Source organism: Sander lucioperca, chromosome 23 (assembly GCF_008315115.2).
Source record: "Sander lucioperca isolate FBNREF2018 chromosome 23, SLUC_FBN_1.2, whole genome shotgun sequence".
NCBI lineage: Eukaryota > Metazoa > Chordata > Actinopteri > Perciformes > Percidae > Sander > Sander lucioperca.
The window spans coordinates 6722765-6794853 of record NC_050195.1 but is presented as its reverse complement, the minus strand read 5'-3'; the positions used below and the strand labels follow the sequence as shown (position 1 = coordinate 6794853).

General features: G+C 37.1%; 1 protein-coding gene across 4 annotated transcripts; it reads right to left on the bottom strand.

Moving 5' to 3' along the window:
• Positions 1-27890: 27890 nt before the first annotated feature.
• On the bottom strand, positions 27891-51802 carry cdh19 (cadherin 19, type 2). 4 transcript variants are annotated; one of them, XM_031316946.2, is made up of 13 exons: positions 51169-51799; positions 44957-45336; positions 44528-44822; positions 42696-42815; positions 40560-40727; positions 39270-39460; positions 37052-37305; positions 35473-35609; positions 34466-34587; positions 34044-34161; positions 32985-33236; positions 31454-31495; positions 30594-30830 (listed from the first exon to the last, which is right to left on the bottom strand). In XM_031316946.2, exons 2-12 carry the CDS (start codon positions 45200-45202, stop codon positions 31479-31481), a joined length of 1920 nt encoding a protein of 639 aa, XP_031172806.1. In that variant the 5' UTR covers positions 45203-45336; positions 51169-51799; the 3' UTR covers positions 30594-30830; positions 31454-31478. The 4 variants fall into 4 exon arrangements, with proteins under 4 accessions (XP_031172804.1, XP_031172805.1, XP_031172806.1 ...); XM_035998252.1 differs by having other exon boundaries at positions 30725-30830; positions 31440-31495; XM_031316944.2 differs by lacking the exon at positions 31454-31495 and having other exon boundaries at positions 27891-30830; positions 51169-51802.
• Positions 51803-72089: the final 20287 nt, after the last annotated feature.

The following is a 72089-nucleotide window of genomic DNA, read 5'->3' as shown; positions in this document are numbered from 1 at the left end:
AAAAAAAGTAATAGTATAGTATCTTGTAAAAAGTCAAAAAAAGCCATAGTATAGTATGTCGAAAAAAGTCATAGTATATTATGTCGGAAAAAGTCAGTATAGTATTTCGAAAAAGTCATAAAAAAGTCATAGTATAGTATGTCGAAAAAGTCATGAAAAAGTAATAGTATAGTATGTTGAAAAAAGTCGGAAGAACGTCATAGTATAGTATGTCGAAAGAAGTCATAAAAAAGTCATAGTATAGTATGCTGAAAAAAGTAATGGTATAGTATGTCGAAAAAAGGTCATAAAAAGTGATAATATATTATCCTGAAAAAAGTCATACTATAGTAGTTTGAAAAAAAATCCTAAAAACATCATAGCATAGTATGTAAAACTATGTCATAGTATGTCAAAAAAAGTCATGAAAATGTCATAGTATATTATGTCGAAGAATGGCATAAAAAAGTAATAGTATAGTATGTCGGGGAAAAAAAGTCATAAAAAGGGTCATAGTATAAAAAGTCAGTATAGTATGTCGAAAAAGTCATAAAAAAGTCTGTATAGTTTAAAAGTTATAAAAAGTCACAGTATAGTATGTCATAAAGAACATTACAGTAACTCCTTCTATTCCTAATTCCAGTATGTATCCACAATTCTTAACCATCTCTATTCTAATTGTTTGTACATAATTTGGTAGCAAGCCAGTTTTGACCTCACAACCAGCAGGGTTTACAAAACAGCATTCTATCACAGTGAGCTATCTGCTCTAATACACCTGGCCCTTGTTTCGATGTGTATTTGACTTCTTCAGACACAAAAAATGTCATATTATAGCATGTAAAAAAAAGTCATAGTATAGTGTGTAAAAAAAAAGCATAAAAACGTCATACTATAGTATGTTGAAAAATGTCAGAAAAAAGTCATTTATAGTATTTCTAAAAAAGTTTAAAAAAAAGTCATAGTATGTCGAAAAATGTCATAAAAAAGTCATAGTATAGTATGTCGAAAACATTTAATATTATAGTGTGTCGAAAAAAGTAAAAAAAAAAAAAGTCATGATAGTGTTTAGAAATAAAAAAGTCATGGTATAGTATGTCGAAAAAAAGTCATAATATAGTATGGCGAAAAAGTCATCAAAAAGTCATAGTATAGTATGTCGAAAAATGTCAAAAAAGTCATAGTGTAGTATGTCGAAAAAAGAAAAAAAAACGTCATAGTATAGTATGTCGAAAAAAGTCAGAAAAGTAACTGCATAGTATGTCGAAAAAAGTCATAAAAAGTCATAGTATAGTATGTCGATAAATGTAAAAAAAACGTCATAGTATAGTATGTCGAAAAATGTAAAAAAAAAGTCATAGTATAGTATGTCATAAAAAGCCATAAAAGTCACAGTATAGTATGCGGAAAAAAGTCATAAAAGTCATAGTATAGTATGCTGAAAAAAGTCATAAAAAGGGTCGTAGTATAAAAAGTCAGTATAGTATGTCGAAAAAGTCATAAAAAAGTCTGTATAGTTTAAAAGTTATAAAAAGTCACAGTATAGTATGTCATAAAGAAAGTTATAGTAATTCCTTTTATTCCTAATTCCAGTATGTATCTACAATTCTTAACCATTTTTATTCTAATTGTTTGTACATAACTTGGTAGCAAGCCAGTTTTGAACTCACAACCAGCAGGGTTTACAAAACAGCATTCTATCACAGTGAGCTATCTGCTCTAATAGAACTGGCACTTGTTTCGATGTGTATTTGACTTCTTCACTTTCAAAGTAAGACCTTAAAGTTCACTGCCCCTTTAAAAGAATTGAACCCTCAACCATAAATCTTCAGCACCTTATCTTGCTGAGCTTTTTGTGAAGTTGTATTTAGCGTTCACATTACTGAAGACAGAAAATGAAAAAATAAGACAGACAGAACTGGGGTTTGATGCTTCAAACCTCAGATGATGAGGTTTCAGCAGAGTCAGCACCCTACCTTGGTGAGCTATTCCTTTGGGTGTTGACTCACTTGTTATCTATTATTAGTTTTTCAAACAGAAAACCAGACACAGACACCCAGTCATATGTCAAAAAAAAGTCATAAAAACTCATAGTATAGTATGCTAAAAAAAAGTCATAGTATAGTATGTCAAAAAAAGTAAAAAATGTCATATTATAGCATGTAAAAAAAGGTCATAGAATAGTATGTCAAAAAAAGTCATGAAAACGTCATAGTATAGTATGTCGAAGAATGGCATAAAAAAGTAATAGTATAGTATGTCGGGGAAAAAAAAGTCATAGAATAGTATGTCGGAAAAAGTTAAAAAAGTTACAGTATAGTATGTCGAAAAAAGTTTAAAAAAAAAGTCATAGTATAGTATGTCCAAGAAAAGCATAAAAACGTCATAGAATAGTATATTGTAAAAAGTCAGAAAAAAGTAATGGTATAGTGTATCGAAAAAAAGTCATACAAAAACAGAATGTATAGTATGTCGAAAAGTTATTAAAAAAAAGTAATAGTATAGTATCTTGTAAAAAGTCAAAAAAAGCCATAGTATAGTATGTCGAAAAAAGTCATAGTATATTATGTCGGAAAAAGTCAGTATAGTATTTCGAAAAAGTCATAAAAAAGTCATAGTATAGTATGTCGAAAAAGTCATGAAAAAGTAATAGTATAGTATGTTGAAAAAAGTCGGAAGAACGTCATAGTATAGTATGTCGAAAGAAGTCATAAAAAAGTCATAGTATAGTATGCTGAAAAAAGTAATGGTATAGTATGTCGAAAAAAGGTCATAAAAAGTGATAATATATTATCCTGAAAAAAGTCATACTATAGTAGTTTGAAAAAAAATCCTAAAAACATCATAGCATAGTATGTAAAACTATGTCATAGTATGTCAAAAAAAGTCATGAAAATGTCATAGTATATTATGTCGAAGAATGGCATAAAAAAGTAATAGTATAGTATGTCGGGGAAAAAAAGTCATAAAAAGGGTCATAGTATAAAAAGTCAGTATAGTATGTCGAAAAAGTCATAAAAAAGTCTGTATAGTTTAAAAGTTATAAAAAGTCACAGTATAGTATGTCATAAAGAACATTACAGTAACTCCTTCTATTCCTAATTCCAGTATGTATCCACAATTCTTAACCATCTCTATTCTAATTGTTTGTACATAATTTGGTAGCAAGCCAGTTTTGACCTCACAACCAGCAGGGTTTACAAAACAGCATTCTATCACAGTGAGCTATCTGCTCTAATACACCTGGCCCTTGTTTCGATGTGTATTTGACTTCTTCAGACACAAAAAATGTCATATTATAGCATGTAAAAAAAAGTCATAGTATAGTGTGTAAAAAAAAAAGCATAAAAACGTCATACTATAGTATGTTGAAAAATGTCAGAAAAAAGTCATTTATAGTATTTCTAAAAAAGTTTAAAAAAAAGTCATAGTATGTTGAAAAATGTCATAAAAAAGTCATAGTATAGTATGTCGAAAACATTTAATATTATAGTGTGTCGAAAAAAGTAAAAAAAAAAAAAAAGTCATGATAGTGTTTAGAAATAAAAAAGTCATGGTATAGTATGTCGAAAAAAAGTCATAATATAGTATGGCGAAAAAGTCATCAAAAAGTCATAGTATAGTATGTCGAAAAATGTCAAAAAAAGTCATAGTGTAGTATGTCGAAAAAAGAAAAAAAAACGTCATAGTATAGTATGTCGAAAAAAGTCAGAAAAGTAACTGCATAGTATGTCGAAAAAAGTCATAAAAAGTCATAGTATAGTATGTCGATAAATGTAAAAAAAAACGTCATAGTATAGTATGTCGAAAAATGTAAAAAAAAAGTCATAGTATAGTATGTCATAAAAAGCCATAAAAGTCACAGTATAGTATGCGGAAAAAAGTCATAAAAGTCATAGTATAGTATGCTGAAAAAAGTCATAAAAAGGGTCGTAGTATAAAAAGTCAGTATAGTATGTCGAAAAAGTCATAAAAAAGTCTGTATAGTTTAAAAGTTATAAAAAGTCACAGTATAGTATGTCATAAAGAAAGTTATAGTAATTCCTTTTATTCCTAATTCCAGTATGTATCTACAATTCTTAACCATTTTTATTCTAATTGTTTGTACATAACTTGGTAGCAAGCCAGTTTTGAACTCACAACCAGCAGGGTTTACAAAACAGCATTCTATCACAGTGAGCTATCTGCTCTAATAGAACTGGCACTTGTTTCGATGTGTATTTGACTTCTTCACTTTCAAAGTAAGACCTTAAAGTTCACTGCCCCTTTAAAAGAATTGAACCCTCAACCATAAATCTTCAGCACCTTATCTTGCTGAGCTTTTTGTGAAGTTGTATTTAGCGTTCACATTACTGAAGACAGAAAATGAAAAAATAAGACAGACAGAACTGGGGTTTGATGCTTCAAACCTCAGATGATGAGGTTTCAGCAGAGTCAGCACCCTACCTTGGTGAGCTATTCCTTTGGGTGTTGACTCACTTGTTATCTATTATTAGTTTTTCAAACAGAAAACCAGACACAGACACCCAGTCATATGTCAAAAAAAAGTCATAAAAACTCATAGTATAGTATGCTAAAAAAAAGTCATAGTATAGTATGTCAAAAAAAGTAAAAAATGTCATATTATAGCATGTAAAAAAAGGTCATAGAATAGTATGTCAAAAAAAGTCATGAAAACGTCATAGTATAGTATGTCGAAGAATGGCATAAAAAAGTAATAGTATAGTATGTCGGGGAAAAAAAGTCATAGAATAGTATGTCGGAAAAAGTTAAAAAAGTTACAGTATAGTATGTCGAAAAAAGTTTAAAAAAAAAAAGTCATAGTATAGTATGTCCAAGAAAAGCATAAAAACGTCATAGAATAGTATATTGTAAAAAGTCAGAAAAAAGTAATGGTATAGTGTATCGAAAAAAAGTCATACAAAAACAGAATGTATAGTATGTCGAAAAGTTATTAAAAAAAAGTAATAGTATAGTATCTTGTAAAAAGTCAAAAAAAGCCATAGTATAGTATGTCGAAAAAAGTCATAGTATATTATGTCGGAAAAAGTCAGTATAGTATTTCGAAAAAGTCATAAAAAAGTCATAGTATAGTATGTCGAAAAAGTCATGAAAAAGTAATAGTATAGTATGTTGAAAAAAGTCGGAAGAACGTCATAGTATAGTATGTCGAAAGAAGTCATAAAAAAGTCATAGTATAGTATGCTGAAAAAAGTAATGGTATAGTATGTCGAAAAAAGGTCATAAAAAGTGATAATATATTATCCTGAAAAAAGTCATACTATAGTAGTTTGAAAAAAAATCCTAAAAACATCATAGCATAGTATGTAAAACTATGTCATAGTATGTCAAAAAAAGTCATGAAAATGTCATAGTATATTATGTCGAAGAATGGCATAAAAAAGTAATAGTATAGTATGTCGGGGAAAAAAAGTCATAAAAAGGGTCATAGTATAAAAAGTCAGTATAGTATGTCGAAAAAGTCATAAAAAAGTCTGTATAGTTTAAAAGTTATAAAAAGTCACAGTATAGTATGTCATAAAGAACATTACAGTAACTCCTTCTATTCCTAATTCCAGTATGTATCCACAATTCTTAACCATCTCTATTCTAATTGTTTGTACATAATTTGGTAGCAAGCCAGTTTTGACCTCACAACCAGCAGGGTTTACAAAACAGCATTCTATCACAGTGAGCTATCTGCTCTAATACACCTGGCCCTTGTTTCGATGTGTATTTGACTTCTTCAGACACAAAAAATGTCATATTATAGCATGTAAAAAAAAGTCATAGTATAGTGTGTAAAAAAAAAGCATAAAAACGTCATACTATAGTATGTTGAAAAATGTCAGAAAAAAGTCATTTATAGTATTTCTAAAAAAGTTTAAAAAAAAGTCATAGTATGTCGAAAAATGTCATAAAAAAGTCATAGTATAGTATGTCGAAAACATTTAATATTATAGTGTGTCGAAAAAAGTAAGTCATGATAGTGTTTAGAAATAAAAAAGTCATGGTATAGTATGTCGAAAAAAAGTCATAATATAGTATGGCGAAAAAGTCATCAAAAAGTCATAGTATAGTATGTCGAAAAATGTCAAAAAAAGTCATAGTGTAGTATGTCGAAAAAAGAAAAAAAAACGTCATAGTATAGTATGTCGAAAAAAGTCAGAAAAGTAACTGCATAGTATGTCGAAAAAAGTCATAAAAAGTCATAGTATAGTATGTCGATAAATGTAAAAAAAACGTCATAGTATAGTATGTCGAAAAATGTAAAAAAAAAAGTCATAGTATAGTATGTCATAAAAAGCCATAAAAGTCACAGTATAGTATGCGGAAAAAAGTCATAAAAGTCATAGTATAGTATGCTGAAAAAAGTCATAAAAAGGGTCGTAGTATAAAAAGTCAGTATAGTATGTCGAAAAAGTCATAAAAAAGTCTGTATAGTTTAAAAGTTATAAAAAGTCACAGTATAGTATGTCATAAAGAAAGTTATAGTAATTCCTTTTATTCCTAATTCCAGTATGTATCTACAATTCTTAACCATTTTTATTCTAATTGTTTGTACATAACTTGGTAATAAGCCAGTTTTGAACTCACAACCAGCAGGGTTTACAAAACAGCATTCTATCACAGTGAGCTATCTGCTCTAATAGAACTGGCACTTGTTTCGATGTGTATTTGACTTCTTCACTTTCAAAGTAAGACCTTAAAGTTCACTGCCCCTTTAAAAGAATTGAACCCTCAACCATAAATCTTCAGCACCTTATCTTGCTGAGCTTTTTGTGAAGTTGTATTTAGCGTTCACATTACTGAAGACAGAAAATGAAAAAATAAGACAGACAGAACTGGGGTTTGATGCTTCAAACCTCAGATGATGAGGTTTCAGCAGAGTCAGCACCCTACCTTGGTGAGCTATTCCTTTGGGTGCTGACTCACTTGTTATCTATTATTAGTTTTTCAAACAGAAAACCAGACACAGACACCCAGTCATATGTCAAAAAAAAAGTCATAAAAACTCATAGTATAGTATGCTAAAAAAAGTCATAGTATAGTATGTCAAAAAAAGTAAAAAATGTCATATTATAGCATGTAAAAAAAGGTCATAGAATAGTGTGTAAAAAAAAAAGCATAAAAACGTCATACTATAGTATGTTGAAAAATGTCAGAAAAAAGTCATTTATAGTATTTCTAAAAAAGTTTAAAAAAAGTCATAGTATGTCGAAAAATGTCATAAAAAAGTCATAGTATAGTATGTCGAAAACATTTCATATTATAGTGTGTCGAAAAAAGTAAAAAAAAAAAAATCATGATAGTGTTTAGAAATAAAGTCATGGTATAGTATGTCGAAAAAAAGTCATAATATAGTATGGCGAAAAAGTCATCAAAAAGTCATAGTATAGTATGTCGAAAAATGTCAAAAAAAGTCATAGTGTAGTATGTCGAAAAAAGAAAAAAAAACGTCATAGTATAGTATGTCGAAAAAAGTCAGAAAAGTAACTGCATAGTATGTCGAAAAAAGTCATAAAAAGTCGTAGTATAGTATGTCGATAAATGTAAAAAAAACATCATAGTATAGTATGTCGAAAAATGTAAAAAAAAAAGTCATAGTATAGTATGTCATAAAAAGCCATAAAAGTCACAGTATAGTATGCGGAAAAAAGTCATAAAAAGGGTCATATTATAAAAAGTCAGTATAGTATGTCGAAAAAGTCATAAAAAAGTCTGTATAGTTTAAAAGTCACAGTATAGTATGTCATAAAGAACATTACAGTAATTCATTTTATTCCTAATTCCAGTATGTATCTACAATTCTTTACCATTTTCATTCTGTTTGTACATAACTTGGTAGCAAGCCAGTATTGAACTCACAACCAGCAGGGTTTACAAAACATCATTCTATCACAGTGAGCTATCTGCTCTAATACACCTGGCACTTGTTTCGATGTGTATTTGACTTCTTCACTTTCAAAGTAAGACCTTAAAGTTCACTGCCCTTTTAAAAGAATTGAACCCTCAACCATAAATCTTCAGCACCTTATCTTGCTGAGCTTTTTGTGAAGTTGTATTTAGCGTTTACATTACTGAAGACAGAAAATGAAAAAATAAGACAGACAGAACTGGGGTTTGATCCTTCAAACCTCAGATGATGAGGTTTCAGCAGAGTCAGCACCTTATCTTGGTGAGCTATTCCTTTGGGTGTCAACTCACTTGTTATCTATCATTAGTTTTTCAAACAGAAAACCAGACACAGACACCCAGTCATATGTCAAAAAAAAGTCATAAAAACTCATAGTATAGTATGCTGAAAAAAGTCATAGTATAGTATGTCAAAAAAAGTCATATTATAATGTCGAAAAAAAGTCATATTATAATGTCGAAAAAAAGTCATAGTATATACAGTGTATACATAGTGTATATAGTATATAGTAGTATAGTATTTAGAAAAAAGTAAAAAAAAAAGCCATAGTATAGTATGTCGGAAAAAGTCATAGCATAGGAAGTTTGAAAAAAGTAAAAAAAAAAAAGTCTGGGTGTAGTATGTCGAAAAAAAGTACAAAAAAGTCATAGTACAGTATGTCAGAAAAAGCAAAAAAAAGTCATAGTATAGTATATCAAAAAAATTCATAGTATAGTATTTCGAAAAAAGTTAAAAAAAAAGTCATACTATAGTATGTCGGAAAAAGTCATAGCATAGTAAGTTTGAAAAAAGTAAAAAAAAAAAAAGTCAGTGTAGTATGTCGAAAAAAGTCACAAAAAAAGTCATAGTATAGCATGTTGAAAAAAGTCATAAAAACGTTATAGTATAGTATGTTGAAAAAAGTCATAGTATGTCAAAAAAGTCATAAAAAAGTCATAGTATAGTATGTCGAAAAATATTCATAGTATAGTATTTCGAAAAAAGTCATAAAAACGTTATAGTATAGTATGTCAAAAAAGTTATAAAAATGTCATAGTATAGTATGTCGAAAAAAAGTCATAGTATGTCAAAAAAGTCATAAAAAAGTCATAGTATAGTATGTCGAAAAAAAGTCAGAATAGAATGTCGGAAAAAGTAAACCAAAAGTCATAGTATAGTATTTCGAAAAAAGTAAAAAAAAAAAAAAAAAGCCATAGTATAGTATGTCGGAAAAAGTCATAGCATAGTAAGTTTGAAAAAAGTAAACAAAAAAATCATAGTGTAGTATGTTGAAAAAAAGTACAAAAAAGTCATAGTATAGTATGTCGAAAAAAGTAAAAAAAAAGTCACAGTATGTCAAAAAAGTCAAAAAAGTCATAGTGTAGTATGTCGAAAAAAGTCAATAAAGTCATATAATAGTATGTTGAATAACGTCATAGTATAGTATGTCGAAAAAAGTCAAAAAAGTCATAGCATAGTATGTCAAAAAGTCAAAAAAGTCATATAATAGTATGTTGAATAACGTCATAGTATAGTATGCCGAAAAAAAGCACAAAAAAGTCATAGTATAGTATGTCGAAAAAAGTCATAGTATGTCAAAAAGGTCATAAAATAGTATAGTATGTCAAAAAAAGTTGTAAAAAAAGTCATTGTATATTATGTTGTAAAAAGTTGAGAAAAAGTCATAGTATAGCATGTCGAAAGAAGTCAGTGTGTCTTCACTTTCAGTATTAGACCTTAAAGTTCACTTCTCTTTTTTTTTTAAGATTATTTTTGGGCATTTCCGCCTTTAATGGTAAGAAAGCAATGAAAGGGGGAAGACATGCAGGAAATCGTCCCAGGTCGGACTTGAACCCCAGACCTTCCGCATTGAGGCACAAACCTCCTGGCCACTGTTCAATTGTCTTTTAAAAGAAATGCACTGGTTAGAAGTTGTATTTAGCGTTCATATTACTGAAGACAGAAAGTAAAAAAAAATCTATAGGCAGAACTGGGGTTTGATCCTTCAACCTCAGATAATGAAGTAGAGTCAGCCAATTATCTTGGTGAGCTATTACTAAAGGTGTCTAGTTGTATTATTTATTATTTGTTGTTCACACGGGCAAATGGACACAGACACCCAGTCATAAAAAGTCATAGTATAGTATGTAAAAAAAAAGTCATTAAAAAATCATAGTATTTAGTATATTTGGTAAAGGTTCCTGTACTGTCACCATACTTGAGTAAATGTGCTTGGTTACATTCCACCACTGTTGACATGGTACCATCTTTGGGCTCAGACTGGGCCATGGCCTGCTTGTATTTTCATTATTCACCTATGAAGGTGGTAGTGAAGACATGACAGTTGTTCAGCAACTTTTACTTTATATCTGTAAACGTACTATTGAATATAATCTGCTGAAATTTTAGCCACAAGAGTACATATCAAAATTAGAATCAAATCGTGCTGGTTCTTCATTTTGTCATTTTTAAATATCAGCAATAACTTTTTACAAGCGTGCAAATAGAACTCAGCTGATGACCCACAACCATGTAGTTTTGGGTTCAATAGCTGTCGCTGTATCTCAGCACTCACGAGATTCATGAATACAACTGACAGTATAATTCACAGTGATGCAAGAGATTGCAATGAACTTGTTATGCATCTTTGGTTGGTAAATATACCGTCTTTTTACAGGTATTGACATAGTTTCCAAAGCTTTGAACCTAACAAAAACAAAAACATCTGAGATTTTTTAAGTGCGAGTCAGGAGTAACCAAGGTCACGGTGTGTGCTTATTATGATGCAGTTCACACAAAGCTACAGGAAGAGCTGTGTAGAGTGTTCTTTGTTACATATTCACAGGTTACCGTACATGATAGCCTCTTGCATCGCAAATTCAAAACCACACTTTTAAGTGTAGACAACGCAAATAGAAGAGTTCTTGGGGAAACGTTTGTAGTGGAAATAGACAACATTTGTAATCAGTTGAAGTTGCAATCTTAGCTTGTTAACACTTTCAAAAGGAGTCAAATGTACAAAAAACACCCGGAAACCTAAAAAAAAGAAAAATGCTCTTTTTTTAAAAATATTTTTACAATTTAATCCAAAATTACAAAATGATGTTACATGTGGGAGAATAAACAACACATTCTTCCTCTCACAGAAAAAGTTGAATTCATAAGCAATAACATGCACCGTTGCTCAGTTAAATACACTCCACCGCTTTTCTGCTATCCTTACTTTGTCTGGTATGAGTTGCTTATGGTGGCTAATGTTAGCTAATGTTTGCAAACTTAACTTTGAAAAAACAGAGATTTACAAAGTATAAAAGTAAAAGGGACGCTGATATGTGGTCACATAGTAAAATACATAAAATGGTAATGGCATTAAAAATAAGCACATTTAAAATGTTACAGTAGAGAAAAAGGTCTGAAAGACAATGATATACAGTATGTTAGATATAAAATAGGTGCAAGCTATACAAAGTAATCTTCAAATGAGATCTAAAAACATAGAATGTTTATACAAAGAAACAAATAGACAAGTAGACAAATAGAAAGGTTTATACATAATTCAAATAAAAAAATCAAAAAACGTCTAAAATGGGGGAAATGTGAGTGGAGCTTTGGACAAGTTGAGTAAATGAATCCCATAATTGTCACTTGCAGTTACGGTGGTTGTTCAGCAGCAGTTACATAGGCTCACTTTAAAACTTCTATACTGTACTTTACCATTAAAAATGTGATAAAACTCAAATACAACTCTTTTCTATTTCCTCATAAGCCATTTGTTTTCTTACTAATGGAAAAGGAAGACTAGTAATATACCAATACAGATGTCAGTGATATTATAGCAAGATACAACTGGTATATCACATATAGAGAGATGAGATTTCTTTTATTTAAGCAGATAGACTCAAACATAACATCTGATGTAAACTCAAGCACTGATAGCGGCTGCGACAAGATGTTGATTTTGATTGACCAGCTGTCAATCAAAATCAGCAAAACTTATTTTTAAAGGCCTGCTGCCTGGGGGTACTTATGAGCAATCAGGGACCCTCTGCTATCAGTGGCTCAATCTGAACCTCGGTTGATTACTCGTGTTGGCCCGGGCGCCTCGGCTCTGGAGGCCCTGGGCAGCGACAGACACTTCACTCAATTCTTATCATAACCATGCATCATCAACAAATTGCCCTGACAGAGAGGTGCCCAATTTCAGAGACTCTCTGCGAGATTAGGAACACGCTTTTCCTCAGATTGTCTGCTGGAACATCGCTAATGGAGTTTGACCTCTTGGCTGCCCGTTAAAGAAATCATTCTCTGCAGTAGCCTTTTGGCTCCACATGCAACAAAGGTGTGTGAGATAATTTGTCATGCAATTACTCTCTTGTAACAGCAATATTGCTACTTTCATGTTATTAACAGCATCATCTCTTTAATTATGTGTTTGTGTGAAACTTTAAAAAAAGATTAACATGGGGTGTGATGCTTGTTTGTAAGCCAGAATATAATGCATTAACTAAACAACCATGGACAGGAGCATTTTTATGCAGTTAGTCATGAGAGGAATTCGTTATAGATATTAAGGTGAAAAAACATGCTATATATACATACATATACCTTCAATATAAAATACCCTCCTCTCTTGCACAGAGGCTGAGGAATGAGCTGAAAATTGAGCTTAACTCTAAGCCAACTGGGGACTAAGTCCTTGCATGTTAATGCATGCGGGTGAATATTTATTTCTGCGATTACCCAGCATGAAACAAAACTCCAAAAAAAGTCTGCCTCCGTTTTCTTGCTCATACGCAGAGCAAAAATAAAAATAAGTAATGCGTTGGCTGTCCATCCCGTGGTGCCTGTTGGTGGCAGAGAAATGGGGCCCCTGCACCGCCATCAGCTGGACGACTCCACACTGGTCCTTTGAAAAAGAGAAAAGGGGGGAAAGGAAGATCAAAGGCTGTTGCAGCACCATGTTTTATTCTCTGTCTTTCTCAGCAGCGCTCACAGTTTGCCTGCCTTCAGCAAGAGAAATGTCAGACCTGAGGTTTGTGTACTCTACAGTTCCACACAAATTAGACTGGTCCCAGACCTGGGCAATATAAATAATTCTCTTGAGATGTATGTGTGTGAGTGAGTGGGAGTGCAACAGCTTGCTCCTGAGGCGCCTGGGGAATACAAGGAGTGGAAAAGTAGGTCAAAGTGGCAAGATTAGGGTAATAGGGTGTAAAAGAAGTGAAATTTAGGATAATAACTGGAAAATAACTCTAAATGGATCCATATATGATGTCCAAGGAAACTGGCCAGAATTATGAAGTGGAGCCAGTGGAGGAAAATTTGACTGGAGAAAATATAAAGATGTGATCACTTTCAAAAGCTGCCTTTTTTGTCTCAGAAACAACAAGAAAATTCTGAGAACTCTCATTCAAAATTCATCCATTAGAAGCGAGGTTTTACATCACTTCATACGCATTCATCTGCACATTTAATGGCAGGGTTGGTAGCTATTTCTAATATACACTTTTTTATATATATTTTATATATGTTTGAAATGGTCTTTACACCCTGCGATAAATAACTTATGGGCTCTAAAAAAGGAGCGGAAAAAAATGTCATCTTTAGCTGCTGTAATCCTGTAAAAATGCCCACCAATCACTGCCTCACGGTCCACTAGAAAGAACCAATAAAATCTTGCTAGTTTTTCAACATTACCAACCCTGCCTTTAATGGCTTGATATACCATAGACACACAGTTGTTTAAGTCATGCATATTATTTTCAGTCTGCTATTTCTTGGTCCAAGGACAATTATATATCAGATTGTTGTTTTTTTTTATCCTAGTTATACTTGTGAGTTTTTACATTTTGGGCTTTGAAATCTCACCCTGGAAGAAAACCTTATTACATTATCCAATTTCTTTGCCTTGGGTGGTTGAAAGAAAATCTTTTGGAGCAAGGTCTCATAGTAAATATAATAAGAGAACATGGACAGTCCAATCTCTGCAAAATGCAAGCCCAGTTTTTGTTCATTGTGGGTCATTTTCCCCCTGATTTTGATTCAAACATGACCGCAGATACAAACATGCTTAGAGAACCAGTACAACAAAAAATTAAAGTAATTAGAAAATGATGCACTGGAGCCCTCTCCATTTATGATTGGCAAAACATGTCAGGGCAACATCAGCATTAATGAGCCATAATCGACATAGGCCTAATTAGCAGCACTTTGTACTTTTACGTAGGTTTATCATCATTAGCCAAGCCTGGCTTGATATAGCACTGAATATGTGGGTGGCATTAGTGTTTGTTCATCATGTAGACATGGAAAATAGTTACATGCTACAATAGCCTTGGTGGAGGGGGGTGTTTCTGTAGGCCTACATCTGCCATTAGGAGGGGCTTCAGGGCTAATTAGATCTCAAAAGACTCTGGAAAGTGTGGAAGGAAACGCATATTTAACAATATAATGCATATTTTAACAAACAGCAGGATTTACTGTAGGTGTTTTGGGGGGGGGTAGTCCTCTTCAGCTGAATTATACATTTAAATCAGGGTGACTAATATATCATCTATCAATGGGACTATTACAACCCATCAACAAAGGTTTAACACCACGTCTGTGCATTTTAGTACCACCATTGTGTTTAAATCAGGCGGACGTCCTTGAGCTCCAAAAAAAAAAAAACGTTCACAAGTCCGAATCCACTGTGGGAGATTTCTCTCTCTGCTGATCTGACAGTGTTTGTCTGACATAATTAATGGAAATATTCATCGATCATGTCTTCTGCCATCCACTAATTTGCATATTTTTGCATGAAGCAACTAAGCACACAGTCGACACCCTGCTTAATAATTCATTGGATGTTTCCCCTTTCTATTGTCATTTCAAGGTGTGAGCATGCCGGGTTTATTTTTCTAATAAAACCAAATGGCACAATGAGAGGATGGAATTATCCCGGTTGTATTTAATTGAGTTTGACCAGGTCCCAGCTCAGTGTCGGTCTAATCTCCCCCGCAGCACTGTAGTCTCTCTCCCAGGGAGACAGGGGAGGCCGATAAACTTTGAAGCTTGCGCTGAGAACCTGCTCGCTGCACCCTCTGCATTATTCATGATGCAGGGACTAGAGCATCTTCAAATGGCCTGTCATTTCCTTTTACCCTCCATCACAATGGCCATATGCTGCACACACTAGAGGAGGAGATGGGGGAAAGCAATCTCCAGCTAAGCCTAGCCAAACAGGAACACATACATACTAAGAGATACATTCACAGGTAAACCCACACAAGGGGATATGTACAAGTGGGTGAGCTTGGGAATTCAAAAAAACCCGCTGTGGCATGTTTCAATCTTGTGCCATTCAAAACTAACCTCCTCCCACTGCTTCCACCCCACGCAGCTACTGCTGCTAAAGTAAACATGATGATATTGCCGTGTTCATGCCAAACCGGAGGGGAGGAAAAGTTACAAACAAAGGGGAACAATCAAAACTTTTCTGCAATATATATTTAAAGAAAGTTTTGTGACATCTTTGGGAAGGTAAGAAATGCACGGGCATAATTGTTCTCATAGGACACAAAAGATGTAAATCTCTCACAGTGAGATGCAGTTCATTGTTGTGTTTTGTTGTTGTTGTTGTTTTTTTCAGAGCTAAACAAAGTGTGGAGGCATAATCGTTGTATGAGCATAAGTCGCATGGTATCCAGTTCCTCAATTCTTTTCTCAGATCCATGACATTTTGTCAGCCACCCCGGAGTCCTTTCAGCCAATGTTCCGCACGTTATTTGTATTTACAGAGTTTGTTTGCGTGACAAAACCACACAAGGCACGTCCCTCAGAGGTAATTGGGATTGCCGTCATTTGGCCTCCCTAAAGTCTGCCATTCAGCATTAACATATCATTAGCTCTTTCTGGGACCGTTCACTCAGAAAATTAGAGGTCTCCGTAGACCTCCGGCTCCATCAATATGTGAAAACCAGTTGACACCTTCTCTTTGTCGTTCTCTGGAGAGAGAAGCAGAATGAAATGAGGCGTGGGAGTAAGAATGGTATTTCAGGCGATTATATTCATTTGTAAAACTTTCTATTTGTGGCTGCAGTTGATGGAATACATGTATAACAAACAAGATAATTGACACTCTTTTGCCTGACCTTCACCTTGAAGTAAAAAGACGCCTCAGACAGATTGCGGAACGTGATAAAATTGCATGTATGGTTCCCGAGGGCTGACATGGATTCTCCTGAAATAACATCAGCCTTAAAGTGATTCGCTTAAATGCTATTGTAAAAACCCTGTCCTTGTTGAATGGTGGAGATGAACTGCGCTGCCTTGATACCTAATGACAAAACATCTGGTAGATTGTTCCTACGCTGTGATGGAATTGCTGTAGCTCCAGCATTTAGTCTTCGTAAATACCTGGTTTTGACACCTATAATGGCGTGAACTCTAACTTGTTTTTGTTGTCGCCTCACACACTAAATGGGTAGCTGCTGTAAAGACTTTCTTCTTCAGGGTAATTAGAGGTTAAAATTGAAAAACAAATATGCAACGCCACAAATAATTCTAATAGGAGAACAGTGCCTTAGGATGTTACAGTAATGTGCCTGCAAGGTCAATAGGGTTTAGTTGATGTCTATTTTAAGTTTTTCTCTCATCTCTTCTGTAAATATTATTTTGAAGAGTGTTCAATGTAAAAGAAGTAGTCCTAGTAAAAGTGGTACTTATATCGCATAGGCTGGAATACGGGACATAAGGGACAAGAAGGGGCATCCTAATTATATGATGTATATCCTATTTAATTGATATATTATATATTTTCACACATATTGAGAAATATGAGTATGAGACCAATAACTCCTTGAATTTTTAAACTTATGAACACAAAATACCAACATACATGCCTCTAATTTAAATTTATGTCATTTAGGTTCCATTTACCAATTGGATGGGCCTATATATTGATTCAATATTGTGCTATGATACATTTTCTGGAAAATCGATTGAAAAAATGCTGTTTATAGATACATTTGACAGACAGGAATTTGGCTAATGCGGCAAATTAAACAACTGCAGTAAAACACAAATCAATACTTTTATTGCATTAATGCAAATGTCATGTAAAAATCCAATTTTTATAAATCCTTAAAGTGGATTGTAACATTGACCATAATAACATAATGCAAAAATAGTAGAAGGCTAGATAGCTTAGTGCAAACAATATGGCATTAGGACAATTTAAGGACATCTTCTCACAGTATGTGTCCTCATATCACCTGTAAAAAAAAAAAAAAAAATCATTGCCAGATTAAGTCCCAGTGGTATTGTTACAGTATTACCTTGTATTGCTATTATCATAAACCAGATACCAACCACAATCGGAGAGAAAAGTTTGAGCCGCTCAGGGCTTCTTGTATCAATCAAATACAGAAAATATCCTCAAGGTTGCGCCAAAGCTGGCAGCGAAATAAAGCTATCTGGCTAGGGGAGGAGTTTGGGCTCCTGATGGGCATATCAACACATGCGAGACAGTGAGTAAATATTTCCTGTGGACAGCCATTAGAAAGTCACTGTTTGGTGGTAAAGGCTGTCTAATCCCTGCTGGTATGTATTTCAAATTCAGCAGACAGAAGGAAGCTGATCCAATTCCCTGCATCCTGCAGGACACAGATCTGCATTTCCTCTGCACTTTGATGAAACAGCAGCCAAGCTGTCCGCCTCCATTAACAGCCCCTCTGATTTTACACTGTGCTTTGACAACTCTGTGTGTGTGTGTGTGTGTGTGTGTGTGTGTGTGTGTGTGTGTGTGTGTGTGTGTGTGTGTGTGTGTGTGTGTGTGTACATAATAAATATGTTTGAATGCCTGTGATGTATGTCTTGGGATGTGTATGTTTATATTGCTTTATAGCAGGGAGCTTGAGGTATCAAGACCGGGATATTCTGTATTTATTTTTAGATAAATCTGGACATCCTGAAAACTGTTAGGAGACACAGACTAACTAACTAACCTAGATTTACTTCTTATTAAAAAACGCACACTATTAATTGGGAAGAGTTATATTGTATTTTGCGTGCTGTAATCTAGTGCAACAGCACCTAACTAGAAGTGCAAAAAGCAGTAATGTGCATACGTAGAGTGGCAATATAAATAATACTAAATAAGTAGGCTAATAGCAATTTCTATAGACCACAATATATTGAGATAGGATAATAAAAAAAATGGTTTGACGTAATTTGCATTCACTTAAATCTCATTTATTACTCTGTTGTTATGTTATTTTTCCAACAATTTACTGTATTTCAGTTCAAATATATTACACTGTAATTAGCCTTCAGAGTCACAGTGAGACAGCAGCGTTTCAACCGCAGTTAAAAATTGAAGCTTAACCAGCAGCAGGAGGTGTATTAAAACACAACATGGCAGCATTTTATTGTCAGGTGCTGTCATCTTTTAATACAGGTGTTATAAGACAGAGACAAGGACAGTGTAGTGTAAACCAGCCAAAGTGCTTTTTTTCATGGTAGTATTTTCCAGGTCACATCCTTCTAACACCATCGGTACGAACATGGCTGGTGGCTCAAATTCTCAGACTTTAGGGTCTGCTAAATGCCACGCAGGCTTGTCACAGTTATGCAGAACAATGACCCACACAGCTTAAAGGGCACGACAAAAAAAAATTGCATATTTTTGTTCCACCTCCACGATGACGTGTATACACAGAATGGTTAACTACAATAAATTGGCCAGAAATTGGCCAATGAGTTCAGACGTGCTTGTAATGTGGCTTAAATTGCATGCCCTTTCAGGCGGGGGAACAAACCGACTCAATGTCAGCAGTCTCTCCCACATGTTGAGTGCTTAGTTTGCCATGCAGTACAAGATCTCCGGGCCTGTTTAGTATTCACCCACTTGAGTTTCCTAAAGGTTACCAAACCTAATTAGACATTTATGCAGGATCTTCAAAGGTCCCTCCGTTATTAATGATGTGCTACTTCTGAGGACTGCATCGATGGCTTTTTTTCTGACTCGAAGAGCACACTCCTCACAATATGCGCATACACAATAGAGACACGCAGACATCCACAATGCAAGAAGAGACTGGTGGCTGGCTTGGGTGTGATTACTAAAATTGCTTGCATAGAGTACTAAACTAAAGTGCACTCACACTATACACATGTATTTACCATATGGTTTAGTACAGGGTCAGATACACCAAAGAAAGGCATCCTACATTAGCCAACATAATGCAACAAAACTATTCCTGGTAAAGCCTTTAAAATAAAAGCACTGAGCCCCTGCATTAGTGGTATGTTTAGCTTTTTACACAGAAAAAGAAAAACAGCTAATAAACCAAAACAATGTAAAATGTAGTGCCACAACTACAACAATCTGCATATTATTTTCTCAATTAATTGATTAATCATTTAGTCCATAAAATATCAGAAAATAGAACAATTAAACATCATATTAAGACAACACGATGTTGTCAAGTTGCTGATTTTGTCCAAGCAACAGTCCAAAACCCAAAGGATATTCATTGTACTATCACCAGTGATTCAAGAAGTATTCAGATCCTGTACTTAGTAAAGGAGTAGGGCCTGCATTCATAATTCCACTTGAGTAAAAGTACTACCAGCAAATGGTATAAAAGTATCAAAAGTAGGCCTACTTGTTCGAATGCAGAATGACAGAAAACCATTTGTGTGCACTAGTTATTATCTCGTGCAACAAGATTAAAAAAAAAAAAAAAAAAAATACCCGGTATGTATACTTGCATGCACAACTCAAACCTAAATAGCCTAGCTCTAATGGTAGGTATTTAGGGCCTTTAATCTAGAATAATAATACTTTTTAAGTTGATCATATCTTTTGTATGTAAAATTGAAGTAACAAGCAACTACATTATAGCTGTAAAATAAATGTAATGAAGTAAAAAATTAATATTTCTAGTATGTATAAGTATAAAGTTGCATAACATGGACATATTCAAATACAGTGCAAGTAGGCCTACCCTAAAAATTGCGGTACAGTGCAGTAGGTCTACTTAAGTGTAGGCTACTAGCAAGGATGTAAATTAAACTAACTACAATATTATACACTCAAGTGAAATTACTGTTAATTTAAAGACATGTTTAAGTAAAAGTAAAAGAACTTCATCAGTGTAGCTTTACTAGAATTAACCAGAAAAGTGGAGAAAATTCAGACTATTAAATAAAAATGACGGACTTAATAAAAAGAGCTTTGGATACCATGTCAATATTAAGCCACATTTATAACCTGCCACTTTATATATATATATATATATATATATATATATATATATATATATATATATAAAATCAACAGCAAAACAAAACATAAGGAATGCAACAACACAGAACTGTGAGAGACTGCACAGTTTTACATAGCGCGCAGGCGGTAAAAGTGTGTGCTCAGCTCACCTGTCTGAACGTCATTAGCGAGTCTTGTTGCACCTTGAAGTACTTCACCATCTGCTTCAGGTTCAACTTCTCTGCTCATTCATTCTCAAAGCAAAAGTAGTCCACGCAGTCCCTTTGTCCCAGATTATTGTCACAAACTACAGAAAGTCCTCACACTCCATCCTGAAGGTAACAGTTCCTCAGTGAACGCTGAAGGACATCGCTGAAGGATCCAATTACGTGAACATTTTAGCATTTTAGCTTGTTAGCTAGCCACAGCATGCTCTTGTTGGTGACGCAAAAACGTCGGTGCGTTTGATTTAGGTCACCTGGCAAGGTGCTGGGTGGTGCATTAAATCAGTGAATAATTAAGGTAGATGCAACATTTTTTGTAGCCTACCTGCTGAGATTGAATGATGCTAACCATAAGGTTAATAATTACCAGTTTTTAAAAAATACAAGCACACAAAAATAACTTTGTTACAGTAAAAAAGGCCTAAATGTAATCTGTTACTTCCAACATTGGTACTTTCCATAACTGACAATAGTACAATTTTTGCATGAAAACATATACACAAAAACAGACGGAGAATCAAACAAGGAGAGTGGAGGGGGCATTCACAATAACAGAAAATGCTTAGTGAGAAAATTAAGCTCAATCTACTCCAATGTTATTACTGGGCACTCACAAGCAAAATATGTACTGAGGGGCAACCACTTTTTTACAAACTCATCTAAGGTTCCCTACAATACATTAGATAGCCTCTCATAGGGAGAATTTATAGTAATTAATCATGTCACATTGATGAAGTAGGTGGATGTATACATCAAGCCAAACATGCAGGATTGAAATGTGTGCAGCATTTAACTTGATACTTTCTTTTACTTTATTATTTTGCCTTTTGAGCAGACAATGAGCTAAAACCGAGAAAACATGCTTTTGCATTCATTGACGTTTTAATAATAAGACATTTCTCAATCTCTATTTAAACACAAGAACTTTGTGATCAATGAACATGACCACATCAATAAAAATAAGTGACAGGTTGTTTTTGTTCCTTCCGGCACACTGCAGAACATACATCATCATATTCACTACATATTTTAAAAGTCACATACAGTTAATTAATCTCAAGTTGTGTTTCATGCGATTTGTCGCTTGACGGATCTAGTAATTGTATGAGCGTTATACAAAACTTTGCACCCGGTCTGGTCATCTATAGCAGGTGAACACTAAAGTCCGTTTCCCAGCTATGTTTCAGCTTTATTAAAAATGGTTTGTCTTTTAAATTATAAACAGCAAAGAGAAGGAAAATGGCACAAACTTTTCAGAGTAAATTGACTGATTAATTGGATACATTTTCTACCAAAAACTACAAGTGACATTCTACCTGGTGCTTAAAGAGTAACAGGGAAAAGTTTAATTATTCTATTTTTTGCATTTTTCTCAGAAAGAAGTAAAAGTCAAGATTGGCTAAGTGTCAGATTTTAAGTGCTGCCTTCAGAGCGAGACCAGGACCTTAGTTCATCCTTTCCTCATGTCCTGAATTTGGAATTAAATCAGAAAAAAACTGTGCACTTCTAGCCTCTCTTTGCCCTTTAACATGATTAGCTAAATCTGATTGGCAAATTATTTTACAATTATGCAGCCATGTTTACATATACTCTCAGCGGTGCCCTAGGTAAATGTAATTGACAAGACACCCCAAATAAAATTCAATTTCCATTTATTATTTACATTCAGACTTTAATCAATTATGAATGACAGTTAATTAGTGGTGTGCAGGGGCCATCACTCTCTGCAGTGTCAGAGTCTACTACATGTACTGTATGTCATGGAGTGTGGACATTGACAAAAAACCTTCCACCACTTTACAGATTTGGGTGTCTTTTTGCTGGGGAGAATTCACTAATCATCTGGGAAAAGTGTGTGTGTGTGTGTGTGTGTGTGTGTGTGTGTGTGTGTGTGTGTGTGTGTGTGTGTGTGAGTGCACATGCCCGCATGTGTTTGATAATAATAAGGCAAGTGAAAATGAAGAGGAGCTAAACTGTGTAAGTCATTTCTCATTTCCTTGCTTCAATGCCTGTCAGAAGAAAGCCCTGCATGTTGAATGATGGCTCAGACAACAAAAAGTGAACAACAAACCCTGTGGCTCAGAGGAGAGATGGAGGAGGAAAAAGAAAGAAAGAAAGCTTGCAAACATTTATGACAAATACAAAAAATGACCCAGCAAACAAACAAAGCAAAATCCCAATATCAGTGCCTTGATAATACCACTGAACAGGCCTTGAAAGTGAAACGTAATAGAGAAAAAAATTACCTATACAGTTGGCACTCATACAGTTTTGGAAGGACCTTTCAAGGGGCTGATTTAATGTGAGAGCATCAATCCTTTAGCAGCACAGGGCCTTGACAGCAAGTGAAAGTAATCTCTTCTTTATTAATGGGACTTTTCACTTTGGACCCGAGGCATTTGGTATTCCATAATAGTAGTTCATAGTACAGACCTAAGGTAAGAACAATATGAAATCAGATCAAGTGGATGTGTTATGTATGATAAGTGGAAAGTATTTCTTTCTAAATTCAGCAGTGCCCTTTGAGAAGAAGAAGAAGAAAAGATGAGATGTAAGAAACCAAACTCTGAAAATAGCCTATTGTGTATTGTGATTCATGTGTGGAGAGAGAAACGTGTTCTTCTTCAATTTAATTAGTTTTTTGTCAGTTTGACTATTTCAATAATCTTGCATAAAATGTGTTCAAGGACCGCGTTCTTTATGAGATAACTGCTGTAGGGTCCCTAAACGAATAAACTATAAAGCTAACTTAGTTCAAAACCCATTGTTTTAACGGTTTATATGACTTTGTCTTGTGATTTATATCACAAAATCACTGTCAAACACACATAAAGTGTTGGGCAAATTCCTCTTCTTTACACTGCGGCTGGAAATATAGATTTACCTTCTTCTACACTGTTAAATAAACTCAAATACAATATCAAAATATGAATACACTCTGACTCACAACTTCACTGTTTTGGTTCACTCTCACAGCTCTCATAGTGTCAGTTTTGGACACAGCAGGCAGCTATTTTCAATGAAAACTCACTGTATGCTATCTGACCAGCACAAAAAGCAGACAGACAAAGTTAGCGACTAGTTTGTGAAAATAAAAGTGCCAGATATTTTTTCCTGAAAGAGTCCTAAAACAGGAAAGCATAGTGAAAATTGAACTTCCATCCAACACGATTCCTTGCTAACAATTGTTTGGTTACAGATTCACCAGTAGGCAATTTGTTAATTTGTAACAGGGGGGAAGGCCCAATAGAAGCACCCTAGTGATGTGAAGACAGGTTCTTTTTTAGTAACCCGCTATATAAGCTATATTTTAGATAATATTATAGATGCAAGATGAAACTAATCAAAGGGCGAGACTAAGAGAAAAAGTCACAATTACAAATCTGTCAAATCTGCTACTTCAGCACCACGGACAGCATCATGGATTTATTAATACACAGCACAGTTAGGCTACTGATATTTCAGAGCCATGGTCGGGGCCATAGATTCTAACTTGCACAAACCTTATACAGAAAAAAGGATCAATGAGTTAGGCAGACTAAACTTACATATTCAACTAAATAAATCCTCTGTCCCTGCACTATCTCTGCTAATAGGATGTAGGGGGATTGCAGGTCAAAAAGGAGCATGCAATTTGGTCATTTTTGCTAACAAGGGGGATGGCATTACCCATCAAATCCATCAACTTAAAAGGTGATAATATCTTAAAGTTTTGTTTACAGCTTGTTTCTACTGCCCTCAAGTGGCCAAGAAAATCTGTTATCGTATTCTCTATAACATTGAATATTTATGGGTAAATAAGCATCATCAATGATAAAAAAAAAACAAAAACTAAAAAACATCTTAGCTGTCCTCACCTAGGAAAGCTCATTTATTTGTATGTTTTATCAGAGTGCAAGGTTACTTAGCGTCTACAAAAAAATGCTTCCCAACCAATAAAAGACAAACATGAAATTACAGAACCACAGTGAGTACCGAGTGCACTTTGTCAGTGATGATGATGGCTGCGTAAGGGCTTGAAGCAGAGTCTTTAGTTGAAGGATGACCTCTTTACCATTCATACCGCCATTCTATTGCCTCTTGTGTAGCTCACTGTTTAGTTTTCATGAGCTGTTTTGAATTGCAATCTGATTTGTCAAAAGAAATGGCAGGACATGTTTTTTATGTTCATTTTATGCTGGAGTCAAAATGATGATTGGTGATTAGCAACAGGCTCACTAACTCTACAAACACACAATCACAGTCTGTTCTGCTTTCCTCTAATTTCAGGAAGAAGCCACTAATCTGGCTGGTGCTTATAAAATGGCTGCTTCCTAAATGTACATCCTCAGTATTATATTTTAAAGCTGGAAATGCCTAACCTTAGGAGTATGCTGCATTGTGGTGTGTTCAATGAGGGCTAACAATGTCACGGCAGTAATTCACAAATTTGTATACACCTATCAGGTTTTTAATGGCTGCGCAGTACCTGTATATTCTTTGTTAGTTTTTTTATGTGGGTCTTAGTGATGAATACATTATAGAACATATCCTCTAAATCAGATGGAAACTTGGAAAAAGTATTTCATTCAACATTCAAGTGTTTGCTAAATCCCATCGCCATTCTCTCACAGCACATATATAGTTCAATGGAATTGAGCTAACGGTAGCGCCATTATATGAAGAAGTTCATGGTGGGAATTCTTTTTTAAACCTCTTCTTTGCTATTTTTGTAAGGGACCATGTACAATATATGTACAACGTAAATGTTACCATTTTATGTATTTTACCAGAGTTAGCTAAAGCTCATTTACATGTGTAGATCAATAAGAATACTTATCCTCCAGTCCAGTTATGTTAAGACCAAAACCATAACAAGTTATAATGCTGTATTTTAAGGAAAGGCTCTGTAGATACAATATTCAATTGTTATTGTATATTTTGTATTGCATTGTTATACTGTATACTTAACAGTATTTTTTTAAATATATTTCTCACTGTCCTATTGTTTTTTATTCTGTTTTTTATTCTTATATGTTAAGTGAGTGTTTTTGTTTATTTGCGCGAACCTGACCAATAAAGCTCATTCTGATTCTGATTCTGAAAGGAGATTTGGCTGACTTTTTAATGTTTCCAGCTGACACTTTTTAATATGCATTTGATGACTACATAACGTGCAATTGAGGCTAAAGTTAGCATCCTTCCTCACAGCGGGGAAATACTAACAATGGAACTGTTAGTCGTGATTGGGGCGTTTTTTTTTTTTTTTTATGTAACATGCACAAACTACTGTACTTAGTTCCAATGTGCTTTTTGGCCTTGGTAGATATTACTTTAGGCTAGTTAGCCAGGCATGCTAAGGATTACATTTCACAGAAACACACTGTTAATTTCATTCCTTACAATTTTGCTCTTGTGCTTTGGTTTTTGAAAAGGATTAAAAGAAGACACCACCCTCCAAACTCTCAATATAAGGAGTATTACTCTTACTACAGCCCTGGGGGGTTAGCAAATGGTCAATTGGCAATGTAAAACAGTTTCTTCAGCCAGATCCATCAACCCAAAACAAAATTCAGCTTGGGCACGAATAGGCTTGATAATAATTGAGTTGCCTCAAGCATGATATGAAACTATCAACTGTCTTGTAAACGAGGCCACATGTTACCAAACAGCCAGCCTCTGATGAGCAACAAAACAAGTTTCCAAAGTTTTTGCACAGTATTATTACTTATTAATTTCTTTTTGTGACAATCCCCAAGTCTCATCACAATGAAAAAAAAAAGCTTATTAATGGACCAGAGTGTTGAAGGCTCACATGAAATAACTTGGAGGAAATGTATTCTGTAAATCCCCAAATATTAAAGTTTGCATAATCTTTTAACACATTTGCTGTCAGATTTGACACCAGCACACATGATAACAGCCGGGTGGTTTGAACAGGCTCACACATGGGCATCATCTCTGTCGTCAGTTTGCTTAAATACTTGACATTTGATACTGCGTGAGTGTTGTTTCATATGGATTATTATTGTGATGTTAAGGCTTAAATCTCTGTCCTGTTCTTGCTTAATTGTTTGCATACGTCACTGGGATCAGTTGTTAATAATAAAGGATTTTAATGTATTAGCATACACATTATTCACATATCCATCCGACTCAACCAGTCATCTAATCTTCATCTTCTGAAGAATCTTGCACTTGCAGAGATCAGATATAAGATATAGGAGCCTGACTTATGGAGCCCTCTCATTTGGTTAAATCTTCCTTAAAATCCTGCATATTGTACACTTTTGTTTTTTAATGTTTTTTTCCTCTGTTTGCATTGTTTAGGGTCATACCATATATTAAAATGCTAGCAATATGGACAATATGTGTGATTATAAGAGCATTTTCAACTATTAGAAACATACACTAATAAACTATTGTTATGGTCAGAATCTCAAACAAATCTTAATATCAATACTCTCAATATCATAATTACGTTCACATCACCAAATTTTACATGAATGATAGGATGAGCCAAACCTTGAGGCATACATGTTGTTAGTCATTTTTTCTATATATATATAAAAATGGGTCTCAAAATCCTTTGAGGCATCTTTTCAATCAACTCACTGCCTGCCAAATGAGAGCCCACTCTCAAAGACCCTCCAGTGAGCATTGTGGAGCTTTGTGATACGTTTGGCACTGGGTTTGAAAAGAAGAGCTGAATCTATAACCTGTGCAGAGGACAGAGACAATTGACAGAGCGAAATCCTTCACATTGCTGTAATGGGTATAATTACACAAAGAAAAGGGCTGTTAGGTTAAATTACCCGTGATATTCACCATGGGTAATGACAGAAATTCAGAAGGTTAAATGACACCAGGAGCTGAATGACTTTTGACATTAAGGTACTTTTTAAAAAGGGAATTATAGCAGCGCTTTATGGGAAAATCCAATACCCTACATGTTGGACTGTAGAGATTGGTTTGAAAGGACTTTTAAAAAAAATACCTTTTCTTGAGAGCACCTGTGTCTTTAGAAGCCATTGTGAGACAATGATTTAGTCTAAAAAGCACTGGCCAGATAGTTTCGCTTGCAGTTGCAGTGATTGCTGAGTGGTGCACTTACTCATACAAGTAACTTCGGCAGAAAAGGAAAAGCTGAATAGATTCAAGCAATTATTTCTTTCCCCTAATATACTTGTCTCTTACCTCTGGGCTTTTCAACTACTTTCCAAGTAGGTTTGTTTATGAAAGTCTTCAGTTTTTCCTTCAGTGAGAACTATACTCTTTCTGGTCTAAACGCTGACCTTCACAGCAAACAGCCAATTAGTGGATGAGAAGGTAAAGGGGGCTGGACCTGAGCCCTATGTAATTACCTCAACTCACCCCGCGAGCAGCCACCCACACAACTAATGTAACCATGTAGTGTTCGCCAATAATACTGTATGTGACCATGAAGAAAGAAGAGAGGCAGGTGCTGTATGCACTTTTTTCCACAGTGAGTTACATGAGTTGTGTGATCTGCTCTCTCGTGACTCAACAAAAAAGAAAGTCACATCAGACAGCATAATACATGTTAAATAGTTCATATTTAATGGATCTCCTGTATGTGAACTTTAAGGCTAATCAGGAAACAAAATCTATATTTAAAAAAATATGTTGCCATACATGTACCCAAGGGAAGTATGCATTAATTTATATAATTTCATAATGTAAAATAAAAATACACATACTGTACAGTACACACTGTTATGAACCAATATTCAAAATATAAAACAGGATAAGAAGTGAATGATATTACAAATAGTGAAGGAGCCAAGTAGCGCTCAGTTCTATAAGTAGGAACATGTTGGAGTTTAATAGACACTAAGAAGTCAACAGAATAAAATAAATGAACCTGGGATGTTTGTCTTGGACTCTGATTCATCAGGCATCCGACTTAAAAGACTTAAAGACTTAAATGTAGAGGCTTAGCCTCTACAAAAAAAACTGTTCCTGTAACTTCTGGGTGGAACATTTGACCAGACAAAGACTGATTCCTACTTAGAGAACTGAGTGCTAATTGGCTTCCACAAATATTTTCAGAAATGTAAATTTCATAGGTCAGTAATACTGTAGGTATTATGCAATGAGTGTAATATTGTCACACTGTAATAACTGTAATAATTTAAGCATGAATCCCATTGTTGCACTCTTCAACAACTTCATAACGTGATAATACTGTGTCTTCAGCTTGCTCCACTGGGTGGACCACAAAAATAAATGAATGCAGCTTTAAAGGTTGGGGAAGGGTCAGGGTTAAGGTTGAACAAAACAACAAACCTTTACCATGGTAGAACAAATAATGCAACCTGCAGCTTCTGGTGTGAAAAGGCAGAATGAGTAGGATTTTCCTAAAAAACTATGGCTAGGCTCATAAAAAAGCATCCCTATCAATCATCACTTATGACCCACTAAAAGTGTGTATGAATCTGCAGAGCCCCTGCGATCCTCTTGTTGTATTTTCTCTTTCTTTTCTTTTCTGGGCATCACCCTTTGGGTACTGGGTGTGTTGCCCCCACGTATGCGCAATCACACATCCAAGAGGAAGCTACAAAAATGTCAGATACAGTGCAGGAAAAACACCAAGCAGACAAAGCTCGTTCCAAAATGAGAGTGAATCTGGTTGGCTTTCACCCGCTGGTGAGCACGAATCAGGGAGCAGGCGCTTCTGGTGTCGTTGAGCCAGGGAGGAAGTGGGGTCAACTTTGAATGTTGTACAAACCGCAACAGAGAAATCCTACTTATGCTGCCTTTAAGTCACATGCTTTGCACACTTAACATGTTGTCATGTTAATCCCACGTTTGCTGCTTAGAGAGGACAGTCACTATTTGCACAACCACAAGAGTTTGCCTGTCAGGAAAAACACAAGTTGTTTTTAGCATTCAAACAAATGGCCAATGGTGTAGATTTTCTGGTGAGAATAGTCTTGTAAATATTTGCTCTTTCTACAACAGACTAGAGGCTCACATTTTTTTCAGGGAGTCAATTTCACTGTTCATCACGTGACAGGGTCAGGACAGGGAACAAAGTCAACAGGAGCGGGCAGGATGGGATTCATTATAACAATAGGTCAGTTTTTATATGCAAAAAACACAACAGGATAGGAGTCATTCTTCCTGGATTGGGATGGGAAACGATTTCTTTGTGGGAATGGGATTGGGCAGTAGTGATTGTGTCACCTTCTACAACAGATGTATAGCATAGATGACATTTGATGAATGGCATTTGATTGTTGCATAAGAGTGAGTGTAGGAAGAAACCCCTTGCCCTTTGACTTTAAGGCACTGAGACATAGTTTAACATAACCATTTATATTTGACATACAAAGTCAAAAATGTGCTCAAACTCCTTTGTTGCTGTACCATGAAGTAATGTTATCCATGTTGAAAGTTATACACAGAATAAAAAAAAAAGGGTCCAGATATGCAAGGCACACATGAAATTATTATTGTTACGGTTTGATTTCTATCTTTAAAGGAATAGGTCAACGTTTTGTGAAATACACTCCCCTTTTTCACTGTGAGTAGCATGAGAATGAAATACCACTTACATGTCTGTATGATTAATATGAAGCTAGAGCCAGCTGCCAGTTAGCTTAGCTTAGCATAAAGACTGGGAACAGAGGGTAAAAGCCATGAAGAAAAAATTAAGCCTACCAGCACTTCTCAAGCCTTTAAAGAAAGAGTCAGGCTAGCAGTTTCACTCTGTTTCCAGTAGTTATTCTAAGCTAAGCTAAGCTAACATGCTGCTATTGCTTACTGTACACACTTTGCTCTACACACATGAGAGTGGTTTCAATCAAATCATCTAACTTTGGGCAAGAAAGAGAATAAGCGTATTTTCCAAAATGTTTTTCCTTTAAGTGCAACGTCATGTCATTGGAAATGCACTGAACTGGTCTACCATGCAAAGATTAGAAGAACAGCCATTTAAGGAGAAGAAGAAGAGCCCCTCAGAATACAGTGTCTTCGTCTCCTCCATACCAAGGGGTGAGTTTAACCACGTAGGGTCTGGGATTACAAAGACGTTGCTCAGGTTCAAGCTCCAAAGAAGATGACTCCAGTGAGCTCAGGGACCCTGTGGGAGACCCGGACCCCTCATATGCATAGGTTTTTAGGCAGTCAAATGGGGGAACGTAAGGATCCTGATCCGCCTCTGTCAGCCTGTCCAAAATAAACTGTCTGAAGAGCTCGTCGTCCGGACCGATGAGGTGGGATTCTCTGAGGGACATGCGTATGCTGGCCCTGACATCCTCCCTCCGCAGCCTCCTGTCCCTCCTCCTGGGGTGGTGGCGCAGTGGTACGGCGGGCTGGCAGAAGTCCAGGCCTGCTCCTCCACCCCCTAGTTCTCCGTAATACAGCACCTTCTGCGACACCGTCTCAGGCAGCTCCAGCTCCTTCACCTCCACCTCCAATCCCTCCTGCTGCTTCCGCCTGTGCCTCCTCACCATCAGCATTAAAATTGACAGCACTGCAGACGCAACACAGCACGAGATCATTACCGTTAAACACCAGGGCATGAGCTTAGTGAGAAAAAAGCATGTAGGGTGCCTGATGAAGCATAGAATGTACTTGTGCACCGGAAATAATAGCAGCCAGATTTGTTTTTCTATAACATGTTGTGGATGCAAAAATCAAAATGAAGGCAATTTGGGCTATAACTTACCTTTTTTAATTTGAGCTCACGCATTAAGGAAGGCTTATTTTATTCGCTCCATGTGACACAGGATGCTAAAAGAGTGTTTATTTTTATTCTACCAGGGTTTTCACCGGGTATTGTGCTCATCAGACAGAATGTTAGCATAGCAGGTATTGTCATTAATCTTTCATGTGATGGGCAAAGGGAGGACACAAAGCAGCCGAGGTCATAATAAAGCTCTTCACTATGCAAACCCGTCAATGTCCCAGGGTGGCATTGCTACTGATGTATTGCAACCAAAATGGTCATTACCTGACATCATTGCTTTGCAAGCTTTCAGCATTTTAAAAGTGTGTGTTAAAGGCACGCTGATGAGTTTTAAAAAAGGGATTCAAATGAAAGTGCAAATTTGTTAATGAAAAATCCTGCTGTTTAACACACGTTCATATACTTGCCAAAATGATGCGAGGTGGAGCTGCTCTAGCTCAACAGATCCGCTGAAAATAAATGACTTTTTTACAACAAAATATCAGTGGGGTCTGTCTGTCTGTCTGTCTGTCTGTCTGTCTGTCTGTCTGTCTAAGGACTATACTGACTTTTTGGGAGTTTGATCCTTGGTTACCTTAATATCTCAGGACCATGAGTGAAGTAATCATAGATGTCGAGCATTATTCAAAGTTGTCAATGTTTTCTGTCTTCTGAAAATCCCAGTCTACATCTTCAGTGAAAGCCTTTGTGAAGCCACAGTGCAAAAACAATCTGCCCTCTTGTTTTTTTTTAAGATCATTTTTTGGGGCATTTTAGGCATTTATTTCCACAGGACAGATGAAGACATGAAAGGGTTGAACCCGCGGCCGCTGCGTCGAGGAATAAACTGCTGTATACGTGCGCCTGCTCTACCAACTGTACTAACCCAGCCACCACTTCACTCTTGTTTAAAGAAAACAAACTACATTTGCAACATGCCTCTCAGAAAGAGCAATCTTGTTTCACATCTGTCTTGTCAGACTCACTGAGGTCTGGAGAAACTTGAAAAAAGAACAAGATCTTTGGAAATCCTGCAGTAGCCTTTTTATTAGCTGTTTGAAAGATGTGTAAAGATGCCAAACTCCAGAAACAGCACCTCTGGACGATTTCCTGTAAATAGTTTGAAATTATTTTGCCTAGTGTAATTCTATTGGCTTGTACTGTACAATATATGACCAGCCTGCTGTGTTTCTTTTACACTTGAATTGCTTGATTCTGTATTCTCTATACATTTGACATTCAATTAAATTTTTTGTTATTTTCTTCCCTTCTTTCTTTAAGACGTAAGTCAGGTTTCCATCCAGATGTTTCACAAATTTTAACCACAGAACAGGAAATCTGCAAAATGAAAGAATGCTTGCTTCCATTCACTACAGCTATGTGATTGTTAGCTGTTGGTTCATCGAGATAAGTACATAACGCTATTTCTCCAGTCAGAAAAACATTATGCCACTGCAGAAGGAGAGGGCCACCCACCAAACGGTGAAAAACAATGTAGATAACTCAATGGAAAGACATTTCTGTTTGTTTCATCCCCCTTTCCCCCCTCTCTGTTGTCTATCAGACCACACATGAGATAAGAATTAGCTATAGCACACCTAGCGGTCCTCCCCGCCACTACACCGTGAGGAGAGCCGACGGCGGCAGCTCAGGAACACCGGAGACCTTAGCGGCTGGAGCCACTCAAATTCAGCCAGCTGAGTGCAAACTACCGCTTTCAAATCATGACTTTTTCAAAACTCTGGCAGTTCCACTCAGGTTTTTTTAAGTGCAAATTGAAAATGTGCATAAAAACAGATGGATGGAAACGCACCTATAGATGATTTTGATGCCAGATTGCTAAGACTTCCAAGAGAATAGACTCCAAAAAAAGCCGGTGTATATATCTGTATTATATCATAGTTTTATATTCTGGCACTGGATGGGATGTGAATACAAACTAAGACAATGCTTTCTTACCAGTGAGTGTGACAAGGCAGATCAGAAGCCCTAACAAGGTTTGCAGGCTGACCCCCATAGACAGGGCGAGGGCCTCCACCCCCCCGGTGGGACAATGGCCAGCAGGCTGGCAGCTGCACACATTGATGGTCAAAGTGCTGGTGCTGGAGAGTGCTGGAGAGCCGCTGTCCGTCACCACAACAGGCAGGAGGTACTGGGTTCGATCCTTGCGGGTAAAGGTACTCCTGCGTGCCACGATGCCGGCTGTATTGTCTAAAAATGTAAAGAAAGGTGCACTTTTTAATTTGAGTGATGGTATTTTTGGGGAATTCAACTGACACACATAATGTGAATTAAAATACAATCCAAGCTCTCTGAAAGGCCTGAGAACCTTGGAAAATCAGTTTTAGTTTCACCCATAAGACTTCATCAAGGCACCTAACGATAACTCTTTGGGAGTTAAATGAGTCTCGTGGCATTGGGAAATGTGTTTTATTAAGTGTGTGATTCATTATTAATTTCCTGGTTGCTGACTGGACCACTGTGCTTGCGTGACCTAACTTTTTCAACGCATACAAACATTCTTTTGCTGCACACACTTTAACAACACGTGTGTTTGATTTTTGCTGCCCATTTTCATTTTAAACTTTGAGAAAGTGTTGACCGCCCACTGACTACAAGGCAAACACTCATTCAATGTACTACTTGAGAAGCAGTCAGCCACAAAAACACAACACTACTGAAGGTTTTCATTCCAAAATGTGGCAAAACACTTAACGTGTACATAATGTTCAATCAAATTATTGTAAACATGAAAATAGTTATACCGCTGCTCATACAGGTTGTGGATTAGCTGCAGCTCACCGTCATTCTTTCAGCCACTAAATGGGAGGAACCTTGAGTATGGCTTCATCTGGTTTTATTTATTCACTTACAGTATGTCCCACAGCTTAAAGCCCCCAAACTGAAGTAAAAATTTAAATCCAGGATTTTTACTTTAGTATTTCTACACCAGTTATTGCTACTTTACTCAAGTAAATTATCTGAATACTTCTTCCACCAGTGCTAATTGAATAAAACCTTGATTGTCTCTGATAGTGAAGTTTGGATTGATGTGCTTCTCAGGGACCATAGAGAAGTAGAAGTGGTGTCCCTCCACAGGGTCGTCCGGATCAACAGCACTGAGCAGCTGAATGAGCTGAGAGAAACAAAGACACATTTCTGAGAAAATAGAAGCAGATATCAGATTTTCTTATATGCAGCATTTGTATTTTCTTTTTCCAGAAAGACAATCTCATTCAGTCGCTGACAATGCTATGGTTCTAATATGGTATAGTGCTGTAAAATAGTCAAATGACTCCTTGTGAGTCCCTTAATGTTTAAAAAAAGTACATTGATGTAATACATTTTGCAATATGAGAACTTTTTCTGTCGGCTTCTTGGAAATTCTCATTGCCACACTGCTATAAATCATGAACATCAGTGCATCATAATATACATACTTCTCCCGCTTGTGTTCCCTCACAGATATATGGCTGGTAATCTCTTGCAAGCCTTGGCACATTGTCGTTTATGTCCAGCACTTTGATGAACACCACCACAGAGGAGGATAAATGGTTCTGCGCTGTAGTAGTGAAGATAGACATTTGCTGGAGTCCACTGGGTGCATGTATCATAAATGCTTTGTAAAAGCTCTGTCAAAATAATACTTAAGAATGATAAATGTTTCTTCTTCTTGAAACACAACTGTGGAGCAAACAAATGGGTATCGACATTTCGCTGCAAACCATAATTAACATTATAAAACAGTGAGAAACGCTTCTATGAACATTTTACGGTTTGCATCCCAATCTTTTGAAGTAGGCCTACCACTTTATCGATATCACCTGTCATGTTGAATTTTGTCTCGCATTGCCAGACTTCCACATCTCCAGATCTCCAGTATGTTCTGGCTACACCGTTTCTATTACATCTATTCTGAGGTAGGGGGTGAAAAAAATGCTCTGGCTCGTTTATATTTCTTTGAACCTGAAATCTCAACGCTAAGCCACGGATGCAGCGTGGTGCCAGCGTCACCAGATGTACGATAAGTATCTTATTTGTACGATCATTCTGCCCTCTTTATCATGTACAGTACGATCAGTAATGCCAAAAGTGCCATTATGTATGATTATTTGAACATTTTAAAAATAGAAGTTGGTTTTAGTCTGCGCTCGCGAGCATAGCTGTCTATCTCTACTGCTGCAGCCACCGACATCACTCTCAATTGCAACGGCTATTGTTCAGGTCTTACAGCGGACTCATATATTTTTTTGATCAATTTGTATATTATTCCAAATTACCCCTCGGGTACTTCTGGTTGGGAATTACTGCTGTAGACTCTAGATTCTTTTCATCTTTGTCATCAACTCGTTGTTGTGACTATATTCAGGTTTCATGACAGATACATGTGCCATAAGTTGACCATACAAACAAGATGCTATTGTACAAAACAGGAAATTCTCCTTACTTGTTTCCTTGGCTTCAACAGTCACATTGTGCCAGTTTGTAGTCTCGCGGTCCAAAGCTTTAGCAACAGTTATAGTTCCATTGTTTGGGTCTATTTTGAAAGCTTTTGTGTTATCGCTCCTTTTGTCAATTGAATATCTGGAAGAAAAATCACAGAGACACACATTTAGTAGGCAAGGTTGTTTCCTGGGCAAACAAAACATTGTGATACCACAGGGAGATTAATTAGGAAAACTGCTCAATATTTAATCTGTTGACAGATATCCAACAAAGAGAGCACACACACACACACACACACACACACACACACACACACACACACACACACACACACACACATACACACACACACACACACACACACACACACACACACACACACACACACACACACACACACAGGCTAGTGTGACAAAGAAACAGCAACACTGTGAAAACAAAGCATCTCACACAGATGGCATAGACACAGTTCTGTATAGTTTTTTTTTTTTTTGTTAGTTTAATTGAATATTATTTCAAACCTGACCACAGAACTTTTCTATGTATTCTATTTGTTCAGTGAGGAAATATAATTTAAAAACCGTGAGACAGGGAACCTTGTAAACATGGAGAAACATTCTTTCTTCAAATAAATAATAGACAATGTTAAAGGGGCTGCAGCTGCGGTGACAAAAATACACATCATTGTTTTCTGATAGTGGGTGACAAGTTAGGGCCTGCAATATTTCAATGTAAAAATAAACTTAAACTTAAATAAACATAAATGTATCATCCAAAGACCAAGCAAACATAATTGTTTATGAAGCAAATACTGCACAGGTCTTTGACACAACCGTAGATTTAACACTCATTATAAGTTATTATAACATTATGGTGAATTAGGGTAACCAGGAGTGAAAACACACTGAGTAATGAGTCATTTCTGTGAGCCACGTTACTGATGACAACATGGAAAATAAGCCAATTTGACAAAAGCAAACTTTATCATATTTAGTAGAACGGTGGAAACTCCTAAAATGTCAGCCTAAATGTATTAATCAATGAGACACTGTCTCCAAAAGGACAGTAACAGACGCTAGGCTGAGGATGATATGCAGCACCTGCCTCTCTTAAGCTCTGCTGAGATAGACTACAGGCACTAGTACTGCTACTGTCTCCTCTGCAACGTGCCCAACTTGCAAATGACTGCACATCCCAATTCCATATGCCACCTTCTATGGTGCTTTATTACATTCCCACGTCCTAGCCACGTCGCTTTGTGATAATACCACAGCAATAGATAGAAAAGTCTGTGAGGTATAAAAAAAAAAAATAGTCATGATTTATTCAGCAGGGCTCATTTCCTACGAAAGTAATATGAGATAAATATGACCATGTACAGGGTATCCAGAGATCAAGGGTAAAAATGGATGCACCGAGCCAGTAACACTATTTGAAATGGAATGATTTTTCACCCTGTGGAGGAAGCTGTCTAGGGACGTTCCGCCCCCACCAGCTTGGGTATCTACCTCGTCATTATCATCCTTGCAGTTGGGTGGCAGATGCCATTCTTCCTGTTATAGACGGGTCACATTACCTACCTGATGGGATTGTTGACTGTGTCAGTGTCTCTGCCACTAACACTGCCAACCAGAGTTCCCACAGCTGCATTTTCAGGAACTTTCCACTCGTAGACTGCTGAGAGGAAGACAGGCGGCTCGTCCACATCCTCCACAACAATCTTGAGCGTCGTCCTGTCTGTGAACTCCTCCAAAGTCAGAAACCGAGTGTCCACGTGATCATTGACTGCTTCTGCGGCCATTACAAAACGCCTTTTAGTTTCATAGTCCAAAGGCTGTGAAGGAAAGAAATACCTCTTAACAATTCATATTAATACAGTGGTTGTTATAAGCAGAAAACACCTTGTTCATCACCAATTTAGCAAGCGTAAAGAGTAACAGCTTTTCAAATATGCTTAGCCAACTAGTATGTAAGACAGATGATCATTCCCATGGGAGCAGAAAACCACTCAAACGCAATGTTAAAATTGTTTAGTCAATGTCAATAAGCTACCAGCTGTGAGCACGCACTTAAATAACGCTGCGTTTTTGATTAACATTATGATGCCAGTAATAAGAAAACAGCATGCAAACCATTACTGCGTTCCCAAAATGATTCAGAGACAGAGTCAATAATGTTTTTTTTATTTCATTATCATGGCATCTAAATTAAAATCTATAAAGGAGAAGCATATTGTTTCCAGTGATGGGATATAACTAAAAGTACATTTACTCAAGTACAGTTTCTAAAGGTATAATATGCAGTATTATCCTAAAAAACAATGTACACACACAAATAAACTTCTCAATCATCACTTATGACCCCCTAGAAGTGTGTGGCGGTCTCTGTAATCTGCCCTTTTTCCTTTTTTTTCTGTGTGCAGGACGTTTATGGGCATCAGCAAACAGTTTACATGTTTACAAACAGTAAGCGATACTGCATATTATACATTTAAGTATAATATTGAGGCATTTTATTTGAGTAATTCCATTTAATGCTACTTTAAATGTTGTACTGCACCACATGTATTTGATAGCTTAAAGGAGTGCTGTCAGTAGCAAGAAAAACTAAAACAATCGTGTTATCCCCCTGCTAGCGTTAGCACCCAACATGCTTGAAATGTCATTACAAGTGCCTACCCATGTGCAGTGATTCCTTCCGAGGGAACACAGCAAATTTGACTGGAATATTGGATTGTATGAGTTCGACAATCGACTAGGAAAACAGGAAATAAACAGAGGTATGTGCACTGGCTGGATTAACACAATTTTTATGCCTTTCTGTCACATCTACTGCAGTCAGATTTGCTGTGTTCCCTCGGAAGGAATCACTGCTAACAATAGCAGGAGGATAACACGGTGTAAGCGGCACCGATTGTTTTCGTTTTTTTTGCTACTGCCAGCACTCCAAATTTCCAAACAACAGAGCTACGTGTTGAAATTGACATGGGTCAAACACAGGACTTTCACCCAGGAGAGCGGGGTTCGTGTCCTGCTTGCCACACTTGCAATAGTGATTTTTTTCTTTCCTCCCGTGTGTAACAGAACGTATATATATATATATATTAGCATCAATAAGAATGACAAAGGCGCCTGACCAAGTGTGAGAACGTGTTGGTTAACTTAATGCATCAATAATTATAATCCAGTAAAATCATACATTATTTCAAATGGGCCATTCTGCATAAACTGTAAAAGTACATTTTTATGTAGATACTTTTGTATGACTCTTTTTCTGTGTGCCAATCTGACAGCCACATTCTGCTTCATGATGTATCATGCACACGTTTAAGGAGCTGATAGGATAACATTTCACTGGAATTGTACCTTGTACGGTTTTATGTGACAAATAAAAATTGATTGATTGGTTGATTGATTGATTGATTGATATTGCTGCCAGGTGTGTTACTGTGTGTGCTTGTTGGGTCTACACTGTTGCTGCTGCTGCTGCTTTTGTGTGTGCCAGCTGTCTGTGTGTGCGCATTGTGCCAGGATATGTTGCCATGTCCTCTATCAGGTGTAATGTTTTTTTTTTTTTATTTTGTTCGCGTTGGTGTCTGTAATGTTAATCAAATCCTAAACGCCGGAGATTAAAAAGATTTGGAAAAATAATAATGTTTCAGAACCTAATGGCCTCTGTGCCCACCCACACTATGGTTTCTGGCTACACTACTGCCCTTGAAACATTAGATTAAAAATTAAAATATATTTAAAAAATCGTATATTAGACAAAGAGATGATGTGCTTTATATGTTTTCACCTTGGCTAGCAGAACCACTCCCTCCTGTGTCACTGGGTCTGTTTTGATGACAAAAGTGGAGCTTTCCTCCAGGTCATGTTCGAGACTGTAGGTCATCCTGGCATTGATGCCAGTGTCTCCATCCTGTGCCATAATCCTGCCCACTGTGGTGCCCACAGCTGCATTTTCAGGGACGGCAAAGGTGTACAGGTCTGTAAAAACAAGGATGTTTTAAAAATGTTTTCATGTTGACACCATTAGAGGAATGCAGAATCTGGATGATATGAAATTGGTACTTTTGCAGCGCATAATGATAACTCACATTTGGAGAAAAACAACAAATAAAAAAAAGTTTCTTTACTCAAACATCGCCTACTAAACTTGACAGTAAGTTGTTAATAGCTAGTCAAGAGAGTCTGCTAGTGTGTAAAGTGATAAGAAGCGAGAACATTGTGTTGGAGGGTCAATTTGTGTGAGTCACAGATAAGTTGTGGCAACTCCACATAATCCCAGCCTAACTCTAATAAGAAGATGAGAAAATGAGATTGTGTCTTTGAGTGACTCTATTTGGATGGCTGCCACAACTGGGAGGAACTCAACAGCAACCAGCTGCTCCTGAAAAAAAAAAAAGAATCCCTGCTGATAATAATTACCAATTATGCTACAAAACAGAGGGCACAGTTCAAAGTGAAGTGTGGTCATACAATATTTATAAGGCCCTTTGACTCAACATAGAATCCATTGCATATAGTAGCACCGGCAATGAATGTGAATGCGACATTAATAGTTAAAGGTATCATCCTTGCTGTCTCATTTCTACAAAATTGATTTCTTCCCAGGGCATTCATTTATTGAGGTTTATTGCTGAGAAAGCTAGGTTTGTTTCTAAAGGTCATGACAAATGTCCTTTCATGTGTGAATGATTAAATTCATCCAGTGGGCAATGCATGTGCACGTGCACGCGCAGATAAACATCCCCATCTCCTTTCCCGTCTCGTTTGTTCATTCACTCTCTCTCTCTCTCTCTCTCTCTCTCTCTCTCTCTCTCTCTCTCTCTCTCTCTCTCTCTCTCTCTCTTATTCTTCAACTGTCTCCTTTTTAATTTTGGCTGCTGGCTAAACAACAAGATGTGTGTAGCCGAATGCAGCACAAACCACCCACCCGAACCAAAGAAATGTGATCAAATAAATGCCTTTTAGGTATAATATTAAACATGTCCTCGCAGTCTGCAATGCTTTGTGCTCTTTCATTGATTCCCAGAGTGTGTATGGCCTGGTGGTTGCATCACTGTGACTCATATGAGTGACTCACGGTGCTGGAATGTGGGTCCATTGTCGTTGACATCAGTCAGGCTGACGGTGACAGTGGTGGAGGAGGAGTAACCGCCACTGAGGCCCAGCATATCCTTCACCTGCACCACCACCAGGTACTGTTCTCTGGCCTCGCGGTCCATGTTTGGCCAAGATGTTAAAATAATCCCTGCAGGTGGAGGAGACAGACGAAAAAGAAGTCATCAAGTGTATCTGTGGGTGGTTTTCTATGTTTTTATTATACAAAACCTAAGTAAACGTTGCCTCAAGTAGTTGCACCACAATAAAGTCTGCGAATTTTAGATACAAATACATAGAGGGCTTTAAGATGCTTCATCTGTCTGGCCAAAGTGGAGGCTGTGGGCAACAATAAACAGAAGAACAATTTGAATCAAGAGAATTAGACTGACGTGGGAAATTAAAATGCTATTTTTTGCCTTAGAAGTCATCATTTCAACCACTTATTTATCTAATCTTGTGTTTAGATGACGTACGTTTTCCAGCAGCCCTTAGCTAGCCACAATATCAATCAGTCAACAGTGCCAAAAAACAGCTGCTTTTTTCAAGGATAACACTAGATAAGATTTCTTTATTTGTCAGCAATTTGTCATTGTGTCTTTCAATTCTTGCATGTGTCTTTCTCGAGTCCATTCATTCCTACAGAAAAATTATAAAGAGGTCGCAAATATATAGCTTCAATAAAAAAAGGCTAAATAATTTCCTGGAACAGGTGGACACTGTAGTTTTCAGGAAACGTCAACAAAAACAGGAGTAAATACTGCATTTGTTGGGGACTATTTCCAGCAGCATAATGAGTATTTTACATTATAAGGACTGCAAAGTGTCTATCTCCTTTGCAATAAAGGAACATGTCACTACAGCATGACAGTATTGTTGATTTTGTTTAGATGTGCCAAATTGTAATTATATAAGTGATTGTTGGTCAGACTGTTGAGGTAAAGCTATGCTAGCGGCAGCTGTCACTTGTTGTCATAGCAACTCTGAACATCCTGGGCTGTAGCCGTCTAAAGCCAGAGTAAAAAACATGCTCTGTTTTTTGTTTATAATTAATGTTTTGTTTTTTATTGATGGAAATAAATGTTCTATTTAAATTTTTTTGTTCATTTAAGCAAAAAATACAATGTTTTATGATATATGAATGATAATAAGGAGGCGTGGTTTACTTTGTAGGCTGTGAGCCTGCGAATCTGGGTCACATAACCGTGATATATAACAAAACATGTATCCTGGGATTCATTTAAACTTTCATTTGTTTGACAATTATATTGTTAATCGCAATTGTCGAGCAAAATTTTGGATTGTTACAGTCCTACATGACACTGTGGCTCATTGATAGTTTTTAGACAACAATGGAGCTCTATGACGCAAAGGAATAAGATATAGGCCTATCAGACTTTGGCTACATAGACAATACTTGCTTGTCGGATCAATTCTTTAACAATGAGAAACATTTTACTGTAAATATCTCCAGGCTTATCCTTACAGGTTAACTGAAGCCATGAGCAAAACAACTCATATCCACTGCTGCCCACTTCTCAATGAATACAGCTGGTTGCCAAAAAAATGTCAGAGTTGCCCTTTTACACATTGCATTCATTGCATTTTTTTGACGTCAATAATGCCCTCCCCCAACTCGTCACAGTTCAGGTCAACAATGTGTGTGGGACGTTCTGCAACTGACCTCTGTATCACCCTACATGCATTGGTATCAGTTGAACCAATTTCCTGTGTAAACACTCGCATTTTTCCCAATGGTCTAAAACAAAGTAGCTAAATGTGTGAACAGTTGTTTTAAGAGATAAAGTTGCCAGGGGAATTTTTAAAATTTTCAAAGTGATAAGTAGTTCATAACTTGTCAAAAGTGACCAGAGGGAGACAGCCAAAGACAAAACAGGCTTCAGTCACAACAGACTGAGACTGGAGACATTTCTGCCTTTTTCTAAGCCCACTTGTTATATATAAAGTTAAACATTATTTCTGCACAGCCGAATCTCTAGTGCGCCTCCCAAATAGCCTAAACTGTGGTTGTTGAAAGATTTGTACAGTCTCCACTGATTACGACTAAAGTGAGTACAGTTCAAAGTTAAAGCCGTATCTCCGTATCTGTAAGTAGTACCCGTCTTTGGCTCCACAGAGAAGTAGGGCTCCCCCTGCAGGATGGAGTAGATGAGCTTGGCGTTGTTTCCAAACATGGGATCATCAGCATCTGTGGCTGTCACCTGGGCCACTGTGGTCCCTGAGGGAGGAGGAGGGGGGGGGGGGGGGGGGTTCACACAGTCAGAGTTAGCTCAGGCTGCAGTTCCAGTCGACTGGGAAATAAAGTGATTATGCCATAGTTCCGCAGGGTTTGTCTGTCTGGCTCGGGGGGGGGGGGAGCAGTGGAAATGGAAGAAGGGAGGGGGGGAGGATTATGGGAGGGATGTTGACAAAGGGGCAAGGAGGCGGTGGGAAAGCAGTGTCGGCCTTTCACAACTCAGGCTGTGCAGGTGTGTGTGACAACCTCTCAAGCCATATAGCTACATCTCTGTCACTATCCACCTGCTGCTCGTTTTCTCTTCATCGCACTCTCATTCAGTTTCACCTCTCTATCTTTCACACTTACTACCCTTTTCTGCACTGACCATATCCTCTCCCTCAGTCCTCTTGTCTATCTCATTCTTTTTTCCCCAGAAAGCCCTCTGTTTTTTCTTCACAGGCAGGGATTTACCGCAGCATTTCTTATTTTCAGTCACCCGAACGCCAACCTTCCCCTCTCGCTTTCTCTTTCCGAGTCAAATGCATTATGATTTATTACGAGTGAGATATTATGCTGCAAAAGCAGATTACATAGAAATTGAAATGATAATGTTTGTGGTATGAAAGGGCAGTGGTTATAATAACGTTATTTAAGAAATGTATCCATAAAGGCATCCAAGCTACATTTCAGAATCCAATACTTTTAACTTCCGGATGGGGACAGATGACAGACATTCATATAACCTTTAGTTCATTGTCTTCAGCCAAGATTTAAGTTAAGAAAAATTCATTTTAAAAGTATATAACAATAAAGCCAATAACAAGTTTATATCAATAGATGTTAAACTTGTATTGGTTTGTTTCTATGAATAATATTTCAAATAGGCCTACATAATTCTCTGATACCAAACATGAAAAATATAGTTACACATTTGAATCTTGAATAATGCCATAGCTTAGCCTGTTTCGAATATTAGGCTACAACACCATTTAGAAAATGATTATTGAAAGGTTTGTTCATCCCCCAGAAAAAAAAGTGTATGACAAAATACATTTAAACAAGCCATGCTAGCATCTCTTCAAGGCTGTACTTGGACACGGCTGTATTTTGACCTAAATACTAATGTCTGCTCACAGGGACTGCTTTAAGGGATTGTTGGGCATTTATGAAAATACGCTTATTCACGTTCTTGCCAAGAGGTAGATGAAAAGATCAATACCACTTTCACATCTGTACGGTAAATTTAGCGGAAGCTAACAGCCAGTTAGCTTAGCTTAGCATACAAACTGGAAACAGGGAAGCAGCCAGACTGTCTCTGTCCAACAAAATATACCTACCAGCACCTCAAAAACTCACTTATAAACACGTTACATCTGGTTTATTTAATCCAAATAACAACTGAAGTGTACAAATTACATTTCCCCGTTTTATAGTCTATTTCTTGATTGGGAGCAGTAACTTGTTGGAGTCTCCACTGGTTGCTTAGGTATTTTTAAAAGTCAGTTTTCCTTGTTGTGAACACCACAAATGGAATTCACCTCCACTGTATTGAGTAAATCTCAGAGACACATATCTTGAAACGTGAGCAGATAAAATCAAACTACCTGCATGGCTAGTTATTGTAGGCTACTGTATTTTGAACCAACCCTTTAAATGTAATTCTACCTGCTTTCAATTCTTACTGTTATAACTTTCAACGTCTTTCAACATACCCGTTGGACACATCTCAGGGATGCTGGACACATATGGTTCGTTCAGGAACTGTGGGACATTGTCATTGATGTCCTGCACCTTGATGATGAACTCTGACTGGGGTTCCTCTGGTTCATTGGACTTCCTGTTGATAGCCTGGGCTTGAAGGACGTAGAAGGCTTTTTCCTCTCGGTCGAGCTTCTTCAGTGCCCGGATCTCACCAGAATACTCATCTATCTCAAAGACATCACCGGCGCCTTCTCCTGATAATATGTACTTGATGGTAAACTCGCCTCGGTCATAGTCAGATTTGAGCTACAAAAAGAGAAGGGGGTATATGTAAGCTTGATTTTGTCAAACTATTTTTTTCAGAGGTAATCAGAAAACATGCATTTTCAAAGGTAAATAGCGTGTCAAGGACATGGAGGACATTCAATCTGAAGTGGTACCTGGCCAATAACACGAGGAGTGGGATCTTCCTCGGGGACAAACAGCTGTTTCCAGATCCAGCCTCTCTTCAGGCGACGATGCAGTTGAGTGGACCCCTGGGCCAATTGTTGGGCTTCCAGACCCTGAGTACCTCTCATATCGCTCAGCACCCCGCCAGGAATCATAGAAAAGACCGTAACCATGGCCAAAACACTGGGCATGCTCATTTTTACTGTCCATCCGTGCATTTCCTCTGCACTTCCCATGGTTAGTGGACACAAGATGGAGGTTTCACTGGTCCAGTGTTACCAATTCTTCATTCAACAGCACAGTAATTCATGATCCCGGCAGTGCTGTTTCCCATCTCGTTATGATGTGGTTTGTATGCATGCTCATGTCTCTGAAATAAAAGTTAACAATTTAATTAATGGTGGCACTGAGAAATTTCCAGCTGTGCACAGAGATTGCAAAATGAGGAAATTGAAATTTGTAGCAGTATAGTGTAAACTCCAAAAATCAAGTGTTTCATTTCACACAGCTATAAAAACATATGTGTATGTCTTTAAATCACAAAGGCTGTGTATATCTATCTGGAATTAGAAGCTTCAACCACTGCAAGTGGTTATAGTGTAAATGCATTGACAGTTAGATAGTATGAAAACATTATTGTATGTTAAGACTAGAAAAGCGCAATATAAATGCAGTCCATTTACCATCTGTAAAACGGAGTTCCTCCACAAAGAATCCTGAAAAAGTACCAGTTTAAATATTGTGTTTACCAGAAATGTGCTCATAAGTTTATTGGGAATAAATCATTTGGCATGAAAAAGCATACAAAATGACTAACCGACTAAAGAAATCTTAGTCAACTAAGACCAAAACGACCGATTAGGTCAGCCCTACTAGAGACTATCTTGCGATGCGATCACACCAGCCGCATACTTAAGGTCATCTGCTAGGGCTGTGTTGGTTGGTTGAGATCCACATATGAGCACTATGATGACATCCTTTTATCTATCTGAAGAGTTATGTCGAATCCATTGCACAACAACAACAACTCAGATGTATAACAAATTCAAGCAAGAAAGCCAGATCAGAATTGCATTTTACAAGACAACAACCTTTCTTGCATCCTGCAGTCGTGCACGGGCGTCTGAAAACAGCCCTCTGTTTTGAATTCAGACAAGGCCCTGTATTGTGTTTGACGGGGGGGGGGGAAGGGCCTTAACATCATTCCTTAAGCATGACACTGCACTCTGCAGCTGACTAATGAAGACTTCTAATTAGATCAATGTCTCCCCAGACATGGAAAACAGAGACACAGATGCCTCTGACAAACCATGAGTCGAATCGATGCACCAATTATATTGTGCATCAGGGTCAAGAGTGTAAGGACAATGAAAGACAGACAAATCAGCAAATTAGTCAGGACAACACAAATACAATATCTTGCCCTGACAACCCTGCCAAACTTAACAGAGTTTAACTTCAATAAATTCATCAATTCCCTATCAGTGCCTGAAATGGGCCAGTACTCACGAGCAATTCTATGTAAAATCAGACATTCAGCCCCCCCATATAGCCCGAAGGGAATGATTCTTTGTTTCATAATCACATTTTCAGACACTGTGACGATTCGACTGTGAGATTGGCAGACAATACAGGCTCCTTCAATCGACTTATCCAGTAGTCGATTATTCGGGGTCACCGCTGCAAGATATATTTATAAATATAAAGATTTACAAAACTCATGTGATGATCATGTCATGCAACTGCTGAACTATGGTACTGGAACCTTTTGTGGTCCAATTTGGGCACTGCTTTATACAGATTAACTGTGGTGTCTTTTTCATGTTCCTTTCACCAGCAACAATAACCATCCTCTGTTAAAGAGACCAATATATCACATCACAGCATTGTCATTTTAAGTTACCAAGGGTGATCACTGGTGTCAACCTTTTCTTTTCTCTGAGTAAATTAGCAGTTTCTCCTGTGAAATTAGTTTTCGTTTCTCCGCAGCGTAGGTGTTTTTGCCGCGACACTGCCGCTGCCGCTGTTCTTTCCTATCATTTCAGACTTTTGTCTTGTAGTTGTTTACTTTGAAAAGTAACACAAATTGTTTGTCAAGAAATGAACCCCTGAACTCGAATTAACTGCTCCCAAGTCTAGCAGCAAACCATACATCAGCCCTCAGTGGGATCAGATGTTATTAAGGGCTAGAAGTCACAACAGCCATAATTCTAAACCATTTTAATAGAGTTTTTTGACACTGTAATATCAACACATAAATAGAGTCCCACTACGTGGACGCTTTAATCCAAAGTATTGCACAGGAACACAAGTGCATGCATTTTTAGCATGGGTGGTCCCTGTGGAAATTTAGAATATAGAGTATACTGCAGGACGTTGTTTCAGCAGTTAAAGTAGTTGCAGTATTAATACTTTAACAGCTCATAATGTTCATGTTTAATCTTGTAAAAGTAAATTAGCTGTCAAGACCCATTTGTAATGAGCTGGTAAAATCAATTACTGATGCGGTAGCTTTCATTTCTGAGATTCAATTACGAAACAGAATGTGAATGAGAGTTGAATGTGTTTGTGCGTATGTATGTCTTTACGGGCTGTATTCATATCTCCGAGCATTGTGGAGTGACAGTCCAATTAGTAGCCAGTGAATCGTGAGCTGTTATAGTCTTTCATGGGGCTGCCAAGCATGCGCCCAAACTGAATGCCTTGAGCCAAAACTAGACAACAGCTCTACATGATGTTACTCTGAACAACTTCTCAGCTGCCAACATGCCAAGGAGTCTGCTTAAAAATCTTTCCTGGGGGTATCAGCCTTTACTGATGTGGCTGGAATAGCGCACAGGTCAACAGGTGTTTAGGTGCCAATTTAACAAGATAGGCGTTTCTAGAAATATGTGATGAAATTCTGGGAAAATAATGGGTATGCCAAAAAACACTCAGCTCCAGGTCTGTAAATTTATAGCAAAGTTATTAGGAAGGAAGTAAAATCCATGTCCATGAATGACGGCTATCTTTATAGTGCTTAATAATAATTGGGATCTTGCCAAAGTGTGATGAAAGTATAAAATGTTGTAATAGATACGCTCCATATAGGCCTTTCACAATGCAATCCATCAGGTATCATTTACACGTGTACATGTTCTGGAAAAAAATCAAGAGAAACTAAAAATATCGAAAAACACCACTGAACTCTATGGTCAATTTTCTCCTTTCAAAAGAAATTCTCATTTCTACATGACATGCAGTACATGAAGAGTACCATGTGGTTGACAGCCATTCATTACCTCTAATAGGCTTTCCTCCCACTTCCAGCAGATCTCCTGTAGCCTGTGTGTACAGTGTGCTACTCTGCCACATGACAGAATGGCAATGAGCTGCAGTCTCACAATGTTAAGCACCAGATGTGCTGAGACCGTCACATCATTTTCCTATATGGTGATGTGTTCTAGCTAATAAAATGTGTCTCTGTTGTAGAAATGGTTCCAGGATGCTGTTAACAATGTTTAAACGCAGCATTAAAGAAAAAAAGAAGCTTTTACTTGACATTGCGGATGACACATCAACATCAATATGCACTGCTGACGCTATATGCTAAGTAATGCTAACTTTATGTTAGGGCTGCTCGATTATGGAAAAAAATATAATCACGATTATTTCGGTCAATATTGAAATCACGATAATTTAACACGATTACTCGTTGACTTCTGGAAAGATGTTGCAATTACTGAACTTAAAAAACAGTGGAAAAAGTTAAATAAATCGACAGTAAAAAAACACATACAACTGTGAAATTTGCCTTAATACTTTTCTTATTTAAACTTTATTTTTTTCAGAACACAAGAGAAAATAAGAGTTTACTTGCAAAACGTAATGAGCTAAATAATTGTTTTTCTCGATTATTCTGTTTTTGTGATCATTGGGAGCCAAAATCATAACCACAATTACATTTCGATTAATTGCACAGCCCTACTTTATGTTAGCATTATTTATCCAGTTTATAATGCATCGTGGAAAAGTATGAAAACGTGTAAAGATGAAAATGTGAAAACTGAAAGGTATTTGCTAGCTATAGCTGTTTGCAATCTTGAAGACAAATCCATCAGTTAAGACTCGCTTCTTTAAGATCACCCTTCCAAAACGATAAGTCCTTAATTGGTCATTTGGGAGCTTATCATGAACCTGTTGTTTACTGTGTTCAGCTCCGTGAAACAACAACACTGACATGTAGTTTATGTTTCCCAAATCAGGACCATAAATGACTCCAGAGACTGAGCTAAAATGACAGGGGAATGTCAAGCCATCATGTACTTGCTAGTAAGTAATTTGTTTAATTTTATTATGTAGTAAGTAAGTAGAAATAGAAGTAGAAATCATTATTGTTTAGCAAAGTGTCACGAATTTCCTCTGACATGCAGCCATAGGACTCTATCTTATTTCTTTCTTTTTAATCAAAACATAATTAACTGTCTAATCTAAACTACATGCAATTATCAATAAAGACTTAATTATCTTGATAAAAAAAGAAGAAGTTTGTGGCAAAAGTTTTACAACAACATTTAAAGGTATCTCAATTAACATTCACAGAGCAGATAATCAACTTAAAGTTCCCATATTATGAAAAAATCACTTTTTCTGGGATTTGGGGTGTTCTTTTGTGTCTCTGGTGCTTCCACACACATACAAACTTTGAAAAAAATACATCCATGCTGTTTAGAGTGAGATACAGTTTCTGAATGTGTCCTGCCTTCAGTCTCTGGGTGAGCTGTTCAAAATCGGCACGGTTTGTGACGTCACAAGCCGAAACGAGCAGGCTAACCGCAACCATTAGCTCGTAGTGTTAGCATGCTAACGCTAGCATGCTAACGCCATGTAACCATGTAAACCTATTCTGGTACAACCTTAAAATACAATATGAACCTGAAAATGAGCATAATATGGCTGCTTTAATACACTTTATTTTAAAGGTCTTTTCAGTGTTATTATCTATTCAGCTATGGCTGGGAACATCATGCAATGCCACAGCATTTCATTGTTTGGCCAAGGTTTTCATACACTGAGGATGTTCTGAAGTTAGAAAGGGGGTATTTGTGCATCGCTGTTTACTGCCCTTCAGTAAGTGGATCTAAATAGTGTCAGTTATTTCACCAGAAACATGTTTAAAATTCCTAACTTATTAAAAGGCCATTGGAACGGTTTGATAATTATTTAATCACACCACATTTTGAATACTGTAATCTCTGAATTGAATGTTTTTTTATTTACCAAAGGTGGAATGCACCGAGGGCTCGTGTTTTGTTGCTACATACTATAGGCCAGTGCACAGAGGTTACTCAATATGGGATTTTAAAAAATGTGTTTATGTCAAGAAACACTTTCTGCTGGAAGGCCAGAAGACATCTTATAAAGATGCTGATTTCCTGCTGTGGCCAACACAAAGACTCTCCCCTGGACTCTTAGAATTGACAGCATTGATTTATATGGATCTCAGAACTCCCTTGCTGCTACTTTATTAATGTTGAAAGCCTAGTCTTTGTATTCCTCCTCTGGATAATGTAAAATTGCATCTTCTGACAAAACATTGATCTCTTATAGGATGTTTAGCATCCACCATGATACCAACCTGTTCTGTGTGATTCTGCTTTCCCTTAAGCCACTTGTCAATAACTATTTAATCACACCACATGTTCTCTGAATCAAATATTTTTTTACTCAATTTCTAATACTGGAATGCACTGAAGGTTCGCGTTTTGTTGCTATACTAAAGGCCAGTCTACAGAGGTCAGTTTATATGAGATTTGAAAAAAACAACAACATTTATTTCAATGAAATAAACCTTAGGGATTATCAACACAGAGGCCTCAAAAGGTCAACTCTAAAAAAATCACTTTGCTACTCTTAATTAAATCCACTTTAAATGCATTTCCTAACCATTTAAATTTCATTGTTAGTTATTTCAGAAGTTACAACACTTCTAAAAAGCCAGAAGCCAAACCTAAAATGTTTGCCAGAGCAAGAAATCAAACACAAAGAACCACTTGGACTCTAATGGATCTCAGAATTCCTGCTGATACTTTAATATTGAAAGCCTCTTGACTCTTTGCATTCCTCGTTACGTTCTTTTCTGGATAATATATAAAATTGCATCTTCTGACAAAACACTGATCTCTTATAGGATGTACTGTATAGCATCCACCACCACACCCACCTGTTCTGTGTGATTCTGCTGTCCCCCAAGCCACTTGTCACCAACCGCCGTCAAGAGAGATCATCGTGGGGTGTAAAGAAACACAATCTGCTTAACTAAATGCCTTGGTACCGGAAAGCAATTCAGTCACCACAATAGCAGAAGCGAATGCGCGTGGTTCTCACAATGCGTAATCCCCTCCGCTGACGACCTCCCCTTTTCTTCTTCTTCTCTCCCCTTTTCTGCCCTTCTCAAACTTCCCGGGGAAGAACAAACACAGGCTCTATTGTCTGAGACACTGCAGAACACTCAGGGCCTTCATCACCATGCAAATAGTCACAGCCCAGACTTACAAATGGATTTCTATCTTTTCACCCTCTCTGGTTTTTTCCTCCCCATTTTTGTGAACAATCGAGCGCTTATTAGAGTGGAGCTGGAGCATGGAGGGGATGGTAATTCATCCACTGTATGACCACTATTTCTGCAAGTGATAGGAAGGCAACAGTCTGTTTTTCGACATTCACGCCGAGAGGGCATGCTGTTTCTGCATGCCTCGTCCTCATATGGTCGCATTTAAGAATTGACCTGTCATGACACAGAGTATGCAAAATCACTCGAGATGTTGTTTGTCCTCCACAGTCTCCCGGTTGTTTCCATGTAATTGTAATCAGGGCCATAGTGGTAAATAAAGGATGGGTCAACTGTACCTCACCTCAGCTATACTCTGGATGGGAAGATGGACAAAACCAATTTTGAAAGACAAATCTGTAAGGCCTTTATTATAGACTGATGTTTGGAATTATATTTATTACATGTCAAAAAAAAAAAATCAAGTGTTTTGTTATGATGTATCTATGTTATCTATATTATTATTTTCTGAAAGATCTTATTTTTCTGTTTTCTTTTACATGTTCGAACTAAATTTCAAAGAAAGAAAGGAATATAATAGAATAACACAACTGGAAGATGCAGATTTGTTTAAGCCAAATCACATATAAAGTGATCAGTTTGACTTATACATGATTCATTCTAAATTTTGTGTTCCTCAAATGATCAGTACTGCAACTAACTGACAGTTTTATTGTGTTTCACTCCTACTTCTGTCTCCTAACTCTTAAAATAGAATCACCACCTTGCGGTTGTATGCCTCTGCCAACCAGTCAAGTTGCAGTTTACTTGCATGTCTGTCTAGACTCATATTCCAGCGTAGTGAAGACTTTCAAAGAATTTAATGCTTCACAAACACATCTTCAACCCGGCAGCACAGAAGATCTTGCTACAATATTGCTACCATAGTGGATTATTGTAATGCCGTGGGAGTTTACAAGCTATGAAGTTACATTCATGCTAATTTAGTATAAAGCAGAAACAAGTTTTATAATAGTGGTTAAACGAGCACTAATGTAAAAGAAATAGTTTAAAGAAAAACACATTTTTCAAGTTCTAATTCTGTCAACGTGCACTTGTTTTGTTTTTTTTATAGTGGTATCCGCGCTGCTTTCCACCTTACAACATTAGAATATGTTTGCATCTTGAACTCGGTGGCATATGCATAAATGTATCCAATCAACCCTGTCAATCATTTAATAACGCACCTTCCCGTTGGCTTGTACTTTGGTTTTACATTTCAGAAAGACCGTTCATATATATAGTTTTTACTGTATCATCTTTCTCCTGATCTTACGACACAAGTCAGGGTGGAACATCAACCCCTCCGATCCAATCAAATTTGAAAGATTTGATTAAACTACCGTTTGTAACTAAATTCCGCCCACAAATTCACTCACATCCTTCACAGTACTGAGGCTTAAGACGCCACAACTTCCCTTTCACTGTAACTCTAAGCTATAGCTTCTTACTTCCTGGTATTGTATATGACAGATTCATATTTGATGCAGCAAGTTTTAGATAATGTCCATCCTCTGTTGACATGAGGGGACAATGTTTCAGAGGACAGAACGAACAATCCTAGAATGGCGTTTACATGTATTTGCCCTCAACTACAGCCCCTCTGACACAGTAATTGTGGTCACTCCAATTACCACAAGTTTAAAGTTTGTCATTTCCTGAGTCCTTTTTAATTTGACGAACAAATATCCTTTTGGATAAAATACCCAAAGAGCCTTCATTACATGCTTCAGGTACACATGCTAACCTCCGAGGGCTAATTAAAAACCTAAACAATGCTAATAGATTAAATCATTAGTAGGCTCTTACAGGGGCAAGCTAGCATTGTTGGGTTGGAAATGTCTCCAAAGTGGACGTACCAGGCTTCCCTTTAGGGCTTTGTGACAGGGTGGAATTTGTTATTTCGGAAGTTGAGATTAGTTCTCCCTGTGAACTCCTCCGCTCCCATTCTGATTCCATATCAAACAGAGAAATGTCAGGACCTGCACCGTGACATTTAAAACCCCCATTGTAGACCTTGTCTAATTGAACCACCCTCATTATAATGATGGAGTGTGGACCGACCACTGCAAAAGAACATCAGAGATGAAAGCTATGGTTTGGTGCCAGCAAGGATTATTTACATTCCCGCTGTCTTCTTCTCTCTGAACTCAGTGGTGAATCTGACTATCTCTCTGTCTCCGGTGACATTTCAGGGCTGTCAAATAATGGGCACAGAGTAATGGTCAGCATATTTGCAACAAGATAAAGGTGAGTCTGGTCAAATCAGCATTCACAGGGATGTCATGTTGTATAAAGAATGTAAGCTGTAATGGTGACTTACTGCATGCTTATATCTTGTATTATTCACTATCAGCTGAGACATCATTCTCTTCACAGGAGGCACAAAGAGAAGATAATGTGGCTCTGACATTAAAACTGATGATTTTACACAGGCGTACATTGTTTTTCACATTTTGTTTATCCACTACAGTATTGTGCTCTTCTGATTAATGTTTTTTGAATACATCTTTGAATAACAAGATAATGCCTAATCCAGCACTATACCAACGTCAATATAAAGTTCACAAGTTCAGGCTCACAAGAGATGAAGTACTAAACTGTTCAGGCTTTGTCATGTTGTGCCCTTCACGGCTTACATTCATATTGTGCCCTTCACGGCTTACATTCATATTGTTGCATCGTTTCGCTGTAATTGGAAGAAGAATAAAGAGTCATTGGCATTCTGCTCAGTCCACTGTGGTGAGTTTGATGAGAATGTCACATTAAAAATGCATGTTCCTCGTACGTTCTTTGGCCTTTGTCTTTAGCCATGGGAAACAGCGGACACTTATGACAAATAAGGACGGAGCTGACGCAGCCTGATCTCTCTATTCGACAGGAACCATCAGCGTCTCCTCCCAGTGTCTGCCTCCTCCACATGAGACATGTGCATTTATCAACCGCCTGGGTTGATAGATGGTGGGGGGATGGGTCACAATAGAAAAGTTGCATATACTTCCAAACATCATTCTCAGACAAAATCCAAGAAAAACCTAAATCTTTCACCTGATAAATGATAATTTAAATGCTTGTTGCTTTCTCAGGAAATGCTCAACTAAAGCAGGCTGCAAACATCATTGTTTACCTCTTTACTATTTTTGTAGTAGTTTTTAGTAATGTTTGAACCGACAGGTACAAGCCTGCGTACATAAAAAAACAAGAGTGTTTTGTTCCCAACTGCAACAACAAAGCATTTTGAATTTGCTCTGATTCATGCTTCTTCACCATAGCAACGGAGACCGAGGATCATGGGTATTGTAGTATTTAGAACAGTCCGCCAGACCCAAGTGACAGACAAATTCTGAGTGAGGAAAAATCAGCAACAATGCCATATGCTAAGTGATTACAAACACTTTGTAGATGCTTCAAATACATTTGAAAACACCCTACCTTTTTCCCTTGGAAAGTGGCCATGGTATACATGCAATAATACACTCCTAGTATGCGGGGAAATAATGCCATAAAGTAATGCCACAAAGAAATGAAGGCATTTTGCTGCAAAGAGTGTGTGAAGTATTTTTTGTGTGGCAGATTAGGGCCTGTGTAAACAGAGATTATGGGTGTCTGACTTGTTATTAGCCACTGATACAACACATCTAAAGAATGCCACGCCGACACAAAATCAAAAGGGTTTGATCTGTTGTTATGGACTGTATAACAATTCAGAAGTTTGCCACCCAGCTTTCTTCTGTCGTAATCAACAGAAAGGATGGCTGACCAAAGCCACAAGTGGCTTGAGGCAACATGCAGGGCCAGGCTCTCATTTAGGGACACATTATGTGGAACGTAGGCCGTGACGAACGTGGTCTAAAACTTCCATGCATAGCCAAAGACAACATTAGTGTTAACAGCATACATTTCATGATGTTATTTGAACAGATTTTTTTTAAATAAAGGTGTGTTTTCTGAGTATCTTTAGCTTTATTTACTTACTTAGTCACAATTATAATGCAGTAGTCTTGTCTACACAGTGTTAAGTTGACAAGAAGTAAAACCACTTGCATTAGCCACTGTGGTAAGGAAGTCATATCACTTCTTTTTTTTTACTTCATGCCAGCAAAGTTTTATCCTCTGAGAGTGAGAACTGACAGCATTTCTCAAAGGAGTCACTCAAAGAACGAGCAGACTCCTCTCTGTTCTCGGGGGAAATATAGTTTTGATTTGAACGTGCGGTATCCATCATGCTGATGAAATGCATAATTAATTCTCATCATTCCTGTAATCCTTCTCTAGACTTGACCGCAAAGATGAAAATTACGAGCTGGGGCCCGTGTCAGCAGGGTGGGCTGATATCTATTGTGGTTTTCTCACACAGTGGCAAAGAAATGCAGATGATAAATCGGCAAGGTCACAAAGTATTTACACAAATAAGTTGAAAACAATCGATCCAGTGCAGCACACTGTCATACCCTTAGGGATGTGGTTCCCCTGGAAGAATGCACAATCCCCCTGGCCTAGGTTCATTTGAGACGCAGATTGTGTCTGATTGATCAATGAGAACCACTGCTGAGCCATCAATCTAACAGGAGTGGAATAGGAAAAAGGGAACATTAACATGTATAAGCTGCCGTGTCCCGACAATGTCCTCTACCTTGAGTTGGTGGGAAAGCAGACACCTCTGGGGACATGAACAAAAGTGGTAAGTCTAAGACCTGCGTCAGGAACGATGTCAACATCTCAACTCCTTTGTGATCTCATCTCTGTCGTAGCAGATGCTCTTTATCTCTCTATCTTACAAAAATATATCTATCATGAAGGCGCTGCTACTCCTGCACAGCTTTTTCTACACAGGTTAGAGAGGTAATAATCCCTGAATTGTACAAAACTTGAATATCACCTTCAAAGGCCCTCCAGGTAATCATCACTGTGAGCCGCTAATGAAAGCATAAAATTGCTGGCATCTCTTTGGCAGCCTCTGTGCTGCAGTATTTAAGACAAACAGGTGATTAATGAGTGATTTGTGCTGGTATTGCTGGTAGACAGCTGTTCCATATTGCAGCAATGATTGGGTGGAGCAGTTAAGATCTGTTCTTCAAGGTCTTTCTACAAGAGTGTGTTGCTTCTAAGATCCATTGTGGCTATTGTGGAAATGGCTAACATGTTGTGCTAGAGGAACTACATACTCAATCTGCATACTGCCTACTAATTTAAAGCAACACCAAAGCACTTTTCCTCTTCGGTCCCCCTACAGGTTGGAAGCAGAATTGTCCATTACCGCTGTCGTAATGTCTCATTATGTCTCATTCAAACTACAGATCCGCTACCCAATCTGGCAAACTTGCGTAGTGCGGTTATAGCCGATAGAGGGCCGTAAAGCGAATGCAGAAGTGCCGTTCACCCTGTTATGAGTTGATGAACCACTGAAACGATTTTGGAAACATTATTTTAAGGTACAAAAGAATCTGTGGTGTTGCTTTAACGATTAAGCATGCCGTTACCATGGACTGTATAAAATATGGAAATAGTCTCTGTGGCGTCACCGATAGGTCTCCAGGGCCAAATGAATCCCACCGTACAGTCTATGCACGCCTCCTGTGATGGCAGCCACCTGTCACTTAAAGTGGCAAGCCCCTAATTATGCATACATACTTTAAGCCTGAATATAATCTATACTGGTGAGTTATAAAAAAAAAAAGTCAAGTCACCCCCTGCACAGTTATCATGAAGGAGGAAATTAGCTATAGAGACCAAAACCATTTTTTGTACCAGGCTGTAAACATGGTAATTTCTGCTGTGAAGTTGGGCATTTCAACATGGGGGTTTATGGGAATTGATTGGTCGCTTTTGGAGCCATCCTCAAGTGGCCATTGGAGGGACTGAAGGTTTTGGCACATTTTTTTTTTGCTTCATTTTTCATACCGAAGGCTGACGCTTACATTTATAAAAATAAAAATAAAACTTTGATTTCTTCTCTTTGGTAATTATAGATTTTACCAATTTAGCTAAATCAGTCAATTTCATTTTGACTTTAAGAAATTGTTTTTATTTAACTAAATAAGCGAAAAGCATTACTAAGCCAAACCCATGTACAGAGGGAAGGACCTTTGCAAACTAGAAAGTGATTATTGCAGCCACAAGCAGGTCATGTGAGGATATTGGAAGTTAAAGTGTTTGCCTAAGGGCATCTTGACACAAGCTGACAAGTGGTGAAAACAGCATGTCTTGTTAACTTTTGCCACCCTGATTTTTGCACCTAATCTTGGAGGTGATATTCCAGTTGCTTCTCCAATCATCCTGCCATGAAGAGGCAGCATTTCATTACATACTGTACATTCAAAAACAATATTACTGTAGCACAAAATGCATTTGCAGTTCATGTGTAAATATGTTGGTGCATCGAGAAGTTTATCGCCCTGTCTGTCTATCATAAATAATAGATAAGTTTACAAATTAATACAGATTCTGACATTATTTTTATAAGCTGCAAAAATATCTGTGCGGTGAACAAATGTCAGTTGTGGGGATATACAGTATAAGCTTAAATATTGACATTCAGATTGCAGCAGAATTAGTCCTCACAGTAGCCAGTCACAGTAATACTCAGCTCGTGGCATTATTCATTCAGTCCTGCAGTCATGCGTTGGCGCAGTAGCTAATCTCTGCCCCCAAGGCACTTCAGCAGTAATGCACCTGTTAAAAAAAATCCCCATCCATGTCATTCTGAATTGTAAAAAGATTAGCTAATATTTTTTAATAGTTTGAGGGGATTTAATAGACACTTAGGTGTTTCTCTCTGGCTGGAAGTCTGCACCATCACTCCATCCCATTTAAAAAAAAAGGGAACTGGTGAACCGCCACCCAAAATAAATGTTGTCTGTGTTTTATGTTGTAAAACTAACAACAGCAATTTGTATACAGTCGTTTATGTTAAATTGCCCACGTTTTAATTAACAAATTCCTAAAGTGATGGGAACCCTCATACTGTAGAGGTGCAGGGAAGTCTTTCAAAAGCCATTATGTGGCCTGGTGTCACACGGCTGCATTTTGCTGTCTCATTTCCTATCTATTTTAAGCATGCACCTAGGACTGTAACAATTCCAAATTTTGCTGGACAATTAATTGTCACATAAATAATTGTTATTAACAATATAATTGTCTCTTTTAGTGAAATAATATATACATTTTTTTTTATTAATGTTTTTTTCAAAGAAATTAAAGTTTAAATGAATCCCAAGATACATCTTTTGTTGTATATCACTGTTATGTGACCCAGATACGCAGGTTCACAGCCTACAAAGTAAACCACGCCTCTTTATTATCATAAAACATTTTGTGCTTAAATGAACAAAAAGATGAAAAAAGAACATTTATTCCCATCAATAAGAAACAAAGCATTAATCATAAACAAAAAACAGAGCGGCTTTAATTTCTCTGGCTTAGACGGCTACAGCCCAGGATGTTTGGAGTTGCTATGGCAACAAGTGACAGCTGCTTTAATTAGTTAAACAGTCCGACCAATAATCACTTATATAATTACAATTTGGCACATCTAAACAAAATCAACAATTACCATCAACAGTCACAGGGACCTTAGCAAAAGTTAGCAAACAAGTTGTTCTGTACGGATTAGAAAAATAAAAGTACTAATCCCCGTGGAACTACGTTAGCATAATGTTAATGTATGATGGCCATTTCCGCTACAGCGTCGTCATTTACGGTAACGTTACCAGTTAAATAGTCTCGCTTTGCCAGACCCTCCTCCAAAGCGCGCTGAAGGTTTCAGCCTCCTGGGTGCTAACGCTAGCAGGAGGATAACTCGGTGTAGGCAGCACCGATTGTTTTCGTTTTTCTCGCTACTGACAGCACTCCAAATTTACAAACAACAGAGCTACGTGTTGAAATCGACCAGAATTCTCCTTTAAACACGTAAAGATGCTTCGTGGATTTTTAACATTTGAAAGCCGACTGGACTTGCAACTGCAGGAGGGGCGTCCTCTGGTAGGAATCCATAGTATCATAGGCTAGCTAACGTTACTGTTAGGTGATGCTACGCCGGTATTGCAAACGTGTTTGATGGATCCAAATCATAACAGCCTATGATCCAAACAATAGTGTGACCAATCTCATTTAAAAAATTCTCTAATGCTTTAATTGCAGTTATACAAAACAACCGCGATTGTGAAAAAAGATTGCGGTTAGAAAATGATTTAATAATTGTTACAGGCCTATATGCACCTATTTTTAGATTACTTCTTTTCTGTTCATACAGCAGGAGTATAATTTCATACTGATTTTGCAGCTATGAACAGCAGCACCTGGCTCGCGTTATAATGTGAACCTTAAAGCAGGAGATCAAAAGAGAAAATACAAAATCAATCCACACCTTTAATCCTTAAAAGGTATTTTGTTGTATATAAATGTAAGTCACAGGAGTTGTGACATTATGTAAGCTGCTAATTTGCACCTGTAAAATGATATCTTTAGTGAATACTGGTATCGGTTTCTTCTGTTTGAAGCCCCACTAATCTTTCCATCACAAACCTGCTTTCCCTCAGGCATTTGTTGCTTTTACATTTTTAGAGCGGTTTTACTTTGTAAGCATTGAAATAAATCATTTAAAATTGAATCATGGGCAGAATGTCAGATTTTATGATGAGCTGCATTTCTTCTGAGAGAACAGGAAATTGGATTGAAACACCGTTGTTAAATCTTGACACCTCTAACACCTACAGATCAGCTGTTGCTTTCATTTTGACAAATGTTGTAAATTGTTCACTAAATAAATACTGAACAAACAGAGTTCATTTTTGTTTTTTTGCTAAATCAATACTTAATTCAAGTGGTGAAATCAGACAAATGATCACATAATAGCAAAAAAAGTGAGAACCAAAGTAGTACTAGTAACATTTTTCCTATCAACGCCCCCAATACTTAATGAATACCCACCACCATGGTCATCAAGAAAGGTATAAGGTAATAGGTGTGTCTCTAAATAAATAAATAAATAAAAAACACAAGCTGCAAGTATCTAACAGAACAACAAGGAATTCAAATATAGGTAAAATCTCTATACGGTAAGTGGTGGATTAAATCGAAGAAATCTTCTTTGGAAAGTATAATAAGGTCAACTTTGTTTATTCCCTTGGAATAACTTTACCAAAGAACATACTGACTTCTTATTTTCCCATTACAAATTCTTTTAACCTCACAAGTTAACAAGAATAAGAAACCTGTAAACCTAGGACCACAAGCAGCTCTGCACGCTGTTGGAGGCTAAGTCACTGACAAAAGGAAACTTTGACTCAAGGTAACATGTGGGAGGGACGGTGGGAGAGAGTCTTGTTAATGCATTTCCACGTAATGGCCACAGCAGTAGCACTCAAAGGTAAAGTCATGAGATATTGTTTTTGTAAGTGAAGAAATGTAACATCTCACAAAAGTCAACAAGAACTTGATAAAACTAACATGAAAACCAGTAAAATATAAAGATTGCTAACATTTTAGCAACAATTTGTAATCATTGGCTGATTGGAGGTAACCCGTAAGCTCCTCTGTAATTTAACCTTAATTTTAGGATGATGTCCTAAAACAAATATAAGAAATCATATTAGAGAATTATCTCATTCCAAAAGTGGATATTTCCTATTGACTCACGAGATAAGACAGACAGATTAAACCTCCTGGTTCAGACCTATCAGCACAATTATTGCAAAGGGTAATTTGGGTGTATTAGCTCAAACAAATGTTCAGCACAGACTTAGTCTCCAGAGAATGATAGTTAATTGCTAAGGATTCCAGGATTTGTCTCTGCATGGCACTATCCTTTGTCAGGGTTTACAAATATTATGTTTTAAGCCATGATAGCAGCCTGACTCTGGGGATGGTAATGTTGGTAGGTCCACCACTTGAGTCCAGGTTAAATTGGCTCAACAATTATTGGATGGATTGCCAGAAAATTTGGTAGAAATATCCATAGTTCTCAGAATCCTACTGACTTTGGTGATCCCCTGTCTTATGATCCTGTGCCACCCATGAGGTTGACATTGTGTTTTTTAGTGAACATTGACTATCTTTGGATAGATTACTATGAAATTTGGTTAAAGGCATTCATGTTTCCTTCAGGATACATTTTAATACTTTTGGTGATCCCCAGACTTTTAATCTAGCGCCATCATCAGGTCAACATTTTAAATTGTGTAACACTCTGTTTTCTGACCAAACACTAAAACAAATGACATTCCTATCAGCCTCAACTGTACTTTGTGTTTAGTACTAATTAGCAAAAAAATTAGCATGATAACACACCTAACTAAAATGGTGAACATGGTAAACCTGCTAAACATCAGCATGTAAACACAGCCATTGTACACATGTTAGCATGCTCACTTTAGCATTTAGCTCAAAGCAACATTGTACCTTAGTACAGCCTCACAGAGCTGCTAGCATATACTTTCCATACACCCAAGTGTTAAGCCACAATTATTTATTTGAGAGTTTAGCAGCATATTTTCATATTTTAATGAAAACAAAATAGTACAAGCATTTTCACTACGCTATAGAACATAAAAATGAAAGGGTAAAAGTCACAAAGGGATATAATACCTTAAGGGATAAGATGGTGGCTCAGTGTTGGCCTTACAGCAAGACTTCTGTTCAAACCTGTGTTTGTCTGTCTGCGTGTTATCCCTTTGATAGACTGGCAATCTTCCATTGTGTGTCTCGACTCTTGCACAGTGCATGCTGGGATAGACACCAGCCCCCTGCAATCCTGAAGAGGATTAGAAATGAGACGGACAGTTATATGGACAGACATGTTAAGGCTAAACTCACACAGCTTCCTGGTCAACTGCGGTTGTTTTTAAATGTGCTATAGATACAAATAAAGTTTGACTTGACTTCATTTGTAACAAAAGCACTTTTAAGAATAGAGTCTGTAATATACAGTAATTAGATTATATTAAATGCGTTCTATCACAGTATTGCATTGTACACTGACATGTTATTGTCTCATCACATCCAACACTTTGACATTGCATCCACGTTGAAAGCAATCTACAGCTTTATTTAGAGTGAATTTTCCTTGACCATGACAATGCTGCCAGTCTGAACCCTGAATGTCAGTCCGGACAATTGATACGATAAACCCAATTGAAACTTTCAATCTCCCTCCCGCTGATAAGAACAGAGCGAGTCTGCAAGGGGGAAGAAGGAGGTGACTTTCTTTTCTTGACGGCCTAGTGTCAGTAACAGCAGAATCTCTATTAGACTGGCGAGGAAAACAACATTTGGGAGCACATCTCCTGCAGTTCGGCTCAATACATTTTGCACGGCAATATGGTTTCAGTTTTTCAGAGGAGGGTGAAGAGATGAAACCTTTGTGATTTATTGTGTTTTTGTAAAGACTGCTTGATGTTATGATTCCAGTTCAAAAAGTGCTAACAACATACATTAGATCATTTTTAAGGGATGAGGAACTCTCTCCACTCATCAGTGTAATGAATAATGAAATCTCATTGGTGGAAAAAATATGCAAATTAAAGGGGCAATCCACCAATTATTATTATTACAGTGGTAAAGTTAATCAGTGGTATTATTGTATAATCAGTTGTATAACAGTTATACAGTATAATTACTCATGTACCGCTTCAAGACTACACACTTATATGAGGAAGCCTGCTTTACAAACTGGGGGGGATGCTATTAAGTTGCATTATGGGATGAGTACTACAGACAAAAACTCAGGATATCTTGGCCTAAGCTGCACCAGTTTTGATCATTATGTTTTTCTTTTTTTATCTGCAAGTTTCCCCTGCAAGTTCCCAAACTTTATAAAATGAAATACTACACCTATGGAGTACTCGTTCATGTAAAAGTAGCAATACCATAATGTACAAATACTATATTACAACTAGGGCTGTCAGCATTAACGCGATAATCGCGATGCGATTAAGGGTCGAGCATAATGCGTTAATTTTTTTTAATCGTATTAATCGCATGACGCCATTTATTAATTTATTTTCACTTCACTCGGCTTTGCGTCGTGCCTAACAGGCTACTATTTTGCCATACTTCCTCGTAACACATCCTGCTGCTGCAGGAATAGAAACGCCGATTTCGGTGCCTCATTCTGGCGCCTCATTCTGGTGCCACTGATATGCCTGCACTTCTCTCTGATGCTCTGAAACAGACGTTAGAGGCAACACAAACACCGTTGCATGTGATGCTAGTTAACACTATACTCGACAGCAGCTAACGTTAGCTTACCGCTAGCTAGTAGCTTGTTTAAACACGGTTACAATGCTGACAGCTAACGCTAAACGGTGTAAAGTTTGACTGTATTTCACTGTAGAGGATTCCGACACCGGGATGTAATAATCTGCAGCTGCTGTTGTCGGAAAAACACAGACGGTGCGTTCAATGAAACTGGTAATTTACAGCCTTGTGGTGCATTCAAAGTTGTTGTTAAATTCAAATGTGTGACTAGATTAAATATATAATAAACAAATACAAATCTTAAAATCAAGTTCATAAAGTCACTTTCTTTGCATTCATTTGATTCCCAATTAACAGTGGCGCAAATGGGGGGCGCCAAAGTGATGATTAAAAAAAAAAAAAAAAAAGTAATTCTTTTTTTGGTATTTTCTATATGTAGCTGCTGTTGTCTGTTTCTAAATCATTTCTGCATTTCCTCAATGTTATTATATAACATTTTAGAGGACTAACAGGGTAGAGTAGGCGCCCTGTCTCATAAGATTCCATCATAGAATGTTGACATAGAGGAGGGAGGGGGGCAGGTGGCGCGCCGTGAGCACCGAGCGAGCAGGTACGAGTAGTGAGTTGTTGGGGGCTAAAAATAGAAAAAGAAAGAGGGAAAAGGAGATGGCATGGCCAGGGATGCGACAGCAATTAAATAAGTGGATGGTGAAAGGCAACAGGTAGGATTTAAAGTGTGACATCTGTGCTTGGAGGCTTGCAAATAGTCATGTTAACGGACTAGCTAGCGTTTGCTAACACTGGGAATGTAGCAGCCAAATGGGGTTTACGGCTAGCTTAGAATATGCAAAACCAAGGTTGCTGAGCTGAAAACTGATAAATATAAGGTAGCATGTACAATAAATGACAAGAATCTGGAAAACATAACTAATGCAATGGAATCATGCATAGATTTGCTACCAAACTTGGAGAATTGCAAATATTCATGTTAACAGACTGGCTAGTGTTTGTTAACTTAATGCAAACCAGTGTTGCTGATAGCTACATTTAGATTTTGGTTAAACCCTAAGTTACCAATTCCATGCATGACATATCTCAATTTTATTAAGGTCAAATAACAACTGGTAAATATAAGGTAGCATGTACAATAAATGACAAGAAGAAAAATAAATAAATATGAAGAAAAAAAAAAAAAAAATATATATATATATATATATATATATATATATATATATATATATATACTTTATATATATATATATATATAAAAAAAATTGTTGCTGCATACCCCTCTGACACTGGGTAGTTGCGCCCCTGCCAATCAAGATACACTGGTAAGAATGGCTTTCCATTGTTAATATGTACTTAAAAACTGTTCTGAAATGCAAAATAATAGAATTTTAATCATGTGATAAAACATGCGATTAATCGCGATTAACTATAGAAATTCAACAATTAATCACGATTAAGAAAATGTAATCGTTTGACAGCCCTAATTACAACCATACGTCCTGCATTCAAAGTCTTACGTAAGTACAGCTTATCAGTAAAATGTATTTAAGTATAAAAAGTTAAAGAACTCCATTTGCAGAATGGCTTCTATCATAAACATGCATGGCCAGAACATTACACTCTTGTGTGGTTGTTCAACATATCACTCCCAAGCCCTGGATATTAATCTGCTGCTTTAACTGCCTCCGCTCACTCTAGGAAGGCTTTCCATATGATTTTGGAAGCTGGCTGCAGGGACTCACATTCACAGCATCGGCCACTGATGTTAGTAATAAGGTCTGCCTTGCTGTAGGTGTTCTAGTTCATCCTAAAGGCGTTGGATGGGGTTGAGGTCAGGGTTCTGTGGCTAGGCAAGTTCTTACATACCAGACTGACTGGGAAAACTACTTCTTTGTGGGCCTTGCTTTGTACACAGGGGTTTTGTCATGTTGGAAAAGGAAAAGGCCTTCTTAAAACTGTTTTTAACAAAGGTGGAAGCAAACGATTGTCTAAAACATCATTGTATGCAGCATTACGATTTCCCTTCATTGCAACTATGTCTAGCCCCAGAACAAAAGTACACAAAAGTGAAATTCTGATTCTAAGACGTGCATAGTACTTACAGGAAACACTGTTCACCAGAGGTGTTAATGGGTCAGTCAAAGTCCAACGTGATGAGCCAATCCTGTCGCAACACATCACATAAAGAGATCCCAGAGGTTGGGAGTACATAACCACCCTTCTTCTGTCACGGTGTCCATCAGTGTATCGATCCAAAGACCTTATCAAGCAGTGTATCTGAAGCTAACAGGGTGGTGGGGATTGACTTTGCAAATCTCTACCTCTTCTAACTTTCCTTTTGATCTGAGCATGGCCTCTTTGGTCTGCGTTTCATAATCAGCTGCGGTGAACTTGTCTACGTCGCCGTCTCTTTCTACACGTTACGACTGGAGCAGAGCCAGCCTCTTTGGAGTTGCCAAGTGCCACCTCAAATGTATTTCACCTAATTCTGTCAGTCTGATGATGTTTCTGATTGCAAAAAGAGAGCGTCTTTAGTGAAGTTTCAAACCATTTAAAAAATTTAAATCAACGCATCAGCATATTCATATGTCACACAACGTGTTGGCTTTTACATTAGTGTAATGTTTTATTGATGCACCGTGTGTAACTATTGCATCATAGATTACAAAGAATAAAAGTGCGGGAACATCAGTATCATCAGAATTAATTAAATAATTGCAATAGTTGCACTGTCTCTGATTATTTCATGATGACAAGAGACAGAAGTGTACGCCATGTCTCACTTCCTCACAGCATTTCAAAGACGACACAGAGCGATAACAAATACAGGCAGATCCCATTGAATAAAGAGTTTACATCTTTAAAGTGGAAGACTAATCTGAAGCAATATGTAATGTTGATGTGCATGTCCAGTAATGTGCACCATCAAAGAGCTATACAATTGTACCTACCAACAAAACAACTTAGAATTGTATTTTAAAGTTGTCAGTATAAACACTAATCATGTAAATTGAGGCAAATGCTCAATTTACAGACAGTTAGCTTATAGCAACCATAGGCACTTGGTATCTTAAGAGAGTGGAGGTGGTGTCTTTTTATGCCTCCACAAAACCAAAATCATAATCATAAAGAATTGATTAAACTATGTGTTAACCAGTGGCGGAATGTAACTAAGTACATTTACTCAAGTATTTAAGTACTAATTTGAGGTATTTGTACTTTATTTGAGTCTTTTCTTTTCATGTCACTTTCTACTTCTACTCCGCTACATTTCAGAGAGAAATATTGTACTTTTTACTCCATTACATTAATCTTTAGTTACTAGTTACTTTACAAATTAAGGTTTTTGCACACAAAACACATGTAGTTCATAAAATATGTTTTATTATAAATTAAACTACCCAACAATATAACAGCCTACAAGTCCAGCTGAAATGATTAGCCGATTAAACTCTGTTTGGATCGTTTCCAGTTTCTAAACTGTGAGGATTTTTCTGGATTGAGTACTTCTACTTTTAATACCTATAAGCTATAGTGCATAGTTTCTGTCGCCCCATGAGGAATTCTAAGTAATGACAATAACACTGTCTTGCTGTCTCACTTGAGCTTCTGCACGGGAAAGTCACTTGACGACGCAATTTTCTGAACATAGCCATACTGAGAAATACACGATGGGAGTGAGAATGTGTTGAATATTGATTAATACACATTAGTTTAGTAACTAGTAACATTAACATTAACAGATTCAAAACCTTCCAGGTAAACAATAAGCGTTGCACAGCAATTTGTTGAACTTGAATTTGAATGTTTACATACACAGAGCTGTTCTTGCTAACACTCAAGGTATTAACCGTCTTAGTCTGAGTCATACTGTTGCTTTTAACACACGAGAAAGGAAATGATGATTCCAGTGTTAGCTGTGTAATCCTCTTGGCACTTAAACAAACACACAGGGGCAATAGAGTGAGAGTGAGATTTTTTTTCTTCTTAAACTAAACGTACGTTCATGGCTGGCTTGCAAGATTTTTGTTATGCTTTGCCTTCTCTGTATTTAGCTTCAAGAAAAAAAATTATGTAGTTCAGCATTCTGCCCAAGTGCTCTATATTGTTTGATGCTGGAGTTTTCTTTCCCAGAGAAGCTTGCTTTAAGCTGTGCATTGCTACAGTATGCATATTGCATTAGAGGGGTATTAAGAGCTTTGTTACCAGGAGAAAACATGGATTTAGATTTAGATTAGACATTCTCTGACTGCTATTTATTTGTCAGTTTGAGAATGAACAAATATTCAATTTGCACAGGATCAGATATCAGATCAAATGGAACTAATGAATTTTAATATGTGGTGATATTCAAACCTAAACATGTCACTGCTATCCTTTGATGTTACAGTTTGACCTCTGAACAAATACCAGTCAAAGGACAATTCACTTCAATTGCGTTTTGCTAGCTTTGTTTGGTCTCAGTTTTTAAGCTCTGTTATTATGCACGCTTATCGGGTCTATGACATATTGCATTACAAACAGAAATTTAAGAAATATTTAGGGCAAATAATTTAAATATGAGGGTGGGAGAGAGAAAATGTAAGCGTAATGTTTTGCAATCATGCACAGAATGATAATTAGTTGCATATTGTGGGTTATTGTTCTAACATACACAATCAATTACAGTTGTTAACATAACATTTCCATGCTGATTTATTAGAGGTAGTCATGTGGTAGTTTAGTGGAGGTTGTTAGGTTGTTGGTAAGATATGATAAAAAAAGGTTAATGCACGTAATAATGTCAGTAAACATAATACAACTTTTTTTTGCCACATGGCATCATTTTGTCATTGATTACATGCCACTTTGCAATAATACAACAGAGACCTTATTTATTGATATTGATTGATTTCAATATTGATCGATCCAACACCAAAGGTTCTTTTGTACCTTAAAATAATGTTTCCAAAATCGTTTCAGTGGTTCATCAACTCGTTCGAATGAGACATAAGAATAATGGTAATGGTAACGGTAATGGACAATTCCACCTCCAACCTGTAGGGGGACCGAAGAGGAAAAGTGCTTTGGTGCCTACTGTAAAGGTGCTGGTTGACAAGTAGCTAATGCTAATGCTAATGCTTGACGTTAGCTAATTCTTGGTGGGTAACATAAGATTACGACATCGTTCAACACGCTCAGTTATTTTTAGTATGATTGTTTTGACCGTTGAAAGGGGTGTGTCGCGTTTCTGCCTTCTCACTCCGCGACAAAGGTTCGTGGATCTGAGTATCACGATGTTAGTTTCATATCACATATCGTTACAGCCCAGATAGATAGATAGATAGATAGATACTGTATCCATCCCTTTGGGGGAATTCAGATGTCCATCTGTATACTACACGTTTTAAGGTGCACAGCTGCAGACAAACATCATATTTGCGTAATAATTTGAACAATGAATTGCCTATGTTGGTCTTGGTGTTGAACAGAAATTAGTTTACCGGTTGTGATTTTGTTGTAATCCCCTTTACACCAAAGCTCACACTGGATAAACTCTATTCTGTGGACACTGGGCAGTTTTGCTACATTTGTGCAGAAAAACTTCCCAGCTCAGCTACACAACTGTGAGATCACTGACCTGGAATCGCTCTTGTGAATTAATATGGGCAGCTCTTCCCCGGAGCGTTCACAGTGTTGATTTATGAATTTGATATGATGAATGTAAACATTTAGGTGAATCTATAACCATAAAAGTATGATCATTAAAATATACTTAAAGTGCCAAAAGTAAAAGTACTTATTAACTTGAATGGTCTATTCAGAATAATACATATATACATATTATATTTGGGGATTATAATTATTGATGCATTAATGTGTACATCACTTTAATGATGCAGCTTGTAAAAGGTGAAACTTGTTTTAATAACTTTATATACTGCTGGGTATCTTAAAAAAATCATCATTTATTAGATTCTATTTTGTAACTAAAGCTATCCAGTAAATAGTGGAGTAAAAAGTAAAATATTTGCCTCCAAAGTGTAGTAGAATAGAAGTAGAGAGTAGCATAAAATTACTTAAGTACAATACTTGAGTAAATGTACCTACATGTAAATGTAATATGAATGTAGTCACATTCCACCACTGGTGACCGATGATTCATATGAATGTTTTCTGATCTGACACAATTATAGTTGAGATTTGTTTAGGTTTAGGTACAAAAACTTGCACTGTTGTATTGGTTAAGGTCTGGTCATGTAAAAGTAACACACAACGTCCACGACAACCTCCTCCCAAATAGGGTTTTTGTTGCTATAATATCACTTCCTTTTTTCTTTTTTTTTGACAGAAAACAGTCATACTTCACATGGCTATCAGAAAATAAATGTCAAGTAAATATTGACATAATGACCAACACTTACCATTGCCAAACCTTTGTTAGCCTCACGTATAACTTGAGCTCAATGGTTATCGTGTTAACATGCTGACGCTGAGTCTATTATATATAAAATGGATACATTTTGACATGCTATAACATTTTGCTCCAGCTGACACTTCTGCCGAGCTGCTGTCTATCTCCTTCACTTTAGCCTCTGCTCTCTTTCACTCAGCTCTTGAATGCTCTTTTTTCCCTCACTTAATCTATCCTGCCTCCATTCCGTTCTCTCTCTCGTTGTCTAAATACTGCAGCCTTACAGTATGACAAGGTCAACATCCCTCCAGGCACAGTACTCTCTCTCTCTGCTGCTGCTGCTGCTGTGATTGCCTGGTACCATTGTAAACTGTGTGAATTGAAATTAAAACCAGTCTTTTAAATCAAATACATTTTGAAACCATCTTCTTAAAGCAGCCATATTATGCTCATTTTCAGGTTCATAATTGTATTTTAAGGTTGTACCAGAATAGGTTTACATGGTTTAATTTTCAAAAAACACCATATCTTTTTGTATTGCACCACTCTCTCTCACTGCTGCAGATCCTCTTTTCAGCTGGTCTCTGTTTTAGCTACAGAGTGAGACCTCTTTTCTTCTTCTTCTTCTGTACTATCTTTGATTGCACTTGCACATGCGCAGTAGCTCAGATGTAGATCATGTCAGCTAGCTAGCTCCATAGACAGTAAAAGAAAGGCTCTTTCTACAACTTCAGTCAGTTACAAAGCAGGATTAGCTGGGAGACTTCTAAATGCACATGTAAGTAGTTCTTTTGTAGATTATGGTGAACTTGTGTGTGTTGTAGCAGTGCTTTGCTATTGAGAACGAGGTAGCATGCTAACGCTAGCATGCTGCTAACGCTACGAGCTAATGGTTGTGGTTAGCCTGCTCGTTTCGGCTTGTGACGTCACAAACCGTGCCGATTTTGAACAGCTCACCCAGAGACTGAAGGCAGGACACATTCAGAAACCGTATCTCACTCTAAACAGCATGGATGGATTTTTTTCAAAGTTTGTATGTGTGTGGAAGCACCAGAGACACAACATAACACCCCAAATCCCAGAAAAAGTGATTTTTTCATAATATGGGCACTTTAATTAAATTATAAAAAATATGCATATTGCAAAGGACCAGCGACAAGTATTGATGATTAGCATAAAAAATAAGATGTTGCAAACAGCAACACCTTTTCATGCACAGGGTTGACAGGTTTAGTTTGTCCATTTGTAAAAAGATATTGAAAAATAAGTAAGGAGAGTGAGCCGTATTGCCTTCTGTATTGTATGATGTCTCAAATGAAAGGTCATGTTTTTTATCCTTTTCTTTTTTACATTTTGGGGATTTGGGGACACATTCAAGTTTGTAATCTCCCCAAGGTTTATCTATTCATGTGCAATGTTGTACTTTTAGATTCTTTGATAGAAAGTTTTGGGCGTGACTTTTTGTAAAACATCAAAAAACATGTAGATCTACTGTATTTGCAAATTTACTCATGGCAGCACTTCAATACAACCACATCATCAATGCACAGTAACATACTGATCAAAGCAGAGGCATTAGGTAGGCTCAGTGTATACACAGGTTTAGACAGTTGAAATCCTTTGAATTGTTTGCAGTGCTGCAGAGAAAATAAACCAAAGAAACACAGAAAACATGACCTGTTTTTACATCAATAAAGTTATATTATTAAATATCCAAATGTGGCCAAAACCATGAGAGGTGAAAAGTCCAAGATGTCAAAAGACCACACTTGACATTTTCAGATCTGTTTTGAGAATCTACTCTACGAGCTAATCTTTGGATTGCTGAGAATGCAGAAGAATTCAAAAGATCCCAGAGTCTTCCTGATTAGCATTAGCATACAGCATGATGCCAACATATTGCCCCAACTGTGTCAGTGTTTTCATAGATTAC

Coding starts and splice junctions, on each gene's coding strand:
- cdh19 (XM_031316944.2), bottom strand. CDS start 45,202: ATGGGAAGTGCAGAGGAAATGCACGGATGGACAGTAAAAATGAGCATG. Junction 39,461..40,559: donor TGGACCCACATTCCAGCACC/GTGAGTCACTCA, acceptor TTGTTTTTACAG/ACCTGTACACCTTTGCCGTC. Junction 34,162..34,465: donor AGGGAACACAAGCGGGAGAA/GTATGTATATTA, acceptor TGTTTCTCTCAG/CTCATTCAGCTGCTCAGTGC.